General features: G+C 39.1%; 3 protein-coding genes and 1 long non-coding RNA gene across 4 annotated transcripts; 2 read left to right on the forward strand and 2 right to left on the reverse strand.

Moving 5' to 3' along the window:
- The first annotated feature begins 7,047 nt into the window (after positions 1–7,047).
- Positions 7,048–12,889, forward strand: praf2 (PRA1 domain family, member 2). Its single transcript, XM_040049238.1, has 3 exons — positions 7,048–7,268; positions 8,888–9,105; positions 10,399–12,889. Exons 1-3 carry the CDS (start codon positions 7,090–7,092, stop codon positions 10,536–10,538), a joined length of 537 nt encoding a protein of 178 aa, XP_039905172.1. The 5' UTR covers positions 7,048–7,089; the 3' UTR covers positions 10,539–12,889.
- Positions 12,890–13,993: 1,104 nt separating this feature from the next.
- On the forward strand, positions 13,994–25,266 carry LOC120744705 (endoplasmic reticulum membrane sensor NFE2L1-like). The gene is made up of 8 exons (XM_040049237.1): positions 13,994–14,101; positions 15,886–16,255; positions 16,772–16,954; positions 21,342–21,404; positions 21,503–21,640; positions 21,762–21,906; positions 22,298–22,930; positions 23,070–25,266. The coding sequence occupies exons 2-8, from the start codon at positions 15,980–15,982 to the stop codon at positions 24,011–24,013; spliced, it is 2,382 nt and encodes a 793-aa protein (XP_039905171.1). The 5' UTR covers positions 13,994–14,101; positions 15,886–15,979; the 3' UTR covers positions 24,014–25,266.
- A 3,168-nt stretch (positions 25,267–28,434) lies between these two features.
- Positions 28,435–36,153, reverse strand: LOC120744713 (chromobox protein homolog 1-like). The gene is made up of 5 exons (XM_040049245.1): positions 36,096–36,153; positions 34,298–34,532; positions 33,776–33,947; positions 31,941–32,035; positions 28,435–31,169 (listed from the first exon to the last, which is right to left on the reverse strand). Exons 1-5 carry the CDS (start codon positions 36,151–36,153, stop codon positions 31,019–31,021), a joined length of 711 nt encoding a protein of 236 aa, XP_039905179.1. The 3' UTR covers positions 28,435–31,018.
- A 25,108-nt stretch (positions 36,154–61,261) lies between these two features.
- On the reverse strand, positions 61,262–69,866 carry LOC120744675. The gene is made up of 3 exons (XR_005698436.1): positions 69,827–69,866; positions 63,600–63,698; positions 61,262–63,401 (listed from the first exon to the last, which is right to left on the reverse strand). It is a non-coding gene; the product is annotated as an uncharacterized LOC120744675 (long non-coding RNA).
- Positions 69,867–72,089: the final 2,223 nt, after the last annotated feature.

Genomic DNA, 72,089 nt, shown 5'->3' on the forward strand with positions numbered 1-72,089 from the left:
CTGTGTAGAGACATAAGCATAAGAGTAGGCTAAACCTATACACCATGGACAGAGACAGTATGATTGAGTTTTATTTTAGGCTGGGAATGAGCTACAAATGCATTTTGAAAATCCTGGCATGGCAAGGAACCATTATTACGGAGAGACATTTAAACAGGATATTAAGATAAGATAACCTTTATTAGTCCCACACGTGGGAAATTTGTTTTGTCACAGCAGGAAGTGGACAGTGCAAAAGTTATATAGCAATTATTATTATTGAGAGCCCAGTTGCTTTACAGACGTAAGTACGACCTGGACGCTGGGATAGATTTTATTGTCAACCAACTGCAAGGGCCTGGGAAGGATCACGGTTATCGGTCAAGTGTTTTGTGCCCACAAATTAGCATTTCGTGCGCACGTTATACCCATTTCGTGCCCACGAAATAGTATTTTGTGGCCACAATTTATTTATTTTTTGGACCATGTCATCAGAGGGGCTCCGTAGTTTGGCGATCTATTATGTTTCTTTTTTGCTGAAGGGTTGTCGGATGTTCAATACTGATTAGAAATTTTACCCCTGTGGCTGATACTTTTATTGTCCTCTTAATTTAATTGTTCTGGTACACTGTTATAATGTTAAACTTTTGAAAATATTTTGTGGCTCATCTACACCTTTTGGACTACAATGTCAGTCTCAAATCTCTGAGATCAGTTTTGAGCTGCAAAACTTGCGCTTTGTGTGGAAGCACAGTTAGCATGAACAAATAAACGGGGTTTAGTGATTTATCATTGTAATAGATTAGTCTCCTCTTGCTAACCACCTTGGCCAACATGTTGAGAAGATAACATGAGTTATTAATAACTCCTTTAGTACATTGACAAGCAAAGCTCTAATGATGATGGAGATGGAGAAGCAACAGCAGCTCTCACCATGTCTGGGCCAGTAAATTGGGCTAGCTAACCAAGTACAGACTTAGCTGGTTTAGCATCTATGTGAAATGAATTTGTTGACTGAATATTTCACTTGACCTTTTTTTTTATTAATATTTTTAATCCCCTGTGTAGATATTGAGAGTTAACCATGTCCCCCAGTGTTTTAAATGTGCAACTTATAGTGGGGTTTTTTTCTGAAGGATCAGTTGTTTTAAATGACTCCACTTAATAACAGTGATCCAAAAGAAAAGAACCAGAAAAGGCCAGATTAAAAACAGATCATGTAAATGTAACTTTAATTTCACAGACATGCAATAGTAAATAGGTGGTGTAACCCTATTATTAAGATGCAAATGCATGAGAAAGGAGCAAGCCACACACAAGCAAGAAGGGGCAGAGATGAAACCAGGGAGGCAGGAAAAAGAAAGAATGAGTCTGAGAAAGACGCATAATCAAAAATCTCAACGGAAGTGAAAGAGCAAGATGGCGAGAAGAAGTAAGAGAAAAGTAAAAGAATTACTCAGATAATTTACATTAGCTAGACGTAAATCAAATTATACAGCTGGCATTGTAAGAATCATAAAGGTACACTGACGATGCAGTTCTGAGTATTATCAGAATAATGTACTTATATTACTTTATTTAGGATGTCAGTTTAGAATTATAGTTACAGTTACATTTATCCAAAAGTATTTGGATAAATATCCATCAGTGCATGGATGGGGATGCAGTAGGCCAACATCTATACCAGTAACATTTGGGCAGTAACCAGTGGCATCTGTAGTATTTTAAAGAGTTGCATTTTTACATGACCTACCTTATACATGAGATACATGTTTTTATATTTGACTTTTGCTATTACTTTTCCATTGCTCACTTTTAGTTGTAAATCAGCCAGTTAATTGTAGAAGATTCTTACTTTAAACATCAATATCAATATAAACCACGATCTCTGAACATTTAGCCAGTGGAAAATGGTTGTAACACAACTAAAAATAGTACACTGATATCAATAAACACATTATCCCTGCTTTCTGTCCTATATATGAATGTATTCCTCTTATAAACATGTAAGCAGCAATTTGGTGCTGTGGCTGTTCCAGCCAATTTAGAGCTGAAAGAAAGGAATGGAAAATGTGAATCTTTCACTTAGATTAAGTTACTTTGTTGTAGTACACACTGTGATTACTTGAGTAGCAAAGCCACAATGTAAAAATACTCAACACTCACAGACTACTTACACAGAAACTACTGACTAGAAAAGTGTAAATAGATAAGTATATTGAAAGTAACAGCCCTTATATTATATGATATTCATTCATTATCAAGTAGATTTCTCCTGTTATAGATATTCGAGTTGGGGCTGTCGGGACAATAAAGGATTTTGTATGTAAAAAATGCCAAAGTTCTACAGTAACATGCAGTAAAATGCAAAGTTTCTTTAAAATACTTTAGTAAAATTACATAAGAAAGCTACTTTTTGCCTTTGCTGTATATTGTTCAACAATATATAACAAAGCAAAACATTGTGTAGGAGTATCACGAGTTTTGTATGCAAAATGATGCAATTTACGGTCCTTTATAAGGAAAACGATGATAAGCAGGCTAAGATCATACTTTTAAGAGCCGAGAAAGAGTAAACCAAGAAGAAAGAATTAGGACAGATAGAGATATTTTGGAGAAGCACGGATGAGAGAGAAAGAGAAACTTACACTCACACACGCAGAGAGAGAGAGAGAGAGGACGAGAGGGAGTGAATAAATGGTGCGCAGGGCAAAAGAGGAGCGAGCAAGCGAGAGAGAGAACAGTGGACGTGGCACCTGCTCTGGTCTACACGTCAGTCCACATATGCTCAACACACGCAGGCATTTAAATACGCAGACCGGCTTTAACCATACCGCTTGTTCCATTAAACACTACAGTCTCCGCTTTACACGCGTGATCCGTGCAGGAACCGAAGCTTTGCTTGATTACCGTGTAGCGCCATCCTGTTGCGCTCCACGCTGGACTCTGTGTGGATAAGTGTGTAACAGCTGTGGGTCAGCCGCTCCACGGTAATGGAATTTACTTCACAACGTAAGAAGTTGTCGCGCTGTCAGCACCATCAGCAATAATATTTGTACATATGACATACACATAGAAAGAAAAAGTGTGACTTTAGCTTCGTGACAAACAGTTACCAGGCCTGCGTGTCCACAGTCAGCTCCAGTCCGAGTCCACTAGCATTAACTTAAAAATAAAAGCTGTTTCTGCTTTATGGACAATCTGCACCCAAACCCCTCTCCCAGCCTCCCTCCCGCCTGTCTACCACCCCCCTTCTTGCCGAACACCTTAACTGCTATAGTGCAACAAATGTCCCGCACACTGCTAACCAAAATATATAAACCGCCGAGCACATTAATATCCCATCCACCTGGAAATGAAAGCACACTGGTTCCCGTTCTAGTTGGTGAAACGGCGGAGAGGCTCACCGGAGACGTGGAATCCATTGCTGCTGCTGCTGCCGTCGCTCCGCTCGCTCGGTGTGTTGACGTGGACAGCTCTGAGCTGTCACGCCGAGATCAGCGCTTTTATTTTTTTCTTTCTCTTCTTTACTGAGCCGCCCGGGCGCGCTCACGCGCTCGCAGCAGCCAACCGGATAGAACCACAGGAGCGAGAGCCACCGGCGAAGCGCGATCCCGACGCTTCGCCCTCCTCCCACTTCTTGTCTGTCTGAGCCTTTCACGATAAAAGTCGAGATGCTCTTAAGGAGTCTACTCTGGATAAGAGCAGTTCATGTGCCACATGTAGCAGGCGGCTGTCAAACACACCACCCCGCACATGCTAGTTCGATCCACAACTACAGTAAAATCATTCCTTGATCCAGTTATTTACTGCAATACTTTTCCTAATCCTAGTGTGGTGATGTCACGAATATTCCACGGGGGGGGGGATTGGTGGAAAGTATTTTTAGATCTTAACAAGTTAGATGTGGAAACTGTTCTTTGTGCATTTCTGTTATGATGTAGAAATATAATGACAGCTGACTTGTGAATTTGGAAAAGCAAACATTGTATTTTTACAGTGTAAGAAAAACAGAGTCAAGACTTTACATGTTCCGCTTTCCCTGTAAAATGAGAAAGATCACAAATAAAAACCCTGTAAACCTTTTATAGAGGTAATTGGTTATTCTTTTGTGTTCTATTAGAAAAACGTATTCATTACTAAAATCAAATTCTTTGTTTGAATGATTCAGCTGAAATGTGAAGTGCACTGATCATGTTAAGTGGGGGTAAGTGATTATATTAAATACTGTCAAATCTATACGGTAGTCAAACCTCTCTCATATAGTGCTATCTACCCAGATCTTACCTGCAGAGACATCTCAACCTTAGGATCCTGCAGTGCATATGGCCATAGTCACTTCATCTGCATCCCACCAGCCTATACTGTTCACAAGCTCATGCCTTTGTTGTCACCACTGTGTTGCTGTCTCTTGTTTGATCCCCCATACTTTTGCAGATTTGGTCAAATAACCCCATGTAGGTTCTACATTTCTTTTTTTGTCAATGACATAAAAATGCAACAAGTGTTTGTTATTGTGGATTATGTAAGGACTGATTTTTACAGAAATCTGGTACTTTGTAACCTGCTGTATTTCTCCATAAAAGTAGCTATTATGTCTAGTAGCTGTGCTAATGTTGCTATCAATACCTCTATTGCAGAGATTCGAGGATTCAACCTCTAAATGCTCAAAATATGCATGATTTTCATTCCTGACACTTATCTGCACATTAGAATAAAAATAAATACAGAGCGTGAAGAATGAATATCCACACAGATTGTCAGTTGACCTGATATTGGCTGCTTCTGTGCTTGCCCCAAATATCTATTTTATGTTCTGTAGAAGACAAATGTCCTGTACATGACATTTTATGCAACTTTAACTTTCCAAATCTATCCCAACTGACGTTGTTCACTCTGGACTGGCTTCCAGTCTGCTGCAGGAAAGTTTTGTTGTTTTATTTATTTATTTGTTTAAGATTTAATTAATCTGTGCATTATTCTTCATAACCAAGCAAAATAAAAAATTACTAACTAAAAAAAATAATGGTATGGAGCACAAAGTACAGCATTTGAATCAAGAATATAGTGATGCAGAAGTAGAGTAAGATACAGAAAAAATATATAGAAAAAGCACACTGAAACTGTACTTCAATAAAGTACTTTTTGGAAAAGTTACTACCACTAGTCCTATCCATGTTCTCATTCAACTGCATTGGGTAGTGGGGGTGGCAATGTCACTGTGGACAAGGTCTGGGTGCTGTCCAGTAAAGGAAATTTTCACTGGTAGAGAACATGGTGGGGGATGTGACTGTATCTAACTGAAGATAGTGAAGCAGCAACCCTGAGGTGATGAAGGCAGACCCATCATTTGAAGTAGTGGTCACACATTCTGCAGCCCTCCACTGCAACCCTAAGGAGATCCTGAGACAGCTGGAAGGAGCTAAGCAGGATGGACGGAGGACCATAAGAGGGTCGCAGAATACTCACAGCAGGATGTAATCTTAGACCTAAATCGGTCACTGGTGACCTGGTAGATGTGAAGAGGTTAAGCAAGCTGTACAATTAACGGCACCGCACAACACACTAAAATAAATAAATAGATATATAAAAAAGTCCAAATTTGACACAAAAACAATCACATTTGATGAACATACAAAACAGAGGAAGAACAACCCGAAGAGCCATTTCAACAGTTATGTCTTAGTTTTTGCACATTGATACATGAATGTTTTAAATAAAAGGCGATTACTGGCACAGCACTTTGTCTGTTAAGACTGGCTTTGAAGAATTACGAGCTTTTTTCGTGATGGCTTGCAGCTCAATGCTTCCTTCAGAATGCCATGAAAAGAATAAAGATTATGCTCTCCTCCTCTGCATTTATCACGCTTTGTAAAGAGTGATAAATGCAAAGATATGAATTACTCCAACCATATCTCAAATTCATTTCTGGTCTAGAGTGATCAGTATGTATGAGCAAGGTATGTAAGTATACTGTTTCATATCCACCTCCCACAGAGGTCTCACTTTGTAAAATGTCATAGCTTGTGGTCAGTTTTTCAGCTGCCTCAGCCAGCAAATCTCACTATCAATGACAAAGGTCTGACAAAGGTCTCTCCTGGAAATTTAAAACAACAAAGAATAGAATATCTGTAAAATTGTTGTGGTTAATTTGTACTGCATCAAATTTGGTTTGATCCAGTGGGACTATTTATTTGGAAAGGTTTGAAAGAATTAGATGCTGGTTGAGAGATGAAACACTAGTATTAAATTAATTGTAACGGCATTAATGGAAGAGAGAAAATTGTGTTTTCAGATTAATGATGAGGCAGAACCATAAAGCGCTTTGAGGGCTCAGATATAGAAAAGCGCTGTATAAGAACCAGTCCATTTACCATTTACCATATTATTGTTGATATGTGGAACTATCTAAATCCTCTGTCCAAAAGGTATCATTCAAAGAAATCATAGGACGTATCCAGAGGTTTGTACCTTGAAGTCGAATAATTATCACTTGTTAGTATTTTTGAAGACAACACCTGGAGGGACAGAAACATTTTATTTTACGGTACATCTATTTCATAAGTTTAGTTTTACAAATTAAGATTGAAAACATGAATAGGTAACCCCAAAACCATTCCCTTCTTCTGAATACTCAAATTTATTTTTATAGTTTCAGTAACTATATAAAATTGAGAAAACAAAATAAAAATATTAAATAGATTAAATCACAAAGCAACTATGGGTGCCTTTCAAAAAAAAACAACCTTTTTTTTCCTGTGCCACGCGTGGACTCTGTGTAATATAATCGATTTTACTGAATACAGTCGAAACTAGGTGCTAATTGATAAAAATGGCAAACGTGGCAGTTTAACTAATGTAAAACATTTTAACATCCTAAAATATGCTCCACTTATTGACTGAGTACAAAACACAACGGGCTACAAGTGAGTGGTATTAAGAGGTATTAGTAAGGATACTTCAGTGTTCCCAAACTACTGCGTGGACGAGCGCGCATTCTCGCTATTCGGGATTGCGCGCTCGAGCCAGTTCGGCTCTGGAGCGTTCTTCCCCATTTCTTCGTCGCCCGTTGCACTCTGGGAAAGCTCGTGTATTTATCGCTTAGAAAAGATGGCAGGCGTACAGCCGCCACCCCTCCGGAATCTGGATGATTTCCTCCTGTGTTCGGCCCGGTTCGCCACGCCAGATGTGCGTAACTTGGACCGCTGGAATAACCGCATTATTAACAACCTGCTTTACTACCAGAGCAATTATTTCCTGTGCGTGCTTGGCTTCCTGCTCATAGTGGGGTAGGTTTCGTTGTTCTGACGTGGTCAGTACCCCCCTCTCACACTCACCATTCTCTCTCTCATTCTAGAAAGCAGCAAAGTTTATGAATTTTCAGGGTTGTGCTGAACTCCTTTTAGTGACTTGCATTTCAGCAACAGCCAAAACGAACAGGCTCCATGATCATGACATCGTCTCTTGGCCATACAGTTTCACACACGAGAGCGAGACACAGATTTGGAGTAATGAACATCTTAGTCAGATCTGCCAACCTCCATTTCTCGTGGGAATGGAAGAAGGCAGCTGATCTCAATGATCTGTTACAGCACGTTAAAGGAAATGCCACACAGTCCGAGAACTAACATATTTCCTTCCAGTTCTATCCTTAAACCCAAAATTTGAGGTTGTGCACCAAGAGTGTGTGTTGTTTTGTTTTGTTTTTTGTTTGTTTTTATAGAGTAGCACATTGGGAACAAACAAGTTTTAGAGACCGGACAGTGAGCTCATAGGAAGGATGAAAAGCGTATTAGAAATAAACATCAAACCAAACAACCTCAACATTGGTTCAAGTTTAATTACTTTAATTGTGGACAGATCTCCTGCCTCCATAAACGTGCACTAGGAGAATCTTCTGGACCACACTGAACCAAAAGATTCAAATGCAAGTTGTAACTTTAAGGAGTGGAGCAGATGACTTGGAGGCATATCATCCAGTTTCAATTTGACTAATCAAGATCATCTTCTTATGTGACAAGTACATAAGGTGATGAAAGAAGTTTGTAGTAGTTTCTCTTCTGGCACAATATGGCTTGCTGGTATGCACCACAATTTAGATTATTTACACTGAATGTAAGAAAAGCACTGTTTGTTTGTTTTTTCCTCAAGAAACTCAAATTACTTTCTTTAGGACATTGAATGCACACACTGTTCATCTGCTGTAGACAGTTTTTCAGACCCACGTTTTTGTTGAACTTTGAATTTAGTTTTCAACAGGACTGCTACCATATTCAATGAATTCATGTAGAGTTACTTTGGATATTACTAAGTGAACTATATAAAGTCTGTATATGACAATAACATAGAGAGTGAATCAGGACAACGTTCATTACAGTTAGTCCAAATAACAAAGGCAGACGACAGATCAGTTGTCTGTACCAGAAAGCAGGATCACTGACCAGTCTCTTGGTCTGAGTGAACGGGGTTTAAGCAGCTGATTTCTCAGTGACTGGTAGAACCAACAGAGAATCTCTCAGTAATACTTGTTTTTTCCTTATTAAGCATTGAGCTCCTAGGACCTGGCGTCCACATATGTGGACATCACATTTTGGGTTGTCTGGACCAAAATACTAAATTTTGCTCTACAAGGACCTGATATCCACTTACGAGGATATTATACTGCCACTGTTCTATCGGAATTTAAAACTAATTTCTTCATATGTGGATGTCATTTTTTTCAGAACCAAAAATCAGGTAAAAAAAAATCATGTAATTCTTTATTTTTACAGTCATCAGGTCCCAATCAGCCCAAATAGCAAAGAGAAATTGAAAATGCATGACATGAAAGAGTTCGGGTCTTTGGAGGTCAAGATGCTAGTCTCATTATGTATATCCATTACTTACAGTTATTCCTGTCTCCTCTCAGGTATTTCGAGCCCTTCCAGCTTTTCACTGGCATGACGGTGGTCACCTTGTTGTTCACTGGCTTTGTCTGGGCTGCAGAGAACCAAGCTCCTATTCGCCGTTTCCGTAGAAACCACCCAACAGTCTCTATGTTGGCCATTCTTGTGGCTAGCTACCTCTTCATATCAGTGCTGGGAGGAGTGGCCGTATTTCTGTTTGGGATAGCCTTCCCTATATTCAGTAAGACAGAAAAATACACACTAAATCGTATGCTGCAAATTTGACCAGATTATGAAAACAAAGTTTGGCTGTTTTGGGAACCTGTGAAGCAGGCATTCTTTTCACAAGTGCATGGGCTTGGTTTTGATAAATCAACATCTCTAAAGACTTTCCAAACCACTGCCATGTGATACATTGGTTTGCTTTATTAGCACTGGAGTTAACACTTGTGAGTTAGTCTGACCGATCAGTAAGTTTGTCTTCATTGTTGTTTATCAAGTTGCTTTTTAAAAGACATTTCTGGAGTAGCCAGGCATTAAAGTCCTGATGCATAATGACCAGCTCTACCTACTGAGCCACAGCTAGGTGGTAGAGCAGATAGCATCATAGCCTGCATAACAGCCGCATCTTTACTTCTGTATATGGTGTTTGTCGATCAGTCTTGGTGTTACAATGTAAAAAACGTTGATGTTTTGACTCTATGTCTCTGACTCATATTTAAATTGAGAGAAGTTAGACATATACTGAGTTTTTGTACCTGTACTTTGATACAAAATATGGTAAATGAGGAGTTGCAGGTGAGCATTCTGGATAAAAAAAAAAAAAAAGAGAGAGAGAGAGATGAGACATTAAAAGGACACGTTGTAAATTAATGGTTATTCATTATTGGGCTGTACAATTCTCTCATTGCATTAAAGGGAAGTAGTATGAAGTGAAAAGGCTTCTTGCAGATGACAGCCTCACGTTTTTGTTGGATTCTCCTGAACCACTTATTGCTTTGTCCTTGGGTTTTCATAGCAATTATAACTCAGGCCATAGGTTTGTTTGTTAGGAAGCTAGTTTAAGTTCTAAAATCAAACTTATGAAATTATGCTGTGGGTAGAGCCATCATATTTTTGGGTTGTCGCTCTAGAAAAAGACTTAAAATTCTAGCCAGAACCACAAAGTTATCAACTTTTTTTTGCACTAATTTGCAAAAAAGCAGTTTGTTTGGGGAAAACACAGATAAGGTTCAAACATAAATCGAAGCATGAAAAATTATAAATATTATTATAAGATAAAGGCCTTTATTATTAGGTAATGTGTTACAGATAAGAAAATAGCTGCCTGGTCATCCAAAGATAACATGATTGTTTTTTGGTGTCAATATGGACATCTGCTGAATTTGAGCAGAAGCTAGAAGAAGGAAAGCAAATAGTTTGCAGAACTTGTTGAGGACTTATTGTGTGTCTGAATGCAGTGTGTGTGGGTCTTATTCAAACAAGAAGCAGAAAAGTTCTGTTGGACAGAAAGTCTTGTCTCTCTTCTTTCCAGTGGTTCTCATCCATGCATCGGTGAGGCTCCGCAGTCTGAAGAACAAGCTGGAAAACAAACTCGAAAGCATTGGTTTGAAGAGGACTCCAATGGGAATTCTTTTAGAGGCCTTGGGACAGGAGCAGGAGGCAGGATCCTAAACAGAATGAAGAAGATGATGGTGGACAGTTGGGGGGAGAGATGAAGGTGAAGATGTAGGTGGGCGATGGCAGGGAGAGAAAACAGAGCATCACAACTTTACCATAGCGAGAGAGGGGGAGTCAGCCAAAAAATGTCAAGTTGTGATTTGGTTTGTTAACTGATCAAAATCAGAAGTAACAGCATGACTGACAGGTGACAGTCTCAGAAGTCAACAGATATGAAATCATTTCTGGTCTGTCTTTGCACTTTAAGCACATTGTTTTGCAAAGTCTGTCAATGCACTACATGTGAAGTGATGTAACCAAGTATTTAGCTTTCTGTGGATGATATTTCCATAGAGCTTGATAAACTCTAAATATTTCTGGAAATTACTTAAAAAAAGAAAAACACATACACTCTCAAAGTGGCTTATTTATATCCGTCCAGTGTGTAATATCTAGAAAATTTATTTTTACATCAAAATATGTATTTTGAAAAGAAAAAAAAAGAAAGAAACAAAACCATGATTTGTGGGTTTTATTCTGTTGTGAGATCTGATGCCACAATTTAATTTTGTCCTCTGCACTCTTCAAATCAACTGTCTGAACCAGAACAAAAACTGTGCTGCATCCTGTGTCACACTGAATACCAAGTAATCCTTTTTATTTCCATATCCTAAAGTATGACAAAGCTTATTCCTAAAAGCTGTCATATGAGATTATTAGCAGAATTCATGTTAAACCAGCCCAGCCTGTTTACTTTGAATAATGAATCTAACCGCCCAAGTATCAATCCAACCATGTTTTCCTCATACAATTACAAATCAATTGCATAATGTTAACTTCAAAAATGTCTTCAAATATATTTTTCCCTGATTTTTAGTACTCTACTGTTTTCAGTTATTTCTTTTCCCTGTTGACATAATAGTATTAGTAGTACTAAAAACTAAAACATCTAGGTTGCACAGGCAAAAACCTCAACTTAAGGCTTCGCAGTGGAACTTGTGTATTCAATCAGCGACTTTAGAGTGGCTACTTCCATATTTTATGTCAATTCTTTGGTAGAGCTGAAGTGTGACGTCCAAATAAATCTGACTGTCCTGCCAATACGGGACATTAGAAGTCAAAATTACAAACTATCTATCAATCTATTTGTAACAAGGCAATAAATGTAGTGTAACCTATAAACATTATAGCATTTAAGCTAATATGGTTTCGTGGAAGCAGCAACAGAAATTGACTTTATAAGATGGATATTTTGTATTAATACAACAAGCAGAGCCAAAATCTTGAAACACCTGTGGTATTGTAGTAACCCAACCTGTATTAACCACATTTTTTATAAGTCAGTTTCCTGTTTTTGGTGCTAAAAATGGGGTTGTGCTACAAGAAAATCTTGGTGTGATATGAAGAATGAGGTCAGGATAAATCTGATTGATTGTAGAAATCTTTGAGGACCAGTAAGTGCAGAATAGGTGTATGAAAGAAACAAATTAATATTTAAAAATAATTATATCTATTTTCTCAAGAAGAATAAGCTTTACTCACATAGCTCCCCATTACATTCCACATCTTCTTATCACTGGGATTGCCCAGTCTCTCAGTGCTGACAGCTGATTAAACCATTTCAGGAGGAGATCAGTAAAGTAAAATTTTCTTAGAATTTCTTAATAAAGTTTTGTTACCATAAATAAAATGCATTCCCTGCTTTAAGAGCATTTGTGGTAACAGTACACTTTTCTCCTAGCCACACTGATGTGTCTCAGCACAGACTGTCTGAAAATCTTCTTCACTATTTTTCTGGACTGTAGAGAAAATGTTGATAGACTTTAGTGATCTGGCTTGTGACTGAATATATTATTTTAATCCTATTTGTGACTTTTCTTCTGTTCATTTCAATGCAAGTTTGCAAATAATGCTTCAAAAAGGTTCCTCCAGTACTACTTTAAACCAGTCATTATGAAGTAAACAATATAAGATTTTGTTTATGTGCGCACTTTTTAATGTTTAAAGAACTTGTTACCCTGTTGTATATGTGCCATTACAGATTTGAAAATCTCTGTTAGTACAGGTAAACACAGGAATCGTGATTCTTATAGATCCTGAACAAGTCATGCTTCTGCTAATCTTTTTTTAACCATCAGCCAAATCTCTTAATGGTTCGTCTGACCCTGCTTCACAACATAACTTTGGACACTTAAATCCGAGCTGCAAGAATGTAAATTGAAAGAAGTTTTTTGAATGACGATAAAAATGTAACAAGTCCTGAAGTGTTGCCTTCAAATCAGCTTAATGTTTGAATTGTGTTTCTTGAACAATGTCCTGGAATGTTTATAGCATTTTTTATAAATAAAAAAGAATGTCAAACTGCAGTTTGTGCTGATTTTCTAGTAAGCAATGCCAAAAATGGAATAAATTCAACTAAATTAATGTGCAAAAAAACATGATATAGAGATTTTCAAAGAACCTTTGGTTTGTCAGAATGATGTACCAAGTAAATATCTTACAGTAAAAGTATGACAGCGAATGCCAGACAGAGGTCACAGTCAACTAGTTGGCAGGTTAGAATACAGAAGAAATTATATCAATCTATCTTACTTCACCAAATGTTATAAAAAGAGGCAGATTTTAACCTAGGTCTGTCCTTACATTGTATCTGTGGCTTTAATGTGCTCGGCTGTGGTTATAGAGCTGACATGACACCCAGGGAAATCACTGTAGCAGTTGTGTGTTTTTGGCCTCTGAGCAGCATCTGAAGGTAGGGAGCATCTACTATGAGGCACTTTGACATTGTATAGGTCAGGGGAAACTCCTTGTTTGCTGCAAGATGATGGAAAACAATGTGATTCACCTTAGAACAGACAATATATCTATGTGACAGAGATTTATGATCTATATATTTTCTTACTTATGTAATTCTTATTTCTTTGTGCATTTCTGGTGACCCTTCTCGAGAGAGTGAGCACAACCTGAATGCTCAGTTTCAGGTCTCTGTTTCTTTGCGCTTGTTAACTTTATAGTGTTAATTCTAGACAAATATAGTGGAAATTTTTCGGTGTTAGGGATGTAGCCATATGATATGCTCTGCTGGTGATATTCAAAATTTCATATTTAGAAATATAATGTTAGTAAAATTACTTATTAGTCCCTGTATTCTCATTTTGATTGCTGGGAGAAAGACACAAATCACGAGGCCAGCAGCCTGTTCTTATATTACACATTCACTAATAAATTATAGTAAACTGTTTGCGACAGACCGAAGTAACACGTCTTCAAAATCTGCCGTCAGCTTTGCGTGAACGGAGAGGAAACTTCACGGCCTGTATTATTGTTGTCGCAGGCATTACTTGGTGAGCAATATTTTGTTTATTTCTTTTAAAAGAAGTCCCCAGCTTAAGTAGGGAAATGCTAACACACACGCCAGTGGGTTTTTTTTTTCCTAGGGAGGGCTTATTACACGTCACCACGAGGGTGCTACTTTAAAAAGGTCCCACCCTCCAGGGCAGTTCTAGTGAACAGAAACATAAGCTGCGGTAGTGTAGGAGAGATCAACAAACACCCTGAGCACACACTAAACCTGACTGGTAAGACAGCATCTTTTATGCCCACACTTATTATCGATATATTAATTACTTTGATATGCTTTTGTATATTATTTTGTGTCTGTATACTTCTGTGTGAGGGTGTGTTTGGGAGTCGCCAGTGGAGTCACAGCAGTATCCCGGTAATGCTGTTATAATGTACGCTACTAACGTGCTTACACTGTTAGGCTCTCGTTGTGTTATGTTTCTTTTTGTAGGGTACAAATAAAATGCATGTGTATGTATAAACGGCTTCTCCGCGATAACACAGTTATCAGGATGTTCTGGATGATCGGGGATAAAAACACTGTGCAACCTGCTGCTCAGGCTCTCCGACTAGATTCCCGTCATATTTATAACCAAGGCTAATTTCAAGAGGCAATGTTACATAATACATGTAAAATGCAATCGTATTTTACAAATTAAGATTTAACATTTGACATATACAAGAGCCAGCCGGACCAGTAAAGACACGCATTAATCCAGTAGCAGAGAAACATTTTTCTGAATTATGATTACTTGATACTTGGTAATAGCCTAATACGCTTTAATAGATTCTTATGGTTATGATCATAAGATGAGAAGACTGATCAGATAACAACAACATTCCTCAATTCTAGCTTTTCATTCTTTTTCCGCTAATTGCTTTTTACATTACACAGAATTGTTTGATAAACTGAGAAGGGGCTAAAATGTTATGATTTAATATTGTTTTACCTGTTCATTTAAAATCCACTCACTTATGACCACAAATCAAAGTTAGCTACTGCTCTTCTGTGTGTGAGAGAGAGTACTGAATTCCTTTGCGTTCACACTTTTTTCACAGTTGTGGGTGCTAACAACTTTTCCGTAGGAAACCCTGAGTTTATTAATCATACTTCCCACAATGAGAAGTTTGCAGGGCTATATTAGTTTGCCAGGTACCAAGTACAATGCCAGATGAGTATGGATACAACATAAGGGAACACTTACAAAAAACAATATAGTTTATAATTATTTTTTTCCATAGGTCTTAAAGTGTTGCTAAAAAGATTTCAGGCTCCTGTCTCAGTCAGGAGTTCTACGCCACCTTCTCTAAACAGATCACCACAGAAGGAAAAGTAAACTCAATTCTTGGATGGAGTACATGGAGAGGGGTTTTCCAGGCAAACATTGGTAGTTACATCATGTGGCTGCAGTGAGTAACACAGGCGTTGTGTGCCAGGCAGGTGGTTACCAAAGACTTTCTAGAAGTAGGTCAAAGTTACTGAGAGCAGTGATACAGGCCAGCCCTGCCCTGTGCCTGCCTTATCTCCTCATACTAACTGTCAGAGCTCAACTGCTCTAAAGCAGGCTACACTGACAGTGGAAGATTACATTTGATAGCTGGAGTTAATATCAACATCATAATGGTGGGGGGTGTAGTACTAGCATCAATTATAGGCTAATTGAAGGGTAATTCTAGTGGTTAGAGCGTAGCAGTAAGAAAGTTCTAACTTTGTTACAGCTGTTAAAATGAATCAGACTTTGTGAAGTTGTAAATGGGACAGAAACTGTCTGGGCATCACAGTTTTTCAGGGCTTTGCACTCAAATTACAACACATTTTCATATGGAAGGGACTAAAATATATTTAATATATTTATTTGCAATGATTAAATAAGAAACAACATCTAAAATTTGCCAGATTGCCTTTTTCGGATTAGACCCTGATCAGTGGAGAATTGGTGTATTTTCCTATCTTCTTTACTTTCCCATTGAGCCATTATATAGAGTAGAACCTAAAAGAGCTTCTTTTTGCTTCTTGCAGGAGAACCACGCAAAAGAAGAGACACCACAGTGGTGGTGACCAACATCAAGCTTTATAGTCTGCTTTTCTAAAACTACTGTCATCTGCCAAAACAATGCTGCACCTCAAGAAATACTTTACAGAAGGCCTTATCCAGATGGCCATCCTGCTGAGTCTCTGTGGCGTGAGGGTGGACGTGGAACTGGAGCCCTACCTGCCTTCCTCTTTGCATGACATGATCCTGGGTCCAACCTCAGCCCTCACCCAAACACAGTTCCACAACCTCCGTAATCACCTGGAGGAAGGCTTGCACCCCAAAAATGTAGAACTAGATGGGTTCTCCACAGCACAAAGGCTGCTGGGCTGGGTGCGCTCTTTGGACAGACTACACGTAAAAAAAAAATTTTCTTTTTAATCGTTATCTCTTTAGTCATCAATACTTTGCATTCCAATTATAAGTTCATGCAATTTTAAGGATTAAAGGAGCAGTTTAAAAGTATGCTTAGATATGATTATAGATAGAACTGTCATGTCAGTTTGTTCAGTAACAAGTTACAGCGGGCAGCAGATTTCGCTGACTTAGCACAAAAACCTGAAACATTTACCTCTTAAAATCCACCAAGTCACCACAGGAGTAGGCTTAAGTGTATTTTTACCCACATGTTAAACAAACATAGTTTCAGAAACTAGAAGATCAGATCAAATCAGAGTGTTTTACACATATCTGATCTTCTATTGTAAGATTTCTGTTTGGGAATGCTATATAAAGAATTCTACATAAAGTAGTAGCGGTGCATCTAACTCTAATCCTATACAGCTTATTGTAGGACAGCAAAATGAATGCTTTTGGTAAGACTCCTGTGATCTTGTGAGAAAAGTTCATATAATTGTGAACCTTTCTCCACAGGTTCCACATGCAGAACTAGAGACATGGCTGGTCCAGCGGGAGCCAGAACCCCTCCCCATAAGATCTCCAGACCAGGCATCCTTGCTGGAAAGAACTCCTGCTGAAATAGAGAGAGAGTTGACTGCTCTGCCTGCGGAGCCACAAGCTGAACTTGAGGATGAAGAGGAGAAAGAGGATACAGAGGTACAGCAGTTTTATATGGAGTGATTTGCAACATTCAAATATAGGTTTTTCTTCTGTTTATTTTCATCTTCATGTGCCATGCTCCTCTAAAACCATTTTGACTTATGTCTGAACTAGGTTAAGTGCAAGTGTGTGCAAAGGTTTATTACATGTTCTCTGATAAAATCATCAATAAACAGTCCCATAAGAGAACACACAGCCTTTATACAGGGATGTCTATGCTGTAATAGTTAACACTAGGCCAAAGAGAATTAAGTTACAAGGGTTGACCTTTATCCTTGAGATAACAATGTGTTATCTAGAGGATAAAATCCTGTTCACATGCAGCTTTTACAGCTGTTTGTGAAATTGTTTCTTGACAATTGGCTCTGTCTGTTTAAAGCCTTTTCTAATTGGCATATTGGCACTCATAGGGCTGGGAGTAGGGAGAAATAGATGTGAACTGAGTGGAGATGATGAGTCAATAATTTTTTCTTGTGAAGAAAGAGAGCAGACCAAGAGAACATCTGTGTATAACACCTGCCAAGCTGCTGTGTTAAACGGCCCTGAGAGTTCCATTTTTGGTTCATGAAAGTGAAAGGATACCATATGCCCGATAACCACTGTCTTACACCTCAATATGCACTGAGGCGGAGGAAGAATGGAGTGAGCATGCTTATATGTCCAATCCATTCAATAGTTTGATTTAAAACCACAAATGTCAAACCACAGGGGACCACCAAATCATTAGGCTGCACTGAAAATAAAAATGCTGCTTCTTGTAAAATATCAACAGATTTTTACAAGTCTGTAGGTCCACCAATATTGTCACTGAAGTAGCAGTGTAGATATGTTGGAATGAATAGAAACCGCTGGCCATTATTTACATATATACGATATGAACGAATGATGTCGACTAAAGAGCTGTTTTTGTTTGTTGACTGTCACCCAAACTGAGCTTGATGTCATGAGAGAGAATGAGTCAGAGATTGATGAGTCACTAGGAAACCTCACCTCACCGCACATGACCTCACTAGGAAGCTGAAGCAATAAAATCAGTACAGTTGCAACACATGAAAGAATAAAAGCAAGAGCCTGCTGAAGAGAAAATGTCTGTTAGCTGTAGCTTTTCTTCTTTTCTTGTAGTACACTGTTTGAGTCTTTGGGGTCACGCACACTGCTCACTACTCTTTTAATGCCCACCGACTGCTTCAACTAATGGTACTAGATACTGAGTAACTGCAAGTTGTACAGTTTGAGTTTTATTTATATTTTAATCTTAATTTATTCAGATATTTTCCTAGTGAATTTGCCCATTGAGAATTTGTTGAAGCTTGAAGTTAGGGCCTGGCCTCATTGACAGACCCAGGCAGCTGCTGATTGGACTTCTCCAGTGTCTCTGTTGTTTTGGTACCTTTTGCTAATGGCAAACAATATAACTTGTTGTGTGATATAGACTCAGTTACTGAGGACTAAATGGAGGGATCTGAGTCTGTGCTTTGCACCCCTACAATTTATGGATGAAGCTTGCTAACTAAGCTTACTAGCGTTAACGGATAATTTAGTAGTTCAAATATAGTCACATCTTAAAAAAGAAAAAACAAACAAGCGGCTCTATAGGTCTGTGTGGTGCTCCACAGTGTGACTTGTTGAATCCATGTTGATAGTTTACTTCCAGTTCATATCTACAAATCCACTGCGGAAACAAGGCAGGTGAACTAAGGATGAATATCCCCCACATTGAAACAGAGCCATAAATAATAGTAGCAGTGTCAAAATGTTAACTTTAATTTTAGGTAAGCGAATGTGCTGATGAACAGTTCACTCCATGTTACTGCTTGCTGCTAGTTCCATTTAATAATGGCAACAGCTCTCACATGCCTGGTCAAGCTTTGACCAGAATTAAACACTCACATAACCTGTCTTAGTATCTGAGTACTGTAACAGTAAAAGGGCAACCACATCTCTCTCAGCTTACAGTGTTAAGGGTTTCTTGAAAGATACATAGAAAGATCACCATGAGTGTATGCTCAGAAAGGTGCATTTTACATTATTTAATCATCACTATAGACGGGGTTACACACACTAAATTATGACTAAACAAAACACTGTGACCGATGCCAACAAACAGAATGTACAGTATAAAAATAACCCACATGCTGGCCAGCATGTCCAGTCAGGACAAACACACACACACACACACACACACACACACACACACACACACACACACACACACACACACACAGCTATCCCCTCGTCATCAAAATGAAAACAAATATAATGATGTTTTAAATTCCCTGTCAGCTATCAGAATCAACTAGCAAGCGTACACACAAACACAGTCACACTCATACAGGATGAAAGCCTTATTAGTGTCCTTCAGCCTTGTGACTGTCTGGCTTGTTTTGAAACCTGATCACTAACTTATTGCTTACTGACACACATCGGCATTACTCCGTTTTGCAATCCCTCCTGTTTACAGCAGCAGTTCAGACATTCACAAGCAATGAGCCGTCATGCTTGTAAACAAACGCACATTATTGCATGAGGTTTTAACTTGCACTTGTGGTAGGAAGTAAACAGGAGTAGCGAGCAGTGATGAAACTGATCATATAAATAAGTAAATAAATCAGTTACATTGCTATAGTCACAACTAAAACAATTTAGCAGTTATGATGAATGGAATGATATGGGCGCAAAATGAGACACTAAGCTGAACTCCTGTCATGCAGCAGCAATCTAGCTTTGATTTATATTCTGTATGTTGAAAGCCACATATTTGTCTCAGCTGACCAGCTGCTGGGGGTCTTGTGTTTGTCTCGAAAGTCCCCAACCAGGTCAGGAAGGTCGAAGATATTTTGAGCCAGTCTGTCTGTTTGTTGCCTGGTAAAACAGAAAATGCATCTGACAGATTTCAATATGGAAATTACCCAGTATAACTGGCACACGTGTGAAGCCTTTGGTGAGCAGTAGTTGCTGGATTTGTAATTGTAATTAAATAATGTATCTTTTATTAAATGTTACTGTTTGACTTTTGTGGTAAATTCTTACAAAATGTTTACCATCTTTGGAAATGAATATAAGTGGGCAACCAGGGAGATAGATATTCGTTTAATGCAGGGGTGGGGAACTTCAGGCTTCAAGGGCCGATGTCCTGCAGGTTTGAGATGTGTCCTTGAGCCAGCACAGCGGATTTAAATGGGTAAATTACCTCCTCAACATGTCTTGAAGTTCTCCAGAGGACTGGTGATGAACTAATCATTTGAATTAGGTGTGTTGACCCCGGGTGACATCTAAAACCTGCAAGACTTCTGGCCCTTGAGGCCTGGAGTTCCCCACCCCTGGTTTAATGTACATTGTTTGCTAAACTGCTGGTTTGACTGTGAAAATAAATCTTGTTTTATATATATATCCCCTCAGCCTTTCCTCTCTTCGTTACCATCTGAACGATATTCCAATGTCACGGCTGTATGTCAGTGAATCAATGTCTTGTTTGCTCTTGGCATACAGATTGATGTCATCCATGTAGAGGAGGCTGCTGACAATTGCTCCATTCTGTAGTCAGTATCCATAGCCAGTCTTTATCTCACTGAGAGGGTTGAGGCCTATGCAGAGCATCTCCTTGGTAGATCTCACATGATAGTGACTTGAAGTTGGTTCGCCACTTGAGTTCCTGATGAAACAACTCAAGGTCCTGATGTACAGTTCTAGGCTTTCCTGGATCCAGGTGTGGGGCATCTTGTAACCAATCCAGAAAGTGCACAATCTCTTGCTAACCATGATTAATAAACTACAGACATCACTATCCAGACCACCCCTGAAGGTCAGCTAAAATAAGCACCCATGTGGTTATTTTTTATTAGTCCTTTATTTATCCAGGTAAAATCTCATTGAGATTAAAAATCTCATTTCCAAGAGAGACCTGGCATCATGGTAACAAATGTCAAAATACATGTACCACATAAGTGTATAACATTAAAACAAATACAATATCCTGTACGAACATGTGAAAAATATACAATAACAGATCAAATTAAGAGCGATATTAAAAACAATCACATTGAGTAAAAGAGTTATTCTCTCGTTCTTCAAGATGGACTTAAACTCCCCCAAGGTAACCAGTTCTGATAATTTCAGTTCCTTCTGCAGATTATTCCAGGAAGCAGGGGCAGCATATTTAAAAGCCTTTTTCCCCAATTCTGCTCTGATTTTTGGGACAATCAATTGTATGATATTGTGAAAATGAAGGCTGTATTGGTTGTGGTTTTTACGCATATAAACACATAAATAAGCAGGAATCAGCCCAAGAAGAGATTTATAGATAAAGATGTATCTGATTTCTTAGTCATCCAGCAAAGATTAACGATAGGTTAAACTCACTTTTTTTTTTTTTTTTTTTTTTTAGACTTCCCTCCAGGAGTGTTTCAGGTTATTGGAGGAGACCTTCCCCTCCACAGAGGAACAATGGGTAGGTTGCCACCATAGTCTGTTCTCTTCTCATTTGTTTTTAATCTTTTCCTTATGTTTAACAGTGCTCAGAATTTCTTTTGGTTGCTTTGACCTCAGCTAAATGATGTTGTTGGTGGAGTGGGGGACCTGGAGAGGCAGCCCTCAGACAGAGACTCCCTACTGTTCCCCACTGATAATCCCTCCATGGATTTTGAGCTCCATTGGCAGGATTTGCTAAATATCATGGAACCTGAGGTGACTAGGAGAAAAAAAAAAGAAAATATATTTGCTAAATAGAGTGAGATAAAATTATGGGATAAAATTAAAAAATCAAGATACAGTAAATTTAGATACAATTCTCATTTCTGCCCTCCAGAACACAGACATGGACATGGCATCATCAGACCACAATCTAAGTTCAGGACCATCTGGAACCTTTCGAGGAAATGTGTCTGGAACAATGTCTAACTGCTGTGACAATCCTGTTACAGAAGCTGATCAGGAGACTCATTTGCAACATGGTAATTAATTTCATAATAAACCATAGCTGTTTATGTTATGTCTATGTTTCCACAGCTTTTAAAAATATCTTGGGACCTTTTTCAGTAGATGCTTGGAAAAAATAATTAGGACCTTGAGCCCAACTTAACAAAATTTTGTCTGGGTTTTTAAAAATAATACAAAACACTGATCACTTTCATAGTCAAGATTACAGATAGGAATTTGTAAGTTCTAATAACTTTGGAAAACCCTTAAGAAAACTCCTATATAAGATCCGGACATTTTCTAAATATATGGCATAATTTGCTTTTCTTGTTTACAGACAATTCTGTGAATGTTTGTTCCAAACCCACAACCTGTTGTAAATAATATATGTATATTTTTGCCACCATGCCCACACCATCTTTCCAGGTTTATTAGAGCCTCAAGCTGAGTCTGAGCCAGTCCTGCTTCCATTAACCCCTACTGCAGAATTGGATGACCACAACTCAGCATTAAACATACAGGACACTATGAATAACATTAATGGACATCCCTTGAATAGTCCTCCAGACCAAACAGATCTGCTTGCAGAAGAACCTATAGAAGACTTCAGCATGGAACTAATGGAAGAAGATAACATTATCAGTTTTTTATCACAAGTTGATGTGGGTAGGATGGAACCAGAACATCGTCCTGGCATTGATGTTAACTTTCAATCTTCCAATTCCACCCTACCTTTAGATGGAATTGTTATGACCCAAGACCTTGTGGGGTCTCCTCCCAGTCACCTACTGGGGTATGAAGACAATGAAGATGATCTTCCTGTTCCACTTAGTGATCTTTTAGAGGATGCTGCCATTTTGGATGAAATTAGATTGTTGGACCAGGCTCTGGAGGAAGGATTCAGTCCTGAGATGGCAGCCAGATTGGAAGATGAAAGCTGCTTCAACCATGAACTAGCAGAACAGGAAATTGGCAGTGATGATGACCACTTAGGCTCTAAGATTGCAGTCATAGAAAATCATGGTCGACCATCAACACATCGTCATGGCAATTCCACAGGTAGGCAATACCATAACTATTTTATTTACAAAACTTACAGTTCAGTACAGTTCTTTGAAGAGCATGATAAATAAAAAAAAGTGCAGATAATGAAACTGTGAAACTTACTTTGATCTTACTTTTATCTTAATCTTCCTAGATTGTGAGGGTGAGCTAGATTCAGACTCCGGTCTATCCTTGGACTTCAGCCACAGCCTTGCTTCTCCATGTACTTCTGAGGCCTCCTCTTGTTCCTCTTCGTCAACGTCCTCTTCATTTTATGTCTCAGCTACGGGAAGTTCCTTCTCCAAAGATGATGATGAAGATTCTGAGGAAGACTTAGCTGGTTCAGATGTGGAAGCAGTAATGATGATAAAGCAGGAAGAGCTTGAAGAGGAAGACATGGGGGCAGTAGGAGGAGAGAATCATGAAAATAAGCTTGTTCCTGTCGACTATTCTGATCATAGTCTGTTTCATGGGTTTTCCTGGCTGGAGCATATTGGCCATGATCACACGTATAACATGCCCTCGTCCTCCGCCTGTTCTATCCCCCTCGGCAAGATGCCTACCAAACACGCTAAATCGACTCGACAACGTGATAGTGTCAAACCTTACCCACAGTCCTTTTCTAGATCCATCTCAGAGAACAAAATTTGGAGTCAGGATGAGCGCCGTGCACGAACCCTGAAGATCCCTTTCTCCAATGAGCTAATTGTTAATCTGCCAGTGGAGGAGTTTAATAGCCTACTGTCCAATTACCAGCTCAGTGAGGAGCAACTTACCCTTATCAAGGACATACGACGTCGTGGTAAGAACAAGATAGCTGCCCAGAACTGCAGGAAGAGGAAACAAGATGTGCTGTTGGGCCTGGAGGACGATGTGTCCTCTTTAAGGCGGCACCGTTCACGTCTACTAAGAGAAAAACGGGAAACCCTAAGGAATCTGCAGGAAATTAGACGCCATATGGAAAGGCTATACAAGGAAGTATTTTCCAGGTTGACAAGGGAGGAAGGGAGTCCCATGGATGCTACAGAGTACATGCTTCATTTTAAACCTAATGGAAGAAACAGTAAAAAACAGAGTCAAAGGGACAAGAAGAAGTGAAGAGATATCAAAAATGTAAAGAGGTTCTTTAAAAGGAAGTGTGACCACAAAAATGGAAGGTGGTAGGTTGGTGAGGAAGGAACCCAGGGTCATTTTTAAACAAATAGTCCTGAGTGTCCAAAAACCTCAAAGAACCAAGCATGTTTCCCTAAGGGTCCTTACTTGTTGGCGTGATTGATGGATTGGGAAAATGGAAGTTGAGCAGTAAATGGAAAAAGACTTGATTCTGGCTTGTGTTAAGCTTCAGGGCAATTTGAGTTTTTATTTAAGTGGGTAGCGAACCCGGGACCAGCATTCTAGAATGCTAGTTTAATGCCTAAGAATTTCTTATGCTTAAAAATATTGTGTTCAACAGCCAGTGTATAGAAAACGGATAGAAGGCCTGATCCTTGCTATCAGCTAATAGACCCCAAAAGTCGTTGACACTACACTGACTATGAGCCAGCGTACACGAGTTGTTTATAGTGATACAGGAAACCTGCACAGGGAAGACTTGGATTCGTGGGGCTCAAACCTGGGTATATTCAGTTCCTAGACTGCACTGTACCCACACAGTACCCTCAGGACAACATAGTTAATTTCCCAAAACTTGAAGACATCGGGGAGAATATTCAGATGTATATTTTCAGATCTAGGCACATTGGAAGCTTTGTGGTATTGCATATACCTTTTTTTTTTTTTTTTGGCTAAATAAGCTATATCAGTAGGTTGTAGCATTTCATAGGACATATCCAACAAAAAAAAGATTAAATATTAGCAACATCATGTGTCATGATTTAGAATTATATGTGAGAACAAATTGTGGTAGCAGCACTGTATATTGTTGATGTTTCAGGACTGTTGGTTCAGAATGTGTGTCAATTCAGATAGACTGCTATGTAAACAACCAGGAAAATGAACAGAGATTTGCTCAGTTGTTAACACAACCAGATGGACATGCTGGCTGATACTATTGTCTAAAACACTGGGAAATACAACTATCATGGCAGGTGTTCAGTGCTTCACACAATGTAAAGAATCATTGTCTGTGATCCCTGTAAGTCAAAGAAATGCAGTAAGACAACTACATAATCAGAATCCTGTTTTTGAAATTGATTTAAAAAAAAGGGTGAAATTTCCAACCTGCATACAAGCCTTGTTTGTATTCTATTAATTCCCAATGTTCTTGCTGGTATTCAAGGACATGGGAACTTAACTTTTTGTAATATAAAAAAACGTGAAAAAATAAAAATAAAAGTTTTACTTTGCGCCTAGCAGTGTTGTGTTTCTAGCCATTGATGCTGAAATATTGAATTTGGAATATATAACCTGTATACATTTCATGCTGTATTTTTTCCCCTGCTGTTACAGTTATATATGTCAGGCAACTATTAAGGAAAAAAAATTGCAGAGAGGATGCAATCTTGCATTACAGCTAGTGTGCCCCAAAATCAAACACTTAAAATGGAAGGATAATGCAATAATGGTGAGGATGGCTGACATTATGCTAGCAATATTAATAAACACCATTTCATTGAAAGCTCTTAGTGGAAACTATCTTTTAAATTCTGCAGAACAATGCAATGTCATGTTATCACTACTGAATTTTATCCAAGCAGACTAAAGAGTCCGTGCACTCTCAGAGGTGGCATCCTCTGCTGTTATAACTTGTCTTTCTACATTTTTCTAGTTTTGAGTTTAAGGTTCTCTGAGTGAGAGACTATCTCTCCACTCCGTACATATGGAATATGTAATAGAGTGGAGAGATAGTTTTGATATGATAGAGAACATGCTCCACACAGAAAGGCTCCAGATCACCACACCGTTCAAACCAAAGTTTCTTGCTGATAAACAGTTGTCAAGTCAAATCAATTTATTTATGAGCACATTTGAACAAAAACACAGGTTGACTAAAGTGCTGTACAAACTAAAAAAAAAAAAAAAAACTATAAATGAATATAGAAAAATGAAAAAATGAATGAAAATGAATATAGAAAAATAGAAAACAAGACTCAAAAGCCAAACAGCTCAGTCACAATTAAAAGCTAGGGAGTAAACATGTTTTAAAAATGTTGAGTGTTAGAGCAGTCATAATTTGAAAAGGCAGACAGCTGGCTACTGCTAAATTTACACAAATTGCGCCAAATGAATATATAGGAAGTGGACTGATTTATTGGTTATGCTGAAAATATAGCCTTTGCCAGATGTATCCTTTTTGGTTCTAGTATATTAATAGTATATTCACAATGATATGTAACAATAAGGATAGAGTTTGTAAGAAATGTGTATTGACCCTAAACAATTAGTAGCACAAAGGTATAGAACAGGTTTTATTCCAAATGCAAACTTAGAAATACAGTGTAAAATCTAACTACTACATGATATCCTGATGTTTTCCATCAGTAAGCAGTGGCAATCCTTAGTGAAACTTGTGGATCTAACATTGCTGGACTCAGACACTGTGAATGGGCGAAAGTAAACTGTTTATCAGAGAAACAGTGTGACTTTTAGAACACTTGAACTTCAAGCTAATCGGTGTACATGTACTGTTACATATGAACAAAAAACAGTGATTCCTCCAAGTTTTTTTTTTCTGATTTAAATAAAAAAAGTATCGTTAAGCATAGTGGAATTAATGGTGGCGAAGGGCTTTCAATTTCACTTTGGTGGCCTCAGAATCTCATCTCTGCTTTTCGCAGATGATGTGGTTCTGCTGGCTTCATCGGGTGATGGCCTCCAGCTCTCACTGGAACGGTTCGCAACGGGAATGAGGATCAGCACCTCCAAATCTGAGGCCATGGTTCTCAGCCGGAAAAGGGTGGAGTGCCCACTCCGGGTCGGGGATGAGTTCCTGCCCCAAGTGGAGGAGTATCTCGGGGTCTTGTTCGCAAGTGATGGGAGAAGGGAGCTGGAGAACGACAGACGGATTGGTGCTGGAGTTGCAGTGATGCGGACGCTGCATCAGTCCGTTGTGGTGAAGAGAGAGCTGAGTGTAAAAGCAAAGCTCTCAATTTACTGGTCGATCTACGTCCCTACCCTCACCTACGGCCAAGAGCTGTGGGTAGTGACCGAAAGAACGAGATCGCGGATACAAGCAGCGGAAATGAGCTTCCTCCGAAGGGTGGCTGGCCTCTCCCTATAGGGTGAGAAGTTCAGTCATCCGGGAGGGGCTCAGAGTAGAGTCGCTGCTCCTCCACATCGAAAGGAGCCAGCTGAGGTGGTTCAGGCATTTCACAAGGATGCCTCCTGGGTAAGGCGTTCCGGGCATGTCCCACCGGGAGGAGGCCCTGGGGCAGACCCAGGACACGCTGGAGAGATTATATCTCTCGACTGGCCTGGGAACGCCTGGATAAACTAGAGGAGGTGGCTGGGGAGGAGGTGGTCTGGGCTTCTCTGCTTAGGCTGCTGCCCCCCCCGACCGGCCCCGGATGAAGCGGAAGAAGATGGATGGATGGAATTAATTTTTAAAGAATCTTTTTTCCCCAAAAGTGAAATATTGTTCCTTTAGTCACAATGCATTAAGTACATGTCTGGTATAATTTTAATCTGTCTGCTCTTTGTTCCATGCATGTGACCTCTAAGACGTTATAAACAGATGATAAAATTCTGATGATCTAATGTCATTCATCTCAATTATTTCAACAACAAGCGTGAAAAAGAAGCTTTACAAGACAGTTGTGAAACTTGCTATAAGGTATCGTTTGGTGCTGGTCAAAATAAAAAGACAGGAAGCAGAACTGGAGAGTCGATGCTAGGGTTTTCATTGTTAGATACCCGGATGGACAGGATTAGAATTGAGTATGTCAGAGGGTTGAGTGGCTTGGACACATGTAGAAAAGGAATAGTGAATATATTCAACAAATTATGTTGAATATGAAGCTGCCAGACAGAAGACAGAGGAAAACCACACAGAAGATTTAATATGTGTTGAAGGAGGACATGCAGATGCTACATCGACATAGGATGCTACGGCTAGGGTGAGATGGAGGTAGAAGATCTATTGTGGCAACCCCTGAGTATTCGGCCATTAGAAGTAGTTCAACAAATGTGGTTTGTTAAACTCTGTATTTAGGCGTTGAAGGCTAGGTGCAGATAAGCTGTTGCTTTGGCCTACACCCTGCCTGAAAGGCTTTTTTTTTTTTTTTTTTTTTTTTTTAACCTTTTTGTTTTGTTATGGCAGACAGACACATCCCTATCTTAGATTATACAGAATCTAGAATCTTAATCTGCATTTAACAACTCAGGATATTTATTTCAGCATCTCCACTACTTTTCTTATTCTGCATCTGCTAATACTGAGAAAAGTGGCTACTAGAAAAGAACACATTTTAAGTGTCTTGGTTGGTAACTGTATTGAGATTCTGCTTTTGCAGTTTTTCTGGTCAGAGTAATACATCTTTGTGTGCACCTTTAAAAAGTAATTGAGAGTCCAAAGCCTAAAATAATTAGAAAACAAAAACCTTTTATTTTTCAAAACAGCTAAAAGTAGATCAGCCATGATGCCAACATAGCAAAGGAAAATGAACATGCAACAAGACAACACAAGCTAATCCACTAAAAACAAACAAAAACACAACAACAAAAGTTTGAGACAAGATGAGAAAACCTAAGTAGCAGACCTGGGTGCAGATAGTTCAGTTCCTTCCAGTCAGTGGTGAAGTAGTCAGGATGCAGGACGTGTCAGGACTTCACAGTAAAAACTTAAACCAGACTAGTTTAGCCTCTTGTGTTTGATTTAAAAGGCAAGAAACTGTTGCAACCTTTACCCAGTCTGTGTATGCATGAAGTACTCTTGTACGCCTTCCATATGTGACAATCAGGGCTAAGGCTAATAAAAGTGAAGTATGGACCTGAAGTATGAACCGTTTTGAACCAGCTTACCCAGATATGCCAGCTACTGTTCTAACTTTAATACAGTATACATACATGTACACAACCGGGCTACATTCAACACAGAACACTTGACAAGTATTTTTAAACTGATTCTGCTCAGCATGCTAAAGTTTTAAAGATACATCCTAATTTATTCACCAAAATAAGTGTCAAGCAAAGAATGTGAAAGAATACTGTATGTTAAGTGTTGCCCGGGCAGTGCAAGCTCAAATAATACAGCCTACAAAACACAGGTAAATGTGTGTGAAGATTTAAAAGCAAATTAGTGGAAATAAAGATCTGACAAACTTTCATCCATCTGCGACAGCAGTGAAACCCACTTGTTTGTTATTGAGTCAGAAGACACCGCCACCTACCAGCCAAAGTGGCAGCAAACTTAACAAGCTGCCTTTATAGTTCAGCAGTTCATATGGCCGTTTTCCTGTTCTTTCCAAGACTACAGAAGCAGCTGACCTTCAGTGGACTTAGTTCACTTAAATGTTTTGCCCAATCAGAACAGCTTCTTAGGAGAGCTCAAGATGTGAGTTTTTTCAACTTGGGCCCCTTCCAGACATGCACTTTTTTCCTGAAGAAAAAAAAAATCCTATCTATTACCAGACTGAGACTAACAGGGCACAGGTCTGAAGATCACATGAATAGATGGGACCAAAATGCCCCCCATGTCTCAGTCTCTTTCGCCTTTTACAAATTCAGAAGAAAGATCCGACTCACCAAGTGTGCGCAGCAGAGGTTACACGTTCCAACCCTGGCAGCACTTCAAGTCTATGCACATTGTCAAAAAACATGAAGTCTTAGCATACAAGACACAAGGCTCTTGGACACTGTATGTATGAGCATGTAACAGTGACCCATGTTTTAGTAACAATGTAACAACTTTGACAGAATGTATCTGAAAGGGGCTTTAGTATCACTAAAATAGTTTTGAGTACAGACAGAGTGGAGAGAGTAACTTTCAGGAAACACTGCATACAATGTTCACAAGCAGCTCGTTTAAAATAATAACCACACCAGACAGTACTAGGTAACCAAACAACCAAGTATAACATGGTAATACTGGCTGCAGTTTGGGACTCAAAACCAGCGACTAACAGCAGGTAACATACTCCACTCTTCACATTTAACACAACCTTTACCACTTGAAATGTCTGTAAACTAGCGGCTAACAAGAGCCTGTTTATCCCAACACATAGCTTATAACATGAAGCTACTGTCATAGTAGTTGAGTGTCAAAATGTCCGACTATACTGCATTTTTTTTTGGTGAAAATACATTGACTGGTATTAAATCCACATCTCAGAATAGTGGAATTTCCCTGGTCCACTTGTACTGTGACATCCGTAGCTGCCACGCTGGCTGGTAGGATGATTAAGGCCCCTCATGTAGTCTCTAACCTGTCACTATGAACAGTCAATGATGCATGAGATTAAAATGACCACATCAACAATAATGAGAAAATGGGTGGCACAAAGAACAGACACTGAAAGGACAAATTGTTTGTCCATTCTTTCACTTCTCACTTCATCCCCATTCAAAAGAATTTCCCACCTTTGTATCCTGACAAAGCAGGAAGTAAACTTTGTCCTGTCTGTCACAATTTGCGATCTTCTTTTACAACCTTTCTTCTTTCCCCCCTCCTCCCCCCCCTCTTCAAACACATATCTAAAATAAGGAACAGTGACTGGAGGAGAAAAACTTACAAATCACAGCCAAACTTTGAGCTTGCTTCAAGGCAAAGAGGTAAGCTGACAGCTAGCTGCCACTTTTCACTAAGTGTAGGAGAAAATTTCATAATTTCCACTGTTTTCAGTTGAATATTGTTAAACATAGTGGGGGTTAAGGGAGGAAGTTAAGTATCAGCATACTTGTTTAAAAAAAAAAAAAAAAAAGATGGTAAAAATAAATAATTAAAAAAAAATTTCAGCCAAGATACAGGTGGGACCATCTTTTGAGAAATCCTTGCAGGGCAGGAAAACAATTCTTATTCCCCCTCTGTCAGCCACATTGGCAGATATTTTTCATTGCTTTTGCTGCCAAAGTTGCTGCTAGAGTTGACCAACCTGGATGACACCTCACCAGGGCACAGTTGATTTCCTGCCCTGCACCTCCCTTTTTTCTTTGCACCCCCCAAAAAATCTAGTCTTTTTTGTCTTCCTCTTTCTTCTCCTCTTCTTCTGTGGGGTAGGAGTGCCATGTGAGGCGTTCCTCATAGAAAGAGATTACCACCTGTGGACATTTGACGTTTGCTTCCTTAGCTGGGACAAGGTCAGCCTCATCTGAGTTTTTCCTGTTGAGTTTTATTGAAGAGAGAAATCTCATTAATGTCAAGAACCAAACTTCTTATTTTGAAGCCATAGCCAATGGACTCACTGGCCTTTTTAATAGGCCCACCTGTTCAGCTATATTCTGACAGCTGGTGCGTACATGCGTGCTGTGCTGAAAATACATTGTATATTATTCTGTAGATGTGGTTACACTACAGACACTTCTTAAATATTGACAAAAATGCCAGATCTTTTCTTGTAAATGTCCATATCCATGCAAAACAAAATGATTTTATTTGGCTGTAAAATCTCAGGAACAACCCAGTCCAACCAGACACAGATAACCTAGATGGGATATTGTCACTTAAAATCCTTCTCTTAATCTAAAATCATTAAACAGTCCTGAATGATCAGGACCCAATATATCTTAGACCTCACAACACTTCCCTCTCAGTCTGCAGGCTTATTTGTACTTCCTGGAATTTCCAAACAAATAATCACTTTTCTAATCATTAACAAAAATGTAAAATGAATAACCTTGAGTAACAAAAAACCCATAAAAGAGCTTTACCAAAAGCTCTGAGTTAAATTGATTAAAACTCACAGTTTCCCTAATAAAGTGCTCAGTTACACAGTACAATAAACTCTGGAATCCAGAGTGAGAGGAAAAAATAACTTGCATCTATGAATTTATAAGACCTTTCGCTGAATTTGGATACCTTCTAACTTCCAAATGACAGAGCGGAGAAATAACTGTGATTCATTATGATACGTTTGTGACAATGAAAACTTACCACTTCATAAGGAACATCAGCTCTCCACTCGAGTCTGTCGCTCCAATAATCCTCTCAGGCTGCAGTCCTCTGCCAAAACCTCTGGCCTTCTCACCCTAGACACAGGAAGGCATTTGACAAAAGGTAAGGAAAACAAGCAGGCAGGGGACATCACTCCATAGACATTAAAGCAACTGTTTCTCAGGATTACCAATGATGTTTGGGGCATGTTTACTTATCCAAAAGTCTCAGAAAACAAAAAATTCCCAATAAACATTGATTATATCTCATTATTAACTCCATTACTAACCATTTCAATCATTATTTGGTGTAATGGTGTATACCCCTCACAGATCATGCTTCAATTAGGAGAATTCACTCGTTTTTCATAAAAAACATTTTAAAACTTAATGTATGTTGGAAAGACCAACATATATCAATAGTTTTACATGAAATTGATTATTTTAAAAAGTTATTTTACAATTTCTATTTTTCTCCTTTTTATGCAGTGATGCAGAAAAAGTAACATGTGACATGTCTTCTGGGTTAAATTGACCCGCTGACTTAAAATCAAGACTAATGACTCAAAAGGATTTGTAGTGAAAGTAAACTTTATTTAAGCACCGTTTTAGATCTAGAAAGGATCAAAATACGAGATTAGCAATATGAAGACAGTGTGAGTGTCTGAGTCGCCACAGTACACTAGTGACATACCGTGAATGTTGTGACAGTAACACTATGCAATGTTTAGAACTAGAAATACACAAAAATTAATAGGTGGAACTGAAACAGGTGCATGTGTCTACACAGCGCATGAGGGACATGTCATCACTGAATGTTTTGTGCAAATGAATTTTGCACTTTTTACAGAGGTCATGCTTGTCTTGACATCATCAGATGGCTTGCAGAACTGGCATCTCTGCTTCTTCCCACCAGCAGCAATCTAGAAAGAAGAGGATGATGATTACTATGTTTTTTGCTGATCTCAAGACACACACAACATACTCTCACAGAGACACACACTTACCTCAAGCTCTGGTGTAATGGGTGAAGCCCTCTCCCTCACTGTAGCTGCAGCAGGTGGGGTCCTTGGCATGTGCTGCCTCCATTGTATATGCGGTACCACAAGTGCCTTCCCCAGCTCCTCAAGAAAGATGCGCCACTTGTACAGCTTTGACATGTACCACTCAGGAAAGATCTCCGTCCAAAGGACAAATGCGTCATAGGCGGACAATCAATCATGTTGTAAAAGATGACCAGTGGCCAACGTGCAGTCATTCGCTTGGTCCTGTAGGACACTGTGACTTTGTCCAAGTTGTCCACCCCCCCTTAGGTGGCACTGTAGTCTTTCTCTTTAGAAGCTCCTGACCCAAGTTGTAGCTTGTGAAAAAACTGTCACAAATTGTTATGCTGTGCTCCCTGAGACCTTGTGCCCCGATTCTTCTCTGGGACTCCTCCACCCAGCTTTCCAGCATGCATGTTCAATGCATAGCTAGTGTTTGCATCACATGCTGCCCATATTTTTATGCCATATTTGGCTGGTTTGGTAGGCATATATTGCCTGAATGCCACTAGCCTTTCATCCACTGTGACATTAGGGCCTAATGGGCCTTCGGGGTGCACATACGTAAATGAACCATTTTTATTTTATTTGTTGATTACCCTCATTAAGCCAAGTACAAGAAGTTCCATACTCAAAAAACCCTTTTAACTATTTTTTTTTAAAAAGATTTTAAAAATGGGTCAGTTTGACCCAGACATAACAGGAGGGTTAAAGCAACTGTGGGGAGATTTACAACACAAACAACTTTTGCGGGGGGAGCTTGACTGCTCAGATTCTTTACTGAGGTTCTCACCTCCTCCTTCTTTCTTTTGCTTCCTCGCTCTTCTCCATCTCCCGAGGTTTCACTGGCTGCTTTCCGTTTGCTCTCCTTCTTTTTCTCTTCCTTCTCTTTGTGTTTCTGCATGTACTCAGCAATAAGGTCGGGGCAGTCCAAGTTTTCTTCTGGCTCCCATGTATTGTCCTCACTAGATAACATGAGTGCAGATGGAGAGATGTGATTTGCAAATATTCTAGCTCAAATTAAATCAATCTTTAATCTAAAATTCCTAATTGTATTCCCTAGTTCTTTTACATTTTTCAGTCCATTGCCTTGTTCAATGAGCACATCACCATGACAAATATAAAAGCTACAAAAAAAGCTGAAATTTGGTTAAGCTAAAAAACAAAACCTCAGACATTTAATTTTAAAAAGTTAAAGTTTTGTAAAGTTCACTTTTCAATTGAACACAGTTAAACAAAACTAGTCACTACATTTGATAAAGATGTATCAGAATAAAGAATCTAACTACAATATGAAAGATACATTTGCACTCACTCTGAGAAGCCCTTCCATTTGAGCAGAAACTCCACTTTGCCCTTCACCACTCGGCGGTCCAAAACCTTTTCCACCACATACTCCTCTTCTTCCTCCTCCTCAGCTGCTCCTGCTACAGGGGCTGCTGTTGCTCCTGCAGCTGGTGGTGGAGCTGCTGCAGGCTGCTCCTCCTCCTCTGCCTTCTTGGGCTTCTTTCCTGCTTGGGTCGCCAGCTTGACGTCTGATAAGATAACCTCTGAAGGTCCCAGGAGGAAACGTGCACAGGTTATAATGAACTGGTTAGAAAGTTAAAAGCATCATTGCAATTAAAAGACATCACAATATTACTTTGTGGTCTGCATTATCTCCTTGATCAAAAACTATGAAATGTTGACAGCGCATATCTGATCAGCAGCAATTGGTCAGCCTGTAGATGACAAAAGTGGGTCTATGTGTTTAGCAGAGACTGAACATTTAGAATTTGCGTGAGAGGGCTGTCTCCAGGTAAAACAAATGTTCATGCAGATGATTCTCAGTTAAAATGCATGATCCTTCTACACTACCAAATTATTTTTCCCCACAACTCGTTCTACAGGTCAATAGATTACACTTATATGTTGCATACTGTCTTGATGCATGCTCAATCATCCAGGCAAGGAAATCCCAAGAAGTTGATTCTGCAGGTTTCTCCAACCTTAAACAATTTGCACATTAACAATGATAAAAATTAACCACATGACCCATTGCTGGTCAGTGGTGCTAGTTTCATTCATTATTCAAATGTACTGTTTAAAAGGTTGGGGTTACCTGCATCTAAATGTCTTATCTAAAAGACATTTAGATCATTCTCCTTTAAACCTTACTGATGGTAAAGGAAAAAAAAAAAAAGAATAGTCAAGGTCTCTTTCAGCCAGTTTGCTTCACAGGTGAACTCAAATGGTGAAAACAGTCTTTGTTAGGTATGTGATCCCCTCTCTTTTCTTCTCATCCCAGCCCCCTCAAGAAACAAATTCCTCCAAGCACCCAGGTCATTAAAACATGACCAGCTACAGGACTTTTCGGAACTGGTCCATTTCCAAACTGCAGATAATCACTCAGTCTGTTTTTTCTACATTGACAGCATTCTCAGACAGTACCATAAGCTGGAACACTACTAACTGCATCTGCAGGTTTCCATCCAGCTTTTCAAATGTTACTTAGCCCTGTTTGTGCATTGACATGTTTCTGTTTAAAGTATAGCTTCCCTAACCCTAGTTCATGATCATTTAAGGATTGTTCTGCTCTGAATGCATGCATTGAAGCAAAACAAACAAAAACTCCCAAAACAAAATAAAGCTAAAAACTGGGTTCTCAGAACTTTGCTAGTATTCTTGCTTCCACAATGTGCACACAGAAAGTGGGGGATCATAAGAATTATGCAAATTATGAAAACGGTATAAAGTTTGGAGAGTGTTAGTTGGCCAATTTTGTGGAATCAACATAGGCAAATAGGAGAATACTAAATAGGATAATACAGTAAATACTAGCCAGGAAGAGAGGACTGTGCTGATGGCTTAATGGCATGACCAAATCACTGTTTAATGGCATGCAGGGGTTCCAGCTGAAGCAACAAATGGTTGTTCGCCTATACTGCAGGCTAAACTTTCCCTGCGATTTCGAGCATCAAAGATGAATGCACCGAGGCGGTAAAACGCCGAAGACCACACTGCCTACATACGTGTCAACTAATACGTTTTTCCTATTCACTCTTTAAAAGACTAATGATATGAGATGAGCCTCAGTCGGCAGCAAATTTCTAGCGCGAAATCCTTAATGATACGCCGTTTAAATTTCTGGAGTCTGGTGGTTTGGTAGCGAAGAAAAGCGCCCGCCTCCATGTTGCCTGTATCACCATGAATGCAGTTTGCAGCATGCCACCAACTGCAAACGCAAACTGCGACAACCTGTACACACAAATTCAATGATGAATTTGTAATCACACATACAACAATACCAGTGTTTCCAATCTATTTTCAAGTGCCAAAGACAACGAGTGTGGCTTGCAGCTTGTCCTTTATGCATGCACATGACGTGAGCTCCTTGCGCAGCACTAGCTTAAGAATGGACGAATGCTAATATAATTTCCAGACTAGTTGGGTTTACTTGAACTGGACTCGCCAGAAATGTAAAGTTCACAACATGAGCACGGAGACTAGCCAGGCGATCTGCCTCCTGCAAGTGAAGGGCAGGAGGCAGATCGCTGGCGCGTTTTGCCTCAAAATGCTAACGAACACGAGCCTTACCTTTGAAAAGAAAGCTTCGCGGCGCTTGTATGGCTTAATGGCAGGCCCGAGGGAGATTTAGCCGTATCCAACAGACGAGTAAAGAAACTGGATGCACGGCAGTGGCGACACAAGAATATGAGCTGGCTTTGCAGCGTGCTCGAGAACGATATTTGCAACGTGCTTTCTTAATGAGTCACACAATAGCCTCTGCCTCGATGCTAACAATCCGCACGACCACCTTCTGCCCGCCAACAGCACCACCGGATGTTACGTCAGTAGGTAACGTTGCAAGGCATGGGAGTTGAAATAACAGCTTGCCCTTCTTTTAAACCGTTTGTTCAGAACAGTACCACAGTGGATTAAGTAACATTTTGATGCAGCCGAAACTATCGATAACCACAGGTGGCGACCCCCAGGAGATAAAAATGAATGTAATGTGGTGACGCTAAAAGCTGCATTTCTTCTCATATCCGCTTCAGACGGGCTTCGAAAATGAGCCAATGCCCTTGGACTTTGCAGAGCATACAAAAATGTTTTGGCTTCTATGGCTAGCTTCCCTGTTTATAACACGTGTCGTTGGATGTTGACTAACTTTCCTTTGCAGAGTAATCGGTGACACAGTAAAGTTATTTATTACAGAGATGTGAAGGATCTATCTATCTATCTATCTATCTATCTATCTATCTATCTATCTTCTTCACATCTCTGTATACATATTAGTGATGGTAAATTTTTACTGACTTTGAATGAGTCACTCACCAAAGTGAATCGTTTTTTTGAGTCATTTGAGTCACTGAGTCAGTTGACCAGAGAGTGCAAAAAATGTACATTTTCACTCAAACTTAATTTGTTTCTCTTTTCATGTAAATCCTACTGCTAAGATGAGTGATTGAACATTGGTTGCCAACCAAGAAGAAGAAGAAGAAGCTGTGAGCCAGGAGGGGGTGGGTGGGGGTGAGTGAGTGAGTGATTTGCTTACGCTACGATTCAGCACAGGAAGGGAGGGGGTGAGTGAGTGATTCGCTTATGCTACGATCAGTGTTGGGAAGGTTACTTTTGAAATGTGTTCCACTACAGATTACAGAATACATGCCCCAAAATGTATTTTGTAAAGTATTCTGTTACGTTACTCAATGAGAGTAACATATTCTGAATACTTTTTATTACTTAATATGTTATCATGCTTTTTACAAGTACATGAATGTACTATTGCTGTGTGATTTATTACTATTATTGAAGGTTACTCGTGATACCAATATCAACAAGATTTTTAAATCTTAATATAAAATCAAATCAAATCAAATCAAATCACTTTTATTGTCACATCACATGTGCAGGTACATTGGTACAGCACATGTGAGTGAAATTCTTGTGTGCGAGCTTCACAAGCAACAGAGTTGTGCAAAATACAATAATGTAAACAAGCAAAATACAAGAATGGCTACATCTGAAACTAATAAATATATGTACAATATATAATAGTATATGCATTTCTGGATGTGTATACTAAATATTTTTCTACGTGTGTGTGTGTGTGTGTGTGTACACATATTTTACAAATTAAATAGAGTAAACAATAAATAAAATATATAAAAATATACAGAGTTGAGACATGTGCAAAACAGTGGCATTACTGTACAGTATGGAGTGCATAATGTTAAAGTTCCAGTAGTGAAGCTGAGGTGTCTATGAAGTGTTCAGCAGTCTGATGGCCTGATGGAAGAAGCTGTCTCTCAGTCTGCTGGTACGGGACCGGATGCTGCAGAACCTCCTTCCTGATGGAAGTAGTCTGAACAGTTTATGGCTGGGGTGACTGGAGTCCTTGATGATCCTCCCCGCTTTCCTCAGGCACCGCTTCCTGTAGATGTCTTGGAGGGAGGGAAGCTCACCTCCAATTATCCGTTCAGAGCACCGCACTACTCGCTGGAGAGCTTTGCAGTTGTAGGCGGTGCTGTTGCCATACCAGGTGGTGATGCATCCAGTGAGGATGCTCTCAATGGCACAGTGATAGAAGGTCCTGAGGATGCGGGGGCTCATGCCGAATCTTTTCAGTCTCCTGAGAAAGAAGAGGCGCTGCTGCGCCTTCTTCACTGTTTTGTTTGTGTGTACTGACCATGTAAGATCCTCAGCCAGATGTACACCAAGGAACCGGAAGCTGCTCACTCTCTCCACAGCAGCGCCGTTGATGGTGATGGGGGTGTGTACTTCTCTGCACCTCCGGAAGTCCACTATCAACTCCTTTGTCTTTGCGACGTTGAGGGTGAGATGGTTGTCTTGACACCAGTGGGTCAGGGCGCTGACCTCCTCCCTATAAGCTGTCTCATCACCATTGGTGATAAGACCCACCACTGTAGTGTCGTCCGCAAACTTCACAATGATGTTGGAGTTGTTAGTGGCTGTGCAGTCGTAGGTGTAGAGTGAGTATAGGAGAGGGCTCAGTACACACCCCTGTGGAGCACCAGTGTTCAGTGTGATGGGGGATGAGGTGATGCTGCCCAGTCTGACCACTTGGCGTCTGTCAGACAGGAAGCTAAGGATCCAGCTGCAGAGGGAGCTGCTCAGTCCTAGATCCTGCAGTTTCCTGTCCAGCTTCGAGGGAACGATGGTATTGAATGCTGAGCTGTAATCTACAAACAGCATTCTCACATACGTGTCTCTCTTCTCCAGGTGTGACAGGGCAGTGTGTAGTGTCAGGGCTATGGCATCATCAGTGGACCTGTTGTGGCGGTATGCGAACTGTAGAGGGTCCAGTGAGTCGGGTAGTGCAGAGCAGATGAAGTCCCTGACCAGCTTCTCGAAGCATTTGCTTACGATGGGGGTCAGGGCTACAGGTCGCCAGTCGTTCAATGAGGAGATGGTGGAGGATTTGGGTACAGGGACGATGGTGGCCATTTTGAAGCAGGCTGGGACTACAGACAGAGAGAGGGAAAGGTTGAAGATGTGCGTGAACACTCCAGCCAGCTGAGCCGCGCATGACTTGAGGACGCGGCCGGGAATCCCGTCCGGACCAGTAGCTTTGCGTGCGTTCACCTTCCTGAAGCACTTCCGCACATCCTCCTCAGACACAGTGTGCGCACTGACGTCATCCGCGGTGCGCACACTGTCCGGTCTCATGGTGTTCGCTGTGTCAAATCTAGCGTAGAATACGTTTAGATCCTCACACAGAGAGGCCGTGGTCTGCGGTGTGCTGGTTTTCCCTCTAAAGTCTGTGATCGTGTTTAGTCCCTGCCACATACTCTGAGGGTTGTCAAACTGTTGCTCAACCCTGTCCCTGTACTCACGTTTGGCTGCTTTGATCGTCTTCCGGAGTTGGTAATGTGCGAACATCTCCGTTAATGAGTAACAGTAGGGTGGACATTAGGTAAGGCTGCACTTTTTGCAGTCATCTCATATAGAAAACTATTGCGCGCGTATATAAAACAGGTCCGCGGTTCCAAAACATAGTAAAGGGACCTCTGGCTAATACGTCGGGTTCGTGTCGGGCTCGTCGCCGAAAACTAGCTTTACTTTGTTGTCTTGGTCAACTTTGCTAACGAGAGACAGAGAGAGGCATTGAAAGGCTGCTCCAACAGAACTTATTGCTTCGGAGGAAAACACGAACACAGTGTACAGTCGAGTCTCAATAGCTTACTTACAACTGGGCTCGTCAGGCTCTCTTTTTGGCTGCACTGGTTATTATTATATCTACATGATTCCATCTCCCGTTTCTGGTTGGTGACAACTCGTACTGTTTGGCTCTCCTTTTTCTCCCTCCCTCACTCTCACAGACACATAAACGGGTATGGCAGTCCATTTTCCCCACAAACTACACCGCCCATGAGGCTACATTCCTTAGGGCCAACACTCTGCCTATTGCCTTCACATTAAATAATTTTTTTAATAATAATTTAAAAAAATATTTCTTCACGTCATTTATGCAGGCCACAAGTAGGGGTGACATGGGCTGCGAGATTGAGACCCAGACATTAGAGCCTTTTATTGCATGTTTTGTTTGGGTTTCCACTGGCGTGGAATTACCAAAAATAGAGAGGGCATAGCCTAACATATGAAGCAGGAAAAGACCGCCATGTAATCCTTTTTTAATTCGACAAGTAACTGTATTCTGAATATCACCTTTTTAAACGATAGCTGTAACAGAATACAGTTACTCATATTTTGTATTTTAAATACGTAACGCCAGTACATGTGTTCCGTTACCAGTGTTGGGGAGTAACGGAATACATGTACCGCCGTTACGTATTTAAAATACAAAATATGAGTAACTGTATTCCGTTACAGTTACCGTTTAAAAAGGTGGTATTTAGAATACAGTTACTTTGTTGAAATAAATGGATTACACTGCGGTACTTTCCTGTTTCATTTTGTAGCGGGTCAGGACTGTTTGGGTTTTGTTTGACAGCTACGTTCTGTTGTTCCAGGCGGCAGCGTTACGGTTGCCATGGTTACAGGGCGACGCTCTCTCTCTCTCTGCGACTGTGTGTTTCCTGGGTGAGAGAGCGCCTTTTCGTTGTTGTTGTTGTTGTGCTAAGCTAACAGGCAGAATGCTACAAGCATAGCTCTAAAGAATGTAGCATCATGGGCAGTGTAGTCCGTGTTGCAGGGAGAATGGACTGCCATACACGTTATGGGTCTGTGAGCGAGGAGGGAGAAAAAGGGGAGTGGAAAGGTACGAGTTGTCATCGAGGAAAAACAGGAGCTGGAAGCATGTAAATATAATAATAACCACTTCAGCCAAGAAGAGTGCCTGACGAGCCCAGTTGTAAGTAAGCTATTAAGACTCGACTGTACACCGTGTTCGTGTTTTCCTCCGAAAACAATAAGTTCCGTTGGAGCAGCCTTTCAACGCCTCTCTCTGTCTCTCGCAAGAAAAGTTGACCCACACAACAAAGTAAAGCTATTTTTCGGCTACGAGCCGACAGGGACCCCGCCGTATTAGTCAGAGGTCCCTTTACTACAGTTCGGAGACGCGGACCTTCAGTAATAGTAATAAATCACACAGCAATAGTACATTCACGTCATTGTAAAAAGCATAATAATATATTAAGTAATCCAAAGTATTCAGAATACGTTACTGTCATTGAGTAACGTAATGGAATACGTTACAGAATACATTTTGGGGCATGTATTCTGTATTCTGTAATGGAATACATTTTAAAAGTAACCTTCCCAACACTGTCCGTTACTCCCCAACACTGGCTACGATTCAGCACAGGAAGGGAGCGGGTGAGTAACTCAAATGTGCTGTTAGCATGTTTGCAGAGCGATGCTACTGTGAACCGAGGAGCTATTGTATTGATGTGAGCTTTCTACTCAGGGTTTTTCTTCCAGTTCAGAGCAGCTAGATATATTTCTACTAATGAAATTAGTTTGCTAACAGCAACAGGGATGAGTCAGTGAGTCAGTTGGGCTTGTGAATCATGATTCACGAGTCAGTAAAGTGATTCTCAAATTGAATGATTCGTTCATGATTCGCACATCACTAATTTATATATATATATATATATATATATATATATATATATATATATATATATATATATATGTGTGTGTGTGTGTGTGTGTGTGTGTGTGTGTGTGTATATTTTTTTTCTTTCTCAATAATCCAGTAGTTGAATTGATTTGATAATTTCATCATTGCTTTTGGGCCTTTTGACAGCTGGGAGTCTACTATAATTTATCCTTAGAGTTGAGCAGGTTTGTGAGCAGGTTTGTGAGAGATGCAGCTATGGTAAAAAAAAAAAAAATCCTGCAGAACTGCCTAGAGGAAAACACTCAGCATACTCACTCCTTTAAATCAAGCTACAGTAGAGTTCTCTTAAGAAAAAAACCCCTCAGGATTCATGGATCATTCCCATACTACAAATGCTGGACAATGCATTTCAGCGAAATGCCTCACCTGTATTCACACAAACTGCAACACAGCTCAATGACAAACTCATAGAAGAGTCACAGATACACTGTGCAGTCTGGAACCATTCAGCTTGACGGGACTTGAAACACTGCTGGACCCATAGCTGGACTGGCCATCAGCCCACCGGGCATTTGGTGATTTTTCATTTTTATGGGCCGATGTTTTTTTTTCTTTCGTTTTTTTCCGTAACGGTATAAACACTGAAAGGTGGTGGATTGGCCAGATGAAGGGAGATGTGTAAAAATAACTCAGTTGTTTGGTAGTGGCTATGGCGGAGCTTCCACAGATTCAGTAACATTAGCAAGTGGTGGAGGCCAGCAGATGCAACACACTGGCAGGTGGATGACGGAATGGCAGGAGGAGCAGAGACCCGAGGCGGTGAACTGAACTTCAGGTAAGAAGTTATGACCTGCAGTCTATAAACCAAGTTTAGGTGTAGTTTATTTTCGTTATGCTGACTTTTTACAGTCAGTTACAATAACTCGTACTGCGTACTAGCTAGCATGACGGAGTTTATATACTGCTGGGCGGGTGCTATGATATTATTGATGTTGAACTTGTTTTATCTTATTTTATTTATAAGGTTCGTTATTAGAGTTGCCAACCGTCCCGTAAAAAACGGAATCGTCTCGTATTCAGAGAAAATATTGTGCATTTCATATTCAGGTGAAAAGGAACACAGTTTGTCCCGGACTTCAGCTACAATGAAAAAGACACAAAGCTGGAGTTAATCTGTGTCTTTGCTGCACAGCTGCCTCTTCTCCTCTCATTCTCACCCCCCCTCTCCTGTTTCTACTTCAATCATTAAACTGATCAATGATCAGCTGATCGGTGTTTATCGCCCAGAAACCAGCGGATGTCACGCTAAACAACAGCAGCACGTTTAAGCTTGATCAGCTGTTGTTAGAATTTATTTAATATTAATTTCTAGTATTAGCTGATGTTTGCTGGAGCCACAGCTATAAAAGCTGCTGGTCATGATATCGGTTTGGTTATCTGGTGAGAGGGAAACATGAAGATGAAACCAGGAGATGTCCTTACTGGATCATCAGAGCTGAACAGGTGATGGAGAAGTTATGAACTGTTTCTGAGAAATAACACCAGGATCCTTTTCTAAGTAGCTGACAGCTGGTAACTGTGCAGGGGCGGGTCTAGCAAAGTTTTGCCAGGGGCCCAGGTAGGGCATTAACACGGAAAGGGGGGCACAAATAAAATACTTTTCTTTCTTATTCTCATTTAAAATGTCTCACTTTTAATAAATAATTATCTGAATCTTACAACAAACGTTTTCATCTGATGTAAAATGTATAGAAATCCATTATTGTACATAGTAATTTTTTTTTAGGGTCCCATCATAATTTCTTCAGAAGTAAGTACTGTATATGATGCCAGTATTTTCCCACATTTTCTAGATACTGTACCAGTACTGTGTGTACAATGCCATCAAAGAGTCAATTAAGTTTTATTCTTTCTCACCTGTCTTTCTATCTCCTTTCACTTTTTAAAGGTTGCCATGTTAGAAAAAATATTTTGCCCTGCCATGCTATTCATTGATGTGGCAAATGAATGGTTTATCAAAATATATCTAAATCTGTCATCAGTAATCAGTAATGATCATGTCTCACCTCTAGTCTTCTCTGTCTTAATTTCAGGTTTTCACCATGTGTTGTAGATAGTTCAGGAGGTTAACTCGACCAAGCAGTCTACTTTCAGGTACTGTTTAGAATACCAGAATAGGGAGGATGGTGTAGGTTTAAGTTTATTAGACTGATACATATATACCAACAAGACAGTGTACATCACTGTGACAACAGCGTTTGTTTTCATTCAAAGGCTTTATGGTTTTTCCTATAATACCTGGTGGGCCAGTCTCTAGTCAAAATGCCCGGGCCAATTTTTTGTCCCCAGATACAAGAGTCTTTTCTTTCTAAGTTCATCTAAAGTCAATGAAGCAATAAAATGTGTTAGCCCTGAGCTGACCCCATCAATTGCTATTGGGAGAAGATTGGAAAAAGCACAACCTGGACCTTCATCACAACATTTACCATTAGCACCCATTTCAGACATCTTCTTTCTTAGTTAATCTATGGCAGCAGGTATATATGGAAGTTTTGGAAAACAGAATGAATTCTAATACAACTGCAATAATTGAATCCAGTGATATCCGTCACAAGGCAGGATACCTTGGAATACTGACAGAATCAAAAACACACTTACTACACTTCTACAAATTGGCTTTAATTTTTTTTAAGAGTTGAAATTGCCTCGGTGACAACACGCTACAAAAAAATTCTCATGACTAATAAAATGTGTAAACCGTACTTTCTCCCCTCACACACAAGTACACAAGCAGAAGTAAGTCGTTGCCCACCTCTCAATTTTAAATACACTTAGTCATTGAGGGCTAGCAGGAGGGACTATGCGCTTACCTGCTGCTCCTTGGCAGGTAGCTCCATGCCCTCCTGGGTTTTAATTGCACCTTAGAACACATATGCATCAACACTACAATGAGCGGGTGGAGGGAGGTTTGGAGTCTTCTCCCACCCCCATTCTCTGCGGCCTGCTGGAGCGGGAGGGCTAGTAGGAGGAGTTGGCCGTCCGACTGCGGTCTGGGGTGTGGGGCCTCCCTGCTGCTGCGGAGTCGGGGTGGTCTGCCTCTCCCCACCGCAGGGAAAAGGGTAACACCACCTGGGTCTGGGTGCAATTCCCCCCTCCAGGGGCAAGGGTACCTAGACCCGGTTTGTAGAGTACGCTTGGGGAGTGTGATTGTGTGTACAGCGTCTCTTTATGTCTGTCTCCACGTTGGTTGAGTGTGGAGTGAGTGCATATGAGAGCATGAGGGTGGGAATGGATGTTTGTGTCTGTGTGTGCCTGTATGTCTGTGTCTATATGTCAGGTTGGGTATCAGACGCCACCTCTCTGGGGACACCTCAGGCCCTCCAAGGTATGGAGGCCTATCTCCACCCACCACCACTTCCCCTGCCGGTGGCGGACTCCCTCAGGTGTCGGTGTGTTGGTGGTTCTTTGTGTCTGGGGGTAGGCGTCCGGGTACACACCGGCTCACTCCTTGGCGGCCGCTTGTCGGGGCCTGGGGCCTGGGGCTCGCTCGGGCCCCTTTGGAGATGGGGTGCCCCCGGCCTCTCGGCCTGGGGCTCGGTCACTCAGGCACAGCTGGGGGCCGGCGGAGCTCACGGGCGCGTCACTGCAACTCCCCCCGGCTTCTGCTCCGCGGCTGCTGGGCGAGCCCTCATCTGGGACTCTCCTCAGCTCTTACTGGAACAGTGGCGCGGCTGCCCCTCTGTTGGTCTTCCATGGTCTCTTGTGTTCTGGGGGCCTCTGGATGTCTGGAGTTTTGATCTCCTCCATACCCGCTTCACACCCTGGAGGACGGGGCTGTGGCCCCCCCACACTCCCTAGCAGATCATTACATGGAGAAACCTTTGGAATGCAAGCATGCTGATCCACACAGGTATGCACACAGGTGTACACATGGGTATTCACAGACGCGGACTAAAGCTTTCTTGGCTGCTGCCTCAAAGCACACTGTGCGCTGTCTATCTTGCGTGCGGCACAATATCGTTTATTATTTAGTAACTATTGATATCTATGACTAGCTAGTTTATTGTGATGGTGCTTTGTTTTCTCTATTATTATGTTGCTCTTTGTTGTTTGCTGTCTCCTCTGTTTGTTTGTTTTTTTTGTTTGTTTGTTTTTTTTTCTCCATACAGGTGACCCAGGAGTTCTTTTTTTTTTTTTTTTTTCTCTCTCTTCCCCCCCCTTCTCACCGTCTCTTCTCCCCTTTGGTTTTCTTTCTTTCTCTCCCCCTCTTTCTCTCATTCATTCCCCCTGTCCTATTTATTAAAAAAATAAATAAATAAAAAATTTAAAAAAAAAAAAAAAAAAAAAAAAAAAAAAAAAAGACAAAGGATGAACTGAAGCTCTGCCATCACGTAATGTCGCATACTGCTGTTTCTGATGTCATTTAAAAAAAAAAACAAAAAAAAAAACAAGTACACAAGCACTCCCACTGTCACAAGCACCCATTTCCTGAACAAAACTTTGACTTTGATCTCAATTTTTCACTTATACTTGCTTACAAAACATATTTTTGTAAATTCTGCATTGGACACTGTATTTTTTAATCCTATTATTTTTTGCTATAATCAAATTATCTGGAATAAATATTTTTCTCTTTTATTCAGTTAGCACTTCATCATCAGCTGATTATGTAAACAGGATCATTCATCACTCATTTGGTGTGCAGATGCCAGAATGAATGAACGAAGTTCTGACCCTCTCCACACTCTTTATCTGGGTTGCTACAATGATTCTTAAATCTAGCTACGAGAAACACATCAAAACAATGTCACTACAATGTCAAAATATTAAGGGAAACTGTGTCACACACTCCGTGAGGTGTCCTCTAACCCATCACTAGATATCATTAGTGATGGGATGTACTGTGCCGAAGCTTTGGAGCATGTATCAAGAAATCCAGGAAGTTTTTTATAAAGCACATATCGTGGCCTGTTTCTTTCAGGGTGAGTGATGCCACTGATCATGTCTGAGGCCTCGCTGTTATAGAAGGTGGTTCAAGTGTTACTGTTATAAGACACCCAAGAGACCACTATAAACAGCTGAAATGACAGCAAAGATTATGACCGGGGGGGGGGGTCTGAAGCCTCAAGAAATTACACTTTTTCTGAACCAATTACACAGAAAACTTCAAGACTTCCTGTGGTGTCATCTGGTCATCACTAGATATTATTGATGCATGGTGCATAAATGCAAGATGTTAAATAAGGAAACAGACACTTTCTAAATACATACTTATGCTGAATGGTATTATTTTTGCTTACAGTAATATGGAGAAATTTTCACCTATGACACTGTGAGAAATCCTGGAGTCCTTTTTGACCACCTTATGTCCTTCAATGTGCACATTCAACACGTTGGCATATTAAACAAATATGTAGGACTGCCTTATAAATCAAGAATTGAATTCAAAATCCTTGTTCTTACATGCAAGATTTTGAATAATCAGGCCCTGTCCTAACTTAAAGATCTAATGGGTACCATATGACCCCAACAGAGCACTTTTCTTTCAGATTACAGACTTATTTTTAGTTTCTTGGGTGTTTAAAAGTATAAAGGGAGGCAGAGCTTTCAGCTTTCAGGAAGCTCTTCTGCAGTTTGGATTTGGGAGACAGACACCCTCTCTACTTTGAATATTAGGCTTAAGACTTTTCCTTTTGTTACAGCTTAGGGCTGTATCAGGTGACCCTGGTGTCTTTTTTTCTGTCTCCCTCCTCTCACCCCCAACCGGTCGAGGCAAATGGCTGCCTCTCCCTGTGCCTGGCTCTGCTGGAGGTTTCCTCCTGTTAAAAAGGAGTTTTCCCTTCCCACTGTCACCAAATGCTTGCTCATGGGTGGTTGTCTGATTGTTGGGGTTTTCCTCTGTTTTATTGTAGTGTGTCCCACCATTAATTCAGTTCAGTTCAGTTTTATTTATTATGTCCTTTATCCTGTACTATGTTGTAATGAAGGTGTTTCCTTGCTTGCTGAGAAGAATTGAATTCTTTGTTTTAGGTAACAATGGATGCTTTTCTGGGCACATTAGCACTCCTCACTTTAGGAAAACATTTGCCCATTAAGAACCATACCTATACGTGATAAGTCATAAATATTTATTAATTATTTGTTGACTACTTTGATTATTTATCATTCTTTTGTACAGCTACTCAGTGTATAATAGACAGATGCCATAAGACAAAGACATAATGTTAACCCTGGTCAAAACCAGTTTCTTTCAGGATGCTGATTCCGGAGATTATCTAAAACAAACAATCCCTGGCCACGCTCTTGGCAGAGATGAAATGCAAAAGCAGTGCTTCTGGATATCATGTTACATAATGGTAAAATGGTCCAATGAGGTTTAAATAGAACCTCCATTAATGGTAAAGGATGCAAAGGTAAGCCTAGTTACATCAGTGATGCATATCTCCTCAGATACCTGGCTAATAGAATTGGGTTAGAATTCGATGCAGAGTTTAAATACATCCCATGTGACCAGCCTTGTGGTTATAATGAGCTGCCTGTAAATAGATTTCTGGCAGCTTAGTAAAGAGTTTTGGGTGAAGAGTTTGGTCATTCAGGTGTGAGGCCCTGGGGCAGACCTAGGACAGGCTGGAGGGACTACATTCCTTTGTGGCTTGGGTATGCCCCCCAATCCAGACCTGGAAAAGCAGCAGAAGATGGATGGATGATGGATAAAGCTATTTTCACAAAAAAAGAAAAAAAAAGTGATCTAATGCAAAATGGTACCAACAGCACAAACAAAAGATTTAGAGGACATAAGTAGACATTAATGGCAGTAACAGGCTACAGCTTGTGTATGGAGATTGACTCACTTACAGAAACTGCAGTTTCTGGTATTTCTTTGCAGGCATCATTTTTCAACTCCAGAAGTTCCCACTTGGCTTGCACTAAGTAAACACAACGTAATTACTTTCCCTTCTGTATTCCTGTTATTATTTGAAAAGGAGAGTTTCTCTGACTGTTTCCTTTCTCTTTATATATCTACATGTTTCTCCTGCAGAGTGCACCAGATATTGGAGACTTCAAAGAACCCAGGAGCTTTTCCATTCTACAGGTACAAGTAGTTCTTCTTTAGTCTTCTATCCCTGGTTCTCAGGATGAAGGTAAATGTATGCATTTTTCACAAGATACCCCGAGGAACCTGGTTGAATGCCTTCTCCAAGTCAACATTGCACATTCCCAGCTCAGGCTCCTTCCCCACCAGTGAGGTTAAATTCTGTGTACTACAAGCTTGTTTTGCAAACTGGATCAGGACCTGCACCTCTGAGTGCCACTCAATCCACTAAGCACTTAACCCCTTACGGCCACTTCTGTGGGTGGTGGACTCACAGGAAGACGTTCCCATGTCGTGTTTTTGGCCCACCAGATGCTCGCCCTAGAGACTCTATCAGGAGGTTAGTGTAAATCGACTGCAGTCTTGCCCTTCACCTGGGATCAATCTGCCATGGGACAACATAGCTCCTGGGATCACTGGGAGACACAAACTCCTCCACTGCAATAAGATGGCAATTCATAGAAAGCTATGTGTTAAAATGTTGTCTACAGGAGAACTGAAAGCTTGGAGCAGACAGTACAAATAAGTTATAGTATAAATAAAAGGACTGTGAGCACTGAAATGTGCGTGTTACGCTGGGCAAAAATGAACACTAACGTGCGTTACAATTTCTCTTGAATTAACCTGCCTTCCAGCTCTCATGTCCTATGAAGCATTTTTGTCGTTCTTAGCCCATAATCCAGTCTGAAAGAGCAGGACCGGAGTTAAAAGAGCTTGCTGATTTTAGGGGGAGGCTGCTCTCTTGGCTCTTGTACCAGTAACTCAGACCAGGGTGAATCCTGGATGGGTTGCCAGTCTGTCACAGGGTTAACACAGAGAAACAGAATGACTGGCAAGCTATCAAGGACGCACCCTCCCTCCCTATGGCAGCTGGAATAGGCTCCACCCACCCTTCACCCACCTCGAACCTGAATTGAATAAGTGGAAGAGAGCGGAAGGACAAATAATATAAAGAGCCTGTTCATTTTATATCACAGTTCTTCTGTTGAGTATAAGAAAAATGGAAACATTAGCCATATAATGACTGTAGTTCCATCAGAAAACGACAACTGGTGGCTGCAAAAAGTATTTATAAAAGTCCTGACGTTTAACATTTGGCTAAACTTGTACAATTACCCCATCTAGTGGCAAAACAATGAAGGTGCAGCTTTTAGTATTTGTTTTGAAGAAGAAGAACAACTACTACTATCATTAAAATGAACATTTTAACAAACATTTAAAGCCTTTTAGAGGAAACATCTTGTCACAGGATAAACATCTAGAAACATATTAAAATCTACAATTAAAAATAGCAATACAAAACAGTGATGGGGTAAGCATGAAAACAAACAAAAAAGTAAAAAAGAAAACCCCCCAAAACAAATCCCCACAGTCATATAAAAAGAAAACCAAAAGGAGGAGGTCTTCCTTAAAATATCATTGATGTTTCTTCATTTAAAAACCTTTTGATTGTTGGACTAGGAAACAAATTAGTCTCAGACAGGCTAAGAAGAGTAAAAATTGAAAAAATGTAAAGAAAAAAATGTAGCAATAGGAAGAATATAAATATATATGAAGTTTGGGCAGACATAATTTCATTACACATTTCATTTCATTTCTCCCCATGTCCTTTAAAAAATATGTATTTAATTTTAATTATACTGAAAGATAATGTTCGTCATGTTTTATGACTGCAGTGCCAGTACTAACAACCAGATGTCGGCATTGTGAGGCTTCGCGTAAATGATCTCCAGCGTGAAAGCGAACCTTTTTGTTAGATATCACAAGCCGCAGTGATCCTTATTAACATCACTACTATACATTACAAATACACAACAGCTGTTTACTCTTTGTGTGTTTGAATGTAGAAGTGAAAAACTGTAGTGACACATAAGTGAATGCGTGGGAAGCTCTGCTCTGAGGTAATAAAGTCAAGGAGAATGCTGAACACTAAATAACTGCAGGAACTGTTGAACACCACAGACTGCTGGTGTGTAAGAGCACTAGAGCATCAGCAGGGGATTTCAACACCATAAAAGAACCCAAATGAAGTAATATAATACCTCTCTAAATGGTGTGGAAATACATAAATATAATGTCATTTGGTGAACACAATATGATATAATTTTAAATATGCAACCTGGCTACAGGAGAAAGATTTATTTCTATTCTGAATGTATTTATTTATTTATTTATTTTAATCTTCCGTCTGAAACATCGATCTTTCAATATTTTCTGTATTTTCTGTTACCAACTCATTCTATGCCAGAAAACCTACATCTCTAAATAAATTGCCTAAATTATTTGTTTTTCTGTTATTAATTTACCATTATGTTATGCAATTACTGCACACACCTTTTCATTAGAATATATTTAAAAACAAGTATTTTAATTTTATAATTCATGATATTCATTTGAATATGAATGTTATTTTAATTATTAAAATAATGCTATTTTTAATATTTCAGGGTTACTTGTAATGAATATAAATATATATAAATAATATAAAAATATACAAATAAGATGCATCTTAATCATATTTGGGAATTTTCATTAGTGAAAATTCACACACACACAGACACACACACACACACACACACACACACACACACACACACACACACACACACACACACACACACACACACACACACACACACCTTTTACATGTGCTTGTACACATTATAATATAACAATATTCAAGAGCAACTGACGCAAGTATGTCTTCAGTTTTTTTAAATTCATTTTTTTTTGCTGTACAAATATACAAAAATCAGAAGACGGACACATTTATTATTATTATTATTATTATTATTATTATTATTATTATTATTATTATTTTCAAATAAGGTTTGATTTGATTTATTGATTAGCATTCAAATATCTCATTGAAGACAGAACAAAGATCTACCACAAAGCAAGAAAGCATGAGACAAGGCTAATCAAAAGGTATTGGCTGAAGCATTTGCTTATTACGCCAACCCTTTTAACTTACGCCAACCCTTTTAACTTACGCCAACCCTTTTAACTATTATTAACAATGTTATGAAAGCAAAAACAGTAATTATAATTACAATTATGTTTAAAAAAAATTGTATTCAACATTCTTATGCACCACTCCATACCTAATAAAAGGGACTAGTTTCCGGTAAATATTATTTTCAAGCAGCAGAGGGCGCAGTGCTGCAGTCCAGGATTTCAGGTCAAGGGACTGTAGGCATATTTGTCTGATAAAATAAGATTAGATTTTCTGTTTATGTCAATTAAAAAACAAAACAAAAAAGACCTTTCACCTATCTTCTTGGTGTGAGAAGTAGTCAACTAATGAGTTACCTGTCTGTGTTCTGCCTCCTGCATGCTCTTGCTTCACATGAGAAAGAGCAAACTTGGGACAGTATCCTAGTCTGAATATCCTGACAGAGGTTGGAGTTGAAGAATGAAAACAGCTTAATGGACTTGCTTTTCTACTGTACATGAGCACTCAGAGCTCTTTATACAACTAGATAAGAATAGATACTGTGTATACTCCCCACATAGAGCCTATTTAATAGGATAAAAAAAGTAATACCAAGAATTAATAATTTAATAACAGTAAAATTAGACATAGGATTGACCTTCACCGGCCTACATCATAAACCCAAGTTTCATGGAAACCAAAACTTCACTGCTGCTTTTCTTCAAATCTACCACTTGGAATTCTTACACACACACACACACACACACACACACACACACACACACACACACACACACACACACACACACTCAGCTGAACATATGCACCATCTAAAGAAATGATCAATATTAATGGTGAGTTAAACATCTAAACATCAGCTGCACCATCAATTCACCGCAACACTTAACATGCTGTGCGAGCATGAGATAGAGAGAGTTGATACTGACTGGTGCAGTGGTGATAGGAAGCAAATCTCAATAATCAACACTGTGAAATTCCTGAACCCCGACCCTGCAGCTGACTGCAGATAATTTTTAGATGTAAGGTGGCAGCTGAAGGAACCATTTGTTTATCTATCATTCCTAAGAGACTACAGCATGGAATTGGCTATCATGCAGGTCAACCTGTTATAACCCCTTAGCCACACTCAACCTTTAGAACATAATAAAGGTAAGGCACCACTTTACGAGCACACCGACACTACTTTTCCCATTAGGAAAAGTTTTAGTTTTATCCTGCATACTGATCTATGTAAAAAGGCTAAGCAAAAGTGACAATATAAAAGTCAATTCTTAAGGGTGAAAAATAATTCAGATACAAGCAGCCTTTGCTAGTTTGGTTTTTTTAGATAAGCAAACTAAAAGCAGCAATGGCAAAAACCCAAATAATGATAATAATGGATTGGATTTATATAGCGCTTTTCAAGGCACCCAAAGTACTTTACAATGCCACTATTCATTCACTCTCGCATTCACACACTGGTGGAGGCAAGCTACGGTTGTAGCCACAGCTGCCCTGGGGCAGACTGACAGAAGTGAGGCTGCCATATCGCGCCATCGGCCCCTCTGGCCAACACCAGTAGGCGGTAGGGTAAAGTGTCTTGCCCAAGGACACAACGACCAGGACAGAGAGCCCAGGGATCGAACCAGCAACCTTCCGGTTACAGATACGCTTCCCAACCCCCCTGAGCCAAGGTCGCCCCGTGAGGAGCACACCAGTGAATACTAGTACTAGTACTGGTGACATGTGGACAAAACACAAAGACCATCTTATAAACAAGAGTAAAAAAATATAAACACAATCAGTGACAAGCACAAGGGTGGAAAACAAATTGGAAAGACAAGGAAAGTAATACTTAAAAAAAAACAGGAAAAATACTTAAACATTCAAACCTAGCGTTAGTTTCTATGGACAAGAATCCAGGTGGAGGCTGAAATGGGAGTTATCTTTCAACGAGCTTTATTATTGCAGTCGATACATAAATTCTGAAATACATAAATACTTATATCTTTAAAATAACCAAATATTTAACCAAGACTCAATCTTAAAATATAGCTTCAGTTTTGTACTAAACTGATTTCCTGTCCTTGCACATAATTTTGCGCCTCTGACTTTTTAATCAAAGAATCTGATATTTTGTAATGCTCATAAGTGGAAAAGCTTCATCCATGAATATATAAACATAACATTTTTGCTTTTAGGCTTTCTCTGGGGCCTGTGTTTCTAGACCAGTCTTTATTTTTACATTTGTACTTGCAAAATCCAGTAAAAATATTGAATGCAGCTCTTTTGGAATGGTGTAAGCTCTGCAAGAGAAGATTCAGTACATATACATTTATAAAGCATTGACAAGTGCAGAGATCAAAGAGGAGAGGAAACACAGGAGATACATGTGAAGATGAAAACACAGCAAGTGATGGGAGGATGAGAGATTTTCATCAGTGGCAAGCAGGCAGCTCAGTTTTCCTTCCAACCTTAAAATGACCTGAGAGTGGATGGATGGAGATACAGGAAAAAAACAGATAAGTAGAGAGTAGCTAATAGAATTGTAGAGAGAGAGAAAATGAACATACTCACACACACCGATTCCAATCTAGTGAAGACATTCATTGCTTTCAGAATGGCGGAGAAAAGAAGAAACCAAGTGTGTGTCTGTCTTTCAAATTACCATGACAAAACGTTTGCCACCATGTGTTTAGCTTTAGGAGAAGGTATTTTTGTTTGAGTGTGACTTACTCAAATTCTTGCAGAAAGGTTAGTGAGGTCATTGAAAGGTTTTGGAAAGCAAAAGCTTTTTTTTTGCATGGTGCATGGTAGTTCTAGACATTAAATAAAAAAGAAGTCAAACCAACCAAAGTCACATATATACGACAACAAACCCTCCGAGGTCTAAGTCATCAAAGGTGACGACCCTAACCCTAACACATTAAAACATTGATTATTACAGATATCATTATAATTACTTATTGTCAGCAGATTCCCATCCCATCTCCAGACAGCTGACAAGAACCCAGGTAAACAACAACAGCTGGTTATATGCTAATATTAAGATTAAGTTGTTAGGCTCAAGCAGTGACTTATACAGAAAGGTAAACAAAGACAATCCCAAGTTTTCTTGCTGATGTACTAAAGGAGTTATTAACAAACTTTTCCCACTCCATCTTCTCTACATAGAAGACACAGACACCACAGGGTCTGTGTCACTCCTGTTGGCCTCTGACCAAGCCTCTTGTGTTGTCCTGCCACCTTTGCTGATGCCAAACACTATAGACAAGCTATTAATTAATATTAATTACAATGAATGCCACAACCGCTTTCAGTCCAACACAGTGCATTACTGTGAACTTCCCCATATTTACAGTTGCTTCCACAAACTGTGGACATTGATGCAGGTGATTTGAATCTGAGCACAGTGCTATGAATAATCTCTGACTGCAATAGGATCTGCCTGTCTATTATGTTTTCTCCCTCTAAATGTTGAAATATTTTAAAAATAATGAGCCTGCTTAGAATATGTAAGTAAGAAGGAAGTAGTAATATTTGTTAAAATGTAGATCATAAAAGTAAAAAATTGTGAAAAAATATTTTGTAAATAAGGGTAAATATGTTAAGGCTTTAAATAACAGTTATTCAACAGCAGACAAATTAGTTTTGTCTATCTAAAGCAGTCCTGGGAACATCTTCACTGGAAGTCCTTAGTTTAGCTTGTTTCTTGTGGTTGTAATTTTCAATTTTGGTGACTGATGTCAGCCTACCAACTACATACGTCCCTCCACACTACATCCTAACTGTCATCATATCCTGCCAACCTACTAATCTCTGCACAGGGAGAGCAGTTAGTTAGTTCTTCACCACTTTACCTTCCTTTATTGAGAAGAACCAGACAGAAGAAATACTGTTGACTTCAGTAATGTTGGAATGGAAAACTCTGATTAAAGCTCCTCTAATCAAAATGGGATGATGCCAGCAAAAAAAAAAACTTTGAAAAATTGGAGTCCTTAAAAGTTTGCAAGTGTTTGCTCTAAGCATCATTTTTTATTAGCCTCAAGTCCCTCAAGTTTTGACAGTTAGGGAATGTAACCATACACAGCATACTCATACCACTGTCAATAATGGTGGTTTAGGGGTAATAATTTGGGCTTGTCTTGTAACCAGGACCTGAGCCCTTTCCAGTCACTGAGTTGACTATAAATTCCTCAGTATAGTAAAATATTTTAGAGTCGATGTGAGGTCATGTAACAGCTAAAACCAGACCAAAAATTGGGTCATGCAACAGGACAATAATGTCAAGTGCACCAGCAAACAACAGAATGGCTGAAAATGTAAAAGCTCAAGATGCTCAATATTTTTTCAATGCCTTGGCAGGCTCCAAACGACACATATGCATAAATAATTCTCACAAACCTCAATTAACTGAAGAAACTGTAAAGGAGTTAAGGCATAGTGCATTGAATGAAGTGATATCTTGATAGAAGATGCATATGGGCAAAATGGTTGAACGACAGTTAATTAGAAATGTTAAATCTGCTAGTTTCTCAAACCAGAAAAAACTAAGCATGCCTGTTTAGCATGTGGCTAAATTACAAATCATAATTTTATGTCTTCGCTAGTGACCTGGTTAAGAGGTTAATCTCAAAAGAACCTATTTGGTCTGTGGATTGTAAGTGGAGCCACTCTACTGTCTCCTTCTCTTTCTATTATTTACACCTTTCCCTTCACAGTCACTCATTGAGCCGGAGCAACCAGAAGGTGCTCATTTGGTATATCTGCACACTCACAAGCACACATACACACTCCTTAATGCATGGCAGCATGCTGTGTCGCATGTCCCCAGGGTGTGTGTGTGTGATGGAGAATAGGAAGAAAGTCATTGCCCTACTGATGAACCCACTATGGTTCTCTTCTCTTCCATCACCTTCCGTTGTGTGACATATGCAGTGCAGTGATAGCAAGCCTGAAACCGTTCCTGTCCATCTTCATTTCCAAAGCAACAGAACAAACTAAAGGAATTTACAGAATTAATGTAAATAAACACCTTGTAGGAAGTGCACATGCACACTCTCTCTCACACACACTCTCTCTCTCTCTCTCTTAAACCACTTCTCTCTGAAAAGTGGTTTCTATAGAAACCACTTTTCAGACTTAAACCAACTATTGGATGAGGCTCTATAGAAGTGACACACAGAACCTACAAGCACTTTTGATTTTCTCATTAGCTAAATTGGGTAAGATGTTCACTCACCCAAATAACCTACCATGTATGTTAGGACCACAGGAGGAAGCAAGAATCCCATTGGGAAATCCATGCATCTATCTAGGATCTTTCAGTATGTAACCACTGCCAATATGCCACTCAGGGCAATCACACCAGGAAGTTATTTTCAGTTTCATTCATAGTGCTAAATCACAACAACAGTCACATCAAGGAGCTTGATATTGTAAAGTAAAGACCCGACAATAATACAGAGAAACCCGAACAATCAGATGACCCCTTATGAACAAGCACTTTGGCAACAGTGGAAAGGATAAACTCCCTTTTAACAGGAAGAAACCTCCAGCAGAACCAGGCTCAGGGAGGGGGGGCCATCTGCTGCGACCGAGACAGGACAAGAGACAAGCTGTAGTAGAGAGCTAGAGATGAATAATAACAATTGTGGATAGAATACCTTGTATCACAAATATCCACTGTAACCATCAATAATTTGAACAAGAATACAGTTGTGAAATGTGTATTTATTAACTTTTATATACACTTCTGGATGAGAATGAACTTGTTACCAGTGGAAAAAACAAGCATACTATAAGAGCACAAAAAATTAGGAAGCAGACAAATTCAATTGTGGTGATATAGTTGACCAGACTAATCAGCAGATGAACTTTGTATGGCTTTTATGACTCAATCTGACCTAGATTTGAACCTTTGTTGACCTGCGTTACACTACACAATAGAAACCAGTTAGCATATTTCTGTGAACAAACAAGTTCAACTTGCAGGGGTTACTCCACTTTAATACCCCCTTTACTTTAGTGACATTTAATTATTCCTTGTATTATGATAAACAGGAAAATTTCCCAGTCCTTTGAGTGTGGAATTGTGGTACTTTGCTGTTTATAGTACAGATCTTTAATCATGAAGGTCAGAAATTTTACCCACTATGAAGTTTGGAATTAATTATATGAAGAAAAATTGGGGCAAGTGCACATTTGTTTGTGTGTACCCAAATACTCACAGACAACCTTTGTTCAAAATGGTGAGACATAAACCTACATTTAAATTACATTCTGTACCAATAAATGACTCTATAACATATTTTGAAAACAAAAATAATACAAAACCAATCTATAATGCTTCAAATTATTAACATAGAAAATGAACTATTTAAGATCAGTGAAAGAAGAAAAAACAGATGGAAACAAACAAAGATGAGAGCAAAATGCTGGCAATATTTTTTGACAGTTTAACTACTCATAGGAAGCATACAACAATGTAAATTTTATTTAACAACACTATCACCAACTAAAAATATCTACCAAAAGTAAAGTGGATTCATCTGACAAAATGTGATATAAACAAGATTGTTTAGCACGGTGCTTTTAGCTGAATCTCATTAGAGAAATGGGTATTTGATTAAATATGAAAATGTAAATGCATGTTTTTAACACTCGGGACTACAAACTTTCCACAGTTTTAACCATAACATATATGTTATCACTATGGTATCAGTTTTCATCATGTCAGTTCATACTCCAAATGTCATTACATATCAATAAAATTTTTAAAGCAGTGCTTTTTCTCTCTTTAAAAAAACAACAACAAAAAAACAAAACAAAAAAGCAAACAAACAGAAACACACAACCATCTCACATGATAGAAGGAAAAAGGACAATTTTTGTTTTTACATGCACACTTCACTTATATGTCTATGTACATAAAAATGCAACCTTTTGAACTCAGTTTGACCCCATTTAGAAGCCATTCAGACCCTCCCAATGTTCAAAGCTTGAAATTTATGAGGCTATAATTGTAGCAAAACCATTTGTCTGTGCGTGTGTGCGTGTGTGTCTCAATCATGTATTTGTCATGGTACTGTGTCTGTGTGTATAATTCTGTTTAAGTTATATTCTTGGATTTGTTGGATATCTTTATTGTTGTCTGTTTGTGTAATATTTATAGTTCTTTAGTTTTCTTTCACTGTGCCTTCCCCGTGTTCCACGTTTAGTTACTCTTGTCTCTGTGTTTCGTATTCCCTCTCTTTATAGTCAGTCATGTCTCCATGTCACAGTGCCAAGTCTGCATCTTTGTGAATGTCTCATGTTTCCTCTTTTATTTTGATAGTCCCTCCCCTAGTGTTCAGTGTGTTTAGTTTTACTTCCTCCCTGTCTCATTGTGTTTGAGTAATTCCAGCTGTCCCTTGTTATCCTTTGTGTATTTAATCCTCTGTCTTTCTTTGCCTGTCGTTGGATCATCTGCATATCTCCACTTGTGGTTCCGTGGTCCAGGTTTCCATCTTCTAGGTTTCATGTTTCAGGTATTCAGGTCTTTAGTTTCTTTGTACTTGTTTTTTAGTTGCTTCCCAGTTTAGGTTTTGTTAGTTTAATCTTTATTGCTTTCTGCTTTTGTTTATATTTTTCTCTGCTGCAAATAAAGCCACGCTTTCAGTTAATTCCTTCTTCAGTGCATTGATCTGTAAATGTATGCCACCATGTGTGTGGAGAGTTGTCTGTAAGTCAAGGGTTCATTAACTATGAGCTCAGACTCACAGGTTCATACTGTCCTTTAAGCTCAGTACATGCCACCAGGTGGCGTATTACTCAGTAATTATGCTTGAAGTACTCAGGCCTATAAAAACTATAGCTATAAGTACCTTATATTAGAGCTTTGTAAAAAACAAACAAACAACCCCCCCCCCCCCCAAAAATAAAAATAAAAAAAATAAAAATCCAAACAAAATCTTATGTGAAACTGGGAATAGTTCATGATTCACCTAGCAGCACCCACTGCCAGAAAGGAGCTAGCTGAAGTAGTTAGCTACAAAACAAAACAAAACAAAACAAAACAAAACAAAAAAAACCCTCACTATATAGGAGCTACTGGAGAATTTGATATCTAACTAATCCCGGATATTAAAGGTAATTTAGATTAGCATTGAGCCTGCACATCTCTGGATCCCCATATAGTGTCATTCATAAACTGTATCCTACCATGCAAAATGAAAAATGTATGCTCACATAAGTGAAAGAAAGATGTACCCTTTTGCCATCTTACAATGCTGTGATTGCAGCCATTCCCAAAATTTCTGTGAATGGTACTCATGACCATTGATCAGTGGCCTCTGATCAGTGGTTGTTGATCGGTGGTCATGAGAATTTGCATAATTATGATGAAGGAACTGACCTCCCAGCCCACTGTTCCTTCAGTGGGCTGGTTTCAGTCATTATAAAAATGTATTGTTTATAAGGTTGGTGAAACCTGCAGTCAGCTGAGACTAAAGAAGTCACTTGGATGAGTGATGAAATGTTTCTTCCACTGAAAACGTGCAGGTGAACAGAATTAACTTTTGAAGAAGTTAAAGAAATGTTTAGGGGATTTCCACAGAGCCATTATGACATTATATGACTCTATATAATCAAAGGTAATGCCACAAACATCATACCATCATTTTATATATTCAGATGGAAATTTAAAACATATTTCAGAGTGGATTCAAAGCATTGTACTGTTTTTTTTTGTTTTTTTTTAAGCAAAAATCACACATGCAATAAGACTTTTCAGCCATTATTATCTATGCATGCTTACACATTTATTTACACAGTCACAAATCTGATCAGAAACTTTGGCTACACATTTGCAGATTCCTCTACAAATTCACAAATCTCTGTATAGATTCACAAATTTATTGACCAATTTTCACAACAACCCTCCACTCAGGCTGAAATACACATATGCAGATTGAGATATACACACAGAATCCCAATAATAGCCTCCTTAAAATTCAGCTTTATTTCTGCTATTACTGAGTAACCAAGCATTTGCTTTTATTTACATTTTTGTTTTTCAACAGTGAACCAAAAGATAAAATTTGATTTAGTTTACTTTCAATTTCTCACACACACACACACACACACACACACACACACACACACACACACACACACACACACACACACACACACACACACACACACACACACACACACACACACACACACTTCTGAACAGAGTTTCCATAGTTATAGAGACCAATACAATAATTGTGCCTAAGAGATTCTATATAACAGAAGGGATACAGAAAGTGTCTTTATATAAATTCACTTTCATTAAGTAGAATTGTGATATTTCAGCAGTGTTTTATTTTGGCAGCTTTAAAACTCTTGCAGCAGAAACTGAAAACTTGCAGTCTGCAGATACACACATAAATGTGGAAAAAAGGACACAAAACAAAATCTATTTTTGCAGCTATTTAAGATTAAAAGTATGGTTTGTAAGGTTAGGCATCAGAAGAGTACATCTGATATTTATTTATTTTTTCTTCTGTGATGCTTAAAATTATATTTTTATCAGCAGTCGTGTAAAAACTAAAACAGGCTTAAAAAGAGTGAATGCTTTACTTGCAAAGTGGCCAAAAACAGAGCTCCAAATGACGGCTAATGTTCCTGGCAAAATTACTAATCGATATTCACTGGAAGCTAGTGACTAGCTGTGACAGACTTCGGAAATGCAAACTTTATTTACATTTAAAAAAATGAGATCAATGAGATGGGACTTTTTGGCCGACATCATCTTCATCTTTAAATGTTTCTCTTATTTATACTGTGACAGTCAGAAGAAGTTTTACTGTATTTGGTAGATACAGTAGTAGTGCTCTTTAACAGTATTTTATCTTATTAAAGTGTTAGGCTTAATGTGATGGAAATAAATTGCCAGTGCCTAAAGTAGTTGTAACAAGAGCAGCAGCTGATCAACAGTACCTGCCCACTGCCCACTCTCTGAACCTGTTTTGTGTAGGAAAGCTGACCCCAGGCTGAACTAGTTGGTAGGGGGTAGGGGCAAAGGTCAGGGTTGAATGCCAGGTCCCTCTATGCCTCTGCAGAGGCATAGAGTTGAAGGCCAGGTCACTGTTGAGTATTCATTATATGTGTGGGCAGAGCCTCCTGCTGGACAAAAATGACTGGAACATTCTTTACTTCTGTTAGTCTGTAATCATATCTGGTTATAATGTTTATTATTATCTTTATTGAGCAAAATATTGCTTAGAATTTGATTCAAAAGAACAAGTGATTTTAGTATATTCCAAATCTCCAAATATATGCTTACAAATATTTTTACTGTTACTACCTGACAACTATATCATTAAATATATTGTTAGAAAATTATCTTTGCAATCAGGATGGGATTTGTTGGGAGGAACAAGGAAAAAAGAAAAGACCCCCCCCCCCCCCTTTTTTTTAAGTGGCTGCATAGTAAAATTATTGGTAATGCTGTTTACCAGGTGGTAATTTGTTTTACCACCTGGTTGTATTTGTAATTACAACAAACAATTTTTGGAAATGAGAAAGAAATACAATTAAAAATATATATCAATCAATAGAATTATACAGATAAATAAATACATTAAAAACACTAGAATTGTGGCTTTTTCCAGGATTTACTGTTCTTTCATTGATTATATGTAGAAACTCAATATGGGTAATTTTTGTTTTAGAGCAACTGATTTTAATATCAACATCAGCAGGCTGACTGTAGAACTGGTATGTGCTTGTTGATTAACACCAAGTGTATTTAATACAAATATACTTTCTGAGCTTTTAAGACCTCCATATCAGCAGTGGGATATTTGTTTTCTTGAAAAACCTGAATAAATTGCACAATTAAATTAAAAAAGAAGAAGAAATGTTCCAAATTTTCTAGCAAAAATTTATGGTTCAGGCTTCACAGGGTTAAGGAAAATTGTAATGGGATGTAAAAAATTACAATACCACTGGGTGTTAGATAGGTCTGGGTTTGATCTGTTAAATAAAAGGTAATTTAAAAATGTAAAACTTTTTTCGTTATGTACATTTAATTATTTCTTTTTCAAATTAAAATTTTGCAATTATAGACTCTGCCCATAAAAATCCCAAATTTTACCTTAGGTAATCTGGACTAGTTTCAGACTGGAAGTCATTTTGTTGAGCAGCAGTCATTTCTTTAGTTATTTACAGCATGTCTTTGCTGTTTTGAGTTTCTTCTTTGAAGTTAAGACCATCCATCCATCCTGTTTTTGACTCCTCTGTGTAACTTATCCAGCGCGTTCTTGGTCTGGGGTGTCCATCCATTGGGCCATGTCTGGAACACCTCACGTCCAGGTCCCAGTTCTACAAATCTTTTAACATTTTATTTTGGTACAATCATTAGAGTTAATGAGCTCAGCCATCATCCATCCATTTGTCCGGCTGGTTTTATATGAATTAACACTTGTTACACTTTTTTGTTGAAGGTTTCATATTGTGATAATAGTATATTTTAATATTGTGTGTGTGCATACATTTAATCCAGTCTTGGTATTTGACCATTTACTGACCTTGCTGATGTTTGACTGCTGAGAAACTCTTGTCTCTGTTACCTTGGTAACATAGTGACCCCAGACTGACCCTTGGACTGGTCACTGTAGCTGCTGTTACTTTTCTCAGGGCCAAGAAAAGAGAGAGAGAGAGAGAGAGAGAGAGAGAGAGAGAGAGAGAGAGTGTGTCAGATGTCCACCGGTAACTACCATTTTGCTGGTCAATGTGTGTATGTGAGGGAACAGATAAGGAAACAAAGTACCACTGATGCAGTAAAAGCTTGAATACACAGAGATTAAATCAGTGCCTTCAAATACAGATTATATGTCATTTCCACCTATTTGTTGTTGCCAAGATGTCTGCTCTGTTAAGCGGAATAGAAGTATCCATAGGCTCACTCTATAGGATCAAGAGACTTAAATTCAATCTCTAAAGCAACAGCACAACCACAGCAGGAGCCATTTAACTTTTTCAGTATATGAATGTTAAGGAAACAGGCAGCTTGCTTCAAGATAAAAAGACTGATCCTATTTCGTTGTCTTTGTGGAAGCATGTCTTGATATAAAAAGTGGAACTGTAGGATGTGGAAGTGTGGGAAGTGTGGGAAGTGTGGGAGCAAAATGAACAGAGAAGGTCAAACAGAGATAGTGAGACAAACGGGAAGTCAGCAGGTCAGAGGTCAGAGAAGAGCCTCTTTATGTGTATATATGTTAAGGAGGAGTGTGGCCTGGCACCTTTGCCCTCTGGACTTCTCTCTCTAATAGAGAGAGTGACTAAATACACATTGAGTCAATATGGACTTGGTCAGTGACTCTATATGTCTTTCCCTCTGTTGCTGATGAATTTTGAATTAAAAAAACTAAACTAAATGATTAGTCAGTTATTCTGTCACCAGATGGGATCAGGAAATAACACAAACACGTTCAAGTATCTTCAGTTTGACTTCATTTGTTTTCTCAATAGCTGATGCATGTAAGTGTCTGTGCATTGCACCCAAGCATTATATGGGCACAGTTTTATTTAAGTGTGCTAGTACTACTGGAAAGCTTAACAACATTATTTAGTCTAAATATGGTCACTTCTGACTCAGAGGAACCAAGTGGCAGTTTTCAAAACACTAATGCTGAGACTTCTGATTCCAGAAACCAGCAGGGGCTGGCTGGTAAAATGGACTGGTACCTACATTGTGCATTTTTATTCAATTTTAACATCTAACCCTTTAAAGCCTAAAACAATTGCCTGAAAATTCAATTTGTTTGAAAATGAAATGTTTTTTGAATCTTCTGACAATCTAAAATATATATATATTTTTGAATTGTGTCATACTCGCTACATTTAGCATATTTTTGTGCAATTTTACAATGTATTGTGCAATTTATTTAGGTTTTATAGGGGGAAAGTCACAATGCTGATGTAAAAGTCTAAAAACAACCCCACAAAAATTTTGTGTATGAAATATGACACACCAGGCGTTAAGGGGGTTCCCATTTACACTCTCAAATTCACAGAGTGCTTTTATCTATACCTAAGCACTTTTATCCAACATTTCCAGACATTCACATGCTGATGGATACATTGTGGCAGCTTGGAGCAGACCAACAATTCTTTGACACATCGACAAGAGGAACCAAGGACCTTCCGATTTACAGATGACCCGCTTTACCACCTGAGCCACAACTGCCCCAGCTGGTGCCAAACCTCCCAGCAGGCAGGCAGGTTTGGCTCATAACCTGCCAGATTTTGGACAGGTTGGCAGAATCTGGCCTCCTTCCAAGGACATGCACCATAGTAGGTTAATTGGTGATTCTAAATTTTTCAAAGTGGTGAATGTGAGTGTGAATGATGGTGTCTCTAAGTTGGCCTTGTAATAGACCATTAAGCTGTTCTGGCTACCAACTTTCTGTGACAGCTGGGACTGACTCCAGCTAGCTCCTCATAGTACCATATCACCACAATAGAGCACTTCGCTTTTAGACTGCAGGCTTATATTTGTGGGTCAGAGGGTATTTAAAAGTAGAACAGGAGGTAGAGGTTTAGCTTTCAGACCCCTCTTTTGTGGAACCAGCTCTCAGGTTGGATTCAGACACACTCTGTACTTTTAAGATGAGGTTTAAAACTTTTAGTTATGCTTGAATGGGCCGAGACTGCTGGGAGCTTTCCATTAGGAACTGAACATTTCTTGTTTGTTCACTTATTATGTTGTTTATGGATTTATTATTAGAGAGAGCAGACAGCTGTGCAAAGATCAGTTGCGATAAAGAAATGTTGTGAGCTAGCCTGAAAAGGCAACATGTAAATATACGCACTGTAGAACATTTAACAGCTGTGTCCACATGTTACTTGGCGAATTAACACTGACGTGTGTTACAGATGTATTTTCTTTTTTGTGAGTGGTAGTAAAATATCGTAATATCAATATCATGTATTATTTTGGGTTTTTGGCTAGTTCTGCATTAGCTATCAGTTATTGCTATTAGTGCAGGTGCTTGCAAAGAGCTGAAGTTCTGTTAGCAGCACAATGCCTCATAAGAACCATTTGTGGTGGTTCAAAAAAAGTACAATGAATAAGATGAATTCTTGCACCTCTTTGACTGACAGAAAGGAAACAAGCTAATATCTGGTTGGTTGTCTCACTGGTTGACTTAATCCATGACACACTATAAAGAGGTTGTTGTTGCAACTACATGACAATAAGTTGTGATAAAAAGCCCATTTACTGTATTCATTATTAGATATTTAAGATTATTACTGCATATACTGAAAACAAAAATTATATTTTGTGGCTAACAAGTTTTTGGATTTCCAGCGAATCTTGTTGCGCTATTCTTTTTTGAACAAGAATTAGATACGTTGTTTTTAAATTACATTTCAGGATTTCACAACATAACTAACAGAAAGTTTCTAACCATTAAGGTTTTCATTATGTTCTTCTGATAATATGGCGTTAGCTACATATTACCTGTACTTTATTTATATAGTGCCAAATGACAACAGTTGCTTCAAGATTTTTTTTTAAAATAAATACCGACTGCAAATCCAAATCGAATTTAACTGTAATAGCTATGAGGGACCACAGGCACCCCCCCCCCCCCTTTTTTTTTTTTTTTTTTTTTAAACTCAGTAGCAACAAAAAGCCAACAAGTTTGGCAAATTAAGTGTGTTGTTATGGAAACAAGATGATAGACTTTGTTTTGCTGTCACATTTCCCTCCCTCAAAATGAGAAAAATTCACATGTGAGCTCAGTGTAATGGTGTAATTTTATTCTTGTCTTTTCCATCTGTGTTCACCACTTTACAAAGACAATTTTTTAAAGGGAATATGTAATTTACTGACAGCAGTGGTGATGAGAGGAAGAAGAGAGTAATGATGGAGAAGAGAAAAATAGAGAAGGGGAGAGGGAAAAAGAAGAAAGGGTGAAGGAGGTGTAAGCACAGCAGATGGATGATGCTACTGGACAGTATTTCATGTCCGACTGTGCTGACTGCTGCTGCGCTCACAGCAGGGTGTGTGCATGTGTACTTGCTTATCTTGTGCTTCAAATGGGAAATGGTACATGTGCATGTGGGAGAGCGAGCACACGCGTTATCCTTAGGTTACAAAATCTGAACGTAGTGTGTGTGTCCGCTGTGAGAGTAATTCAGCCCAATTAATTGGTTTGAGATTGAAAATGAGATGAGGACACAGCTGAGCTCATCCCCCCTGCTTTTACTCCATCCCTGTCTGCTCAACCCCCTTTTCCTCTCTCCCTTGTGTGTTTCTTTTTTTAAATCATTCTGGCATTCATTTCACTCACTTAAACCCTTTAGATTTAAATACATTTACCATGGTATATATTTTGCGTAACACACAGCACTGGTAACCAACTTTTATAAACATACACACACACAGTTACTGACATTACAGATATTTTGCAAAAGAAAAACAATGAGGACCCAAAAAAAAAAAAAAAAAAAAAAAAAAGGGCCTTGCATGCAGAGAGAAATGTGACAAGTAGAAATGATAAGAGTAATATCTCGGTGAGACTTGAGTGTTTAACAACGACCTTTTCAGAAAAATGAGTTTGGCCAGTTTAACCCTGATGTATTGGTTTAGTGTGTGTGAGTGCGTTGTATGTGGCGCTCAGTCTCCCTGTCTCTCTGCAGGGTGACACACAGAATGCCGATTGGTCCTCGGTCTGTTGAGCAACTCAATTATGCCTCTTAATATCACTAACACCATGAGACCTCAAACAGCGAGCCTATTAACACTACACATAGTAATGTTTCCATTAGTTCAGAGGACATCATATAGACTTACTTTCACTTCCTGTAGACTTAGATTAACCAGAATGCTGCTACTGGCAATGCTGCTCTTTTTTAGTGTAAAGAAGTGTAATTAATAATATTAATTTAATAACATTACCCATTTTTGTAGTATTATCACTTTTTTGCACAATATAAAGAAGTGGCCATGTAATTGCTTGAACTTTTAAAGTGTAAACATTTAAACCTTTTTAGTGTTTGCACAAAAAGTACAACAATATAGTGCATAGTTTCAGTGTAATTTAATGTAACCAGCTCCAGGAGTCCATACCTCCACCCTGAGGAGAGTCCCCAATTTCACATCCACATTAAACCGACTCATGTACAAATGAAGACCATTAAATCATGTTAAAACATTACATTCAAGCTCAAGTACTAAATTCTGTTCTGTGGAAGGAAATAAGGTACAGTTGGAGTCAAGCTTTAGCTTAATCATCAGAATATGAATGTTGCTTTTGCTGCATAAATGCTTGTCTGTGTGGTTCTGGTCAAAGGGTCACACAGAAGGAATGGGTAGAAGATGTGGGGGCAGTGGAGGAGGAATTTTTGTGGAGGAGGATCGATGGGTGGATCACATGGAGAGAAGGTTGAAAGGGAGGAAAAGTGGAAGGAGGTGAAGGAATATAGGAACAAGATGAGGAATAAATCGGACCCTGTGTGAGTGTGTCTGTTTCTGCCCGTCTCGCGCTCTGTGTGTGTGTGCATGAATGTTTAGCTTGGGAACACATTTAACAAGATATGACAAAAACACAAAGCCTAAATTTACTTATGTACTCAAAAATGAATAGAAAAGTCACATGTGTAGCTCTTTTCTTAAACAAGTTCTCTTTTCTAAAATGTATACTGTGGCTACCTTAGAGCTCTGTCTCATAAATATCTGTTTTTGTTTAGATTTTGTGGATCGTCTCAAAAATACCAGTGAACAGTTAACTATTCTATAATATTTGTGAAGCAGCTGTGGAGACTGAATAGTTCATTATCTGCAGTATTTAATACCATCCAAAGACTATGAGAATGTGGAGAAATTGCTGTGTATGTAAAAAAAAGTAAAATCAGTGGATGGATACCTCTGATCTTAAGGCTGACATGTGGTACTGCATGGAAAAAAAACAAAAAAAACTTAACAGTATAGGTCAGAAATGCTTCCAGAAATCATGCCTGTGAATGCAAGTCATTGTGCCATCAACACTGAATGAGTTGTAACCAGGCACAAAGAAGCAGCTGTATGTGAAGGTGATTCAGAAACAAGCTCATAAAAAGGACTGAGGAAAAGTGGAAACCTGTTCTGTGGTCAGACAAATCTAAATTGGATGCTTAACTGGCAAAACAAACAAACAAAAATCAAAAAACACATTATCAGGCCCATCTTATCTTACAGGCCTCATAGTACCATATCACCCAAATAGAGCACTTCGCTCTCACACTGCAGGCTTACTTGTGGTTGTTAGAGTATTTCAAAGTGGAATGAGAGGCAGACCTTTCAGTTTTTAGGCTTCTCTTCTGTGGAACCAGCTTCCAGTTTGGATTTGGGAGACAGAAACCCTCTCTACTTTTAAGATAAGGGTTAAAACTTTCCCCTTTGATAAAGCATATGAATCCTTGTTTACTTGTTCTACAATAAGTCTAGGCTGCTGTGGGAGAATTTTTAGCTGATTTTATTGTCTCTTTCCATTAATATGAAACTACCATAATATTAGAGGTTGTTTATTTCTTTGTAAGTGAGAAAACTTACAAATTCAGCAAAGGATCAAATAATTGATCTTTATAACCCCAGGCCATACATTCCTTGGCTAGTTAATGTCCATTTGACAACCAGCTGTTAACCATCTGAGTGGTTGCTGAAGGTGTCATGAGCTGTGTGCAGGCAGGAATGGTGGACCCAATGTGCAGAAGCAAAAACGTGAACTCAAACATACCGAAACTGAGAATACCAAAATAAACTTACACATGCAGCCAGACAGAACACACAGCATAGGATGCAGGAAATCACAACACTGACAAAGGAAAACACAGGCCTTAAATACACAGAGGGAGCAATCAGGGAATGGGAGACAGGAAGGAAACACAGCTGGGACAAATCAGGGCTAACGAGACAAAGGAAGCAAAACCAGATACATTAAGATGAGAAACGGACTTTCAAAGTAAAACAGGAAACATAACACAGAGACGCGGACTTCACAAGGAGATACAGCTGACAGGGGAGACAGAGCAACTATGGAACACAGAGACATAAACCAATAGACCGAGAACTCTAACAAAGAAACCAAAAGACTAGAAATGATAAATAATATAAAAAAACAAAGTTCAATAATAATGTAAAACCGAAAACTCTAACAGAAGGCAGACACTGCTAAAGCTGTATTCAATGGAAAGGAAAATGGAAGACACAGAAATACACAATTTTGAGTGGACCTTAGTTGTTGTATCCAGAACCCAGAAGGAAATAAATTAAACACGAAGACAAACACACAAAAGAAAAGAAAACACAATTCTCTCACTTTCCAGTTTAGGTTTGAAATTCTGATTTATTTAAACTACAAGTTAACCTATATTAGTTCCTTAAAGTCAAAGTCAAAAGTCAAAGTCAAAATCAACTTTATTTGTCAATTCTGCCACATGTACAGGACATACAGAGAATAGAAATTTCGTTACTCTCAAACCCTAGATGAAATAGCAAATGAACATTTAAATATAAGAGAGTGATTAAAAAATGCAAATAAAATAATTAAAAAGTAAAAATTTAAATAAATAAATACAATACAAATTAACAAGAAAGCTATGCAATATACAATATACAATATTCAGGTAAGGGTAAATGACATTGAGTGTAAACCAGGCAGAGTAGTGCAAATAGGCAAATAGTGCAAATGGAGATTTAGTAATGTACGGTAAGAGATAGTATAACAACAAAGTCTTATGAGTTAAGGGGTTAACCTGGATTTATTATAGCTGCTGTTCTCTATCTCTGATCGACATGAGTCGACTAAAATAAATGACCCAATATAAAATACACTTACTGTCATCTTAGCTATCAGTGTGTTCAACAGCTTATTTAGTAAAGAACACAAGGGAATAGCATGCTATCTAACAGCAACGAAAAACAATTTGACTCACCAAATCCTCATTTTAGTCGAGCAAAACATATTTTATCTGCAAAGGCTGAAAATTGGACACTATCACCCTCAAAGATTTCAAATAAAAATGCATCTAGTCCCAACTTAGTATGTTGATTAATTTTTTTCCCTCCCTTAAGTTTTTTTTTGCTATTTATGCTCGTAGAATATCCTGCTCACTCTCGTCCACTGTTGTTTTTTTAGCCAGCGAATGTCACTGTGGGTCCAGTGGTTGGCTACCACTAATAAGTTTCACAAAGGAACAATAAAACAAAAACAAAAGTACAAAATAACAACAACTATGAAACTATAACTACTAAAACTTACTTAAAACATACTTGAAGGACAGCTTGCATTTTCTTTATCAAGATATTTTGAAGAAGTGATTAGAGACACTAAATCTTAATTAAGGTATTAAATAATGTAAATAAGTGGGAAGGAAAAACTCCCTTTTAACAGGAAGAAACCTCTCAAGGAGCGAAACCAGGATCAAGGAGGGCCAGCCATCTACCACAATTGGTTGTGGGTGAGGGAAGCAAGACTGGACAAAGACGTGCTGGAAGAGAGCCTGATTATGTATAAATGTATACGTGTATGTATATGTATAAATGTATTATTATTATTAAATAATGATTAAATAAAAAACAAATGAATAAATGCAGAGTGGTACATATATACATAGTGAGTGAGTAATGGGTGGATTTTGTGCTATGAAATCAGTTATTTAAGTGATCGTATGTGACGAAATGTATTTTAAATTTGATTCTGGATTTAACAGGAATCCAATGAAGAGAAGTCAGTAGACATATGCTCTCTCTTTCTAGTCTCTGTCAGTGTTCTTGCTGCAGCAAAAGCAAAGAAAATATCTATCTGGAGACAGATAGATATGTATACTTACTTGCCTCCATACTGTGCCAAGTCACTGGTGTGTACGATTTTGTATGATTCTCACAGTGTGAAAAATGTCCCTTGTGTCTGAATCAGAGAATTATCACCAAGGAAATGACCTTTCTGACACTTCACCTTTGACCTCTGCTGTGAACCCTGAGAGGGGGGACTATGCCGGATAAGCCTGTTCCCAGAAAGACAGTTACA

The sequence above is a fragment of the Simochromis diagramma genome, unplaced genomic scaffold (assembly GCF_900408965.1).
Source record: "Simochromis diagramma unplaced genomic scaffold, fSimDia1.1 OVJJ01000517.1, whole genome shotgun sequence".
Taxonomy (NCBI): Eukaryota; Metazoa; Chordata; class Actinopteri; order Cichliformes; family Cichlidae; genus Simochromis; species Simochromis diagramma.

Bases quoted from the DNA above. Each gene is read 5' to 3' on its own strand.
- praf2 (XM_040049238.1), top strand. From the start codon at position 7,090: ATGGCAGGCGTACAGCCGCCACCCCTCCGGAATCTGGATGATTTCCTC. The intron at 7,269-8,887 runs GTAGGTTTCGTT...GTCTCCTCTCAG, and splicing joins GGCTTCCTGCTCATAGTGGG to GTATTTCGAGCCCTTCCAGC. The intron at 9,106-10,398 runs GTAAGACAGAAA...TCTTCTTTCCAG, and splicing joins GATAGCCTTCCCTATATTCA to TGGTTCTCATCCATGCATCG.
- LOC120744705 (XM_040049237.1), top strand. From the start codon at position 15,980: ATGCTGCACCTCAAGAAATACTTTACAGAAGGCCTTATCCAGATGGCC. The intron at 21,405-21,502 runs GTAGGTTGCCAC...CTTTGACCTCAG, and splicing joins CCTCCACAGAGGAACAATGG to CTAAATGATGTTGTTGGTGG. The intron at 21,907-22,297 runs GTAATTAATTTC...CCATCTTTCCAG, and splicing joins GGAGACTCATTTGCAACATG to GTTTATTAGAGCCTCAAGCT.
- LOC120744713 (XM_040049245.1), bottom strand. From the start codon at position 36,153: ATGGAGGCGGGCGCTTTTCTTCGCTACCAAACCACCAGACTCCAGAAA. The intron at 34,533-36,095 runs GTATCATTAAGG...TGGGACCTTCAG, and splicing joins ACTCCAGAAATTTAAACGGC to AGGTTATCTTATCAGACGTC. The intron at 31,170-31,940 runs GTAAGTTTTCAT...AAAACTCAACAG, and splicing joins CTGATGTTCCTTATGAAGTG to GAAAAACTCAGATGAGGCTG.